The sequence below is a fragment of the Euleptes europaea genome, chromosome 10 (assembly GCF_029931775.1).
Source record: "Euleptes europaea isolate rEulEur1 chromosome 10, rEulEur1.hap1, whole genome shotgun sequence".
NCBI lineage: Eukaryota > Metazoa > Chordata > Lepidosauria > Squamata > Sphaerodactylidae > Euleptes > Euleptes europaea.
In genome coordinates this window covers 48910354-48982442 of record NC_079321.1, presented here as the reverse complement: position 1 = coordinate 48982442, position 72089 = coordinate 48910354, and positions in this window count along the sequence as shown.

Genomic DNA, 72089 nt, shown 5'->3' with positions numbered 1-72089 from the left:
ATATGGACAGAGCAAACTGAAAGGAAGTGGTCTAGAGTTACACTCTTATGCTCACCTGTTCAGAAGTAAGTTCGATGACACTCAGGGGTACTGCACACAGTTTTGCCTTATAACGTCCCTGGTTTACACCAAAAGGTCCTAAAAGCATTAAATAATCATCACTGCTTCTGTCGTAACTTCTGCTCATTTCAGTGAGATTAGCTCTCCCAAGAGCCCTATCAGAAGTTAAAGGAGGTTGCACAGCAGTGGTGCTTGGTACTTAGTGTTCAATAGGCCACTTCATTTCATATTAATTTTGCAATCGACTGACCAAAATAACTTGCAATCCATTTATGTATGTGGTAACAGAAACTGTGGAGACTGAAGCCAGCATATGCTGCCCTTTCTCAGCTAAGCCTAATGATATATAGAAAGAGGGGAAATAAAGGAAATTACTCTAACTGCATATTGGGAAGGAAAATTGCAATATTAATCATGCATACCTTTATGCAGAGTGTAAAATCAGTCATGGGAGGCTCAGCCTTTAGCATAAACATACCTTCTTAACGCAAGACCTTGTCTACAACACAATTGTTGCGGTCAGCAGGGGACACTAGTCAGCCCTCTGTACCTCAAAAAGATGTTCACAGCACAGAGAATTCTAAAATTTCTGGATTCCTATTAAAACACACAAAGCAGTGGGTAAACGAATACAAGTCATGAAGAACCACCTAACCTGTGTAAATGGACATTGGTTTATTATATGCCAAGAAACATGTAGAATGAAATAAAGTAGATAACTCTCACAAATGCTATTGGGGGGGGGTACAAAGGGGAAAAATAAAAATCTGCCAGCTACAGACAAATTCCTTTTCCACCTGCAAGTGGTAGACACTATGCCTTCCCAAATAAAAATGCCGAAGCTTACGTCACTTACCATCCTTTCTGTTTTGGTCACAGTATCAAACATATGGCCAAAGGAAATGCTTCTTGGACCACCAGAATAAAATATATGAATGGTTTCCCCTAAATTTATACTGCGCCATTATGGTTCATTGTTCCATTCTATGAAACTATGAGTGGAAGACTTGTGAGGGGCATCTCAGTTCCCCCCCATTCCCTGTTTCCCTTCAGTGAAAGCCCCCATACCCTCTACCCTTTTTCTATTTCCATTTCTTCTTCCCACCTGCCAACCTTTACAAGCACCTGTAACTTCAGCTTTCCCTCCTCCCCTCCCCTCTGGAAGCCTCTACCTGGAAAGACTATGGGCCAATTGTATGGTACTGGCCACTAGACCAAGCCCAGTTGCACAGTGGGGAACCTGCAAGGACTTCTGGGGGGGGGACCTCATTTCCCTCTGTGACCCTTTCCCCACACTATTTCCTCTTTTCCTCTCCTCCTGGCAACCCCCATATCCTCACTTTTCCTTGGTTCCTTCTCTCCTTCCAACCAACCTGCCTTTTATCTGCCACCCCATTCTCAGCTATATTTATTATTTTTTATGTCATTTATACACCACCTTTCTCCATAACAGGGACCCACAGCAGCTTATATTATTGTCAACTCCTCAATTTTATCCTCACAATACCCTGTGAGGTAAGTTAGGCTAAGAATGGGTAACTGGCTGAAGTTTACCCAGTGAGCTTGCACAGCAGAATGGTGATTTGAACCTGGATCTCCCAGATCCTGGCCTGAAGCTCTAATCACTACACCGCACTGGCTTTTTTTTGTGGGGGGGGGGGATGCTGTTGAACAGTAGCAAGCAGCCATTCCTGGGTGAGTCATACAACTTGTGAGGTTTCAAGTTGCCCAGTGTTTGCTGCCAGACCTGGACACATGAGTCCTCCTTCAAATGCCAAAACAGCTCTGGAAAGCCCCCCCTTCCCTATCTTTTACTGACGGAAACTTAAAGGCTGTCAATACTGTTGTGGTTACTTAGCAGCAGTCATTGAGGGTATTGATTTCTTTAAGCAATGGGAGCAGCCTTTATCATTTTGGAGTTTTTAACCCCCTGGTGTTTTGTTTTTTAATTTCAGATTTTTCCACAAACCTAGGGCTTTTCTCAGGTTTATAGAAAGATCTGTCTTGTCTGTCCATGGCCACAATCTCTGGATTTAATTGTCCACAGATTTGGCCATGTTGAGAATTAGAGATACATACATTGCAAAATTCTACAACTTGTAAGATCACTGCCTGCCATCCAATGAGCAGCCATATAGCTCAAAAAGACCCCAATATGCCTCTGTAATCCACTGGGAAAGCTCAGGCTCAGTACACAAGAAAGCTTAGGCCATAGTCTCTTAGGGGAAAAACTGAGACATGCAATGACAGAGACAATCAGGAGTGGTGCAAGGACCGATGGGCTCATCAGGTAACCCAGGAATGCCTTTCCCTGTGTCCAGCATCATTCATCTTTCACACAGCCAGGGGGAGGAAACTCATGTTCTTTCAGTTGATTGGCAGTGTCTACTGAGGTGGTTTTAAAAAATAGACCTTTTTACCAATCTCATCCATCTGTTACGAAATGGGGTTGCTAATCTCCAGGACTTGTCATGGCAACCCCAGCAGATGCTGGGGAAGTATTTTTTTCACACAACACATAGTTAAATTGTGGAACTCCCTGCCCCAGGATGTGGTGATGGCTGCCAGCTTGGAGGGCTTTAAGAGGGGAGTGGACATATTCATGGAGGAGAGGGGTATTCGTGGCTGTTAGTTAGAATGGATACTAGTCATGCTGCATACCTATTATCTCTAGTATCAGAGGAGCATGCCTATTATTTTGGGTGCGGTGGAACACAGGCAGGATGGTGCTGCTGCAGTCGTCTTGTTTGTGGCTTCCTAGAGGCACCTGGTTGGCCACTGTGTGAACAGACTGCTGGACTTGATGGGCTTTGGTCTGATCCAGCAGGGCCTTTCTTATGTTCTTATGCGTGCAGCAGCCTTTCCAGACCAAGCGGCAAGCCTGTGCCACCACGGAAAGGACTCCTCTTCATCCCGCGAAACTGGCAGTCAAAGAGCAGCAGCCAAAGCAGTCCCTCCAGCAAACAAGAGGGCATCCATGTTATTTTGTGTCCTGTTCCAGTGAAAGCCATATCGCAGGGAACTGCCAGGCACGTAGAATCCATCAACACCCCCCCTCTCTTGCAACATCGGACTGGTTAAGCAAAGCCATTCAGAGACATTGAGATAACGATCCCCAGTCGTTAGCAAGATCGCACCTATTGTTTTAGATCATTAAGCTCATCAGCGAGACTCCTTGTTTTCTCCTGAGGTTGTACAAGTCACTGGAATTAGAATAGATTTCTAAATTGTCACCACCCCACCGACCATTAAGGCCTTTTGTCACCTTTTGTCACCTGGGAACCACGGAGGGTAATCCAATCACCTCCCCCCCCCCCCCAGGAAAGAGTATAACTGAGGTCCCAAAAGTCCATACCATCACTTTAGGGCTTCCCATTTCATACAGCCTGCCACTCTGCCGGAGTGAGCAGCCATGCTAGAACACACGGGGCTACTCCTGCCCCCTTTTTATCCTTTTTTAGTCTATTAGAACTCAGGACAGACAACTCCTCTACAAGAAAGGTGCAGTATTGCCTTAATCTGCCTGCCATACGGCAAATGTCTCTGTACTCCTCTCTTTTGATTCTTAGATTCTCTGTATGTTTGTGTTTACACCATTGAATGCCTGAACGACAAACTCTCTTAATTTGGAATCCTTTTGCCTCTTTCATTATGCTAAGGTCACAGAGATGGGATGTGGTATACATAGGCTGCATCTCGCTTTATAAATATTACAGTTACCGATTGCTCAGCTAATTTCCCCATTTAAAGAGCATTTTGGGTAACACATCCCCATTATAGTGACCACACTGCTTGGTTTATTGCCACACTAGCAGAAAATGGTGAGAAAATGGGTGAGTTAATACACTGTGTTGATTAGACCTCTCCCTCCTATCTTGCTGGTGCTCCAAGTAGCAAGATTGTAGCTGAGAGATAGTACCTCAGGCCTGCTGGAGTATGGCAGTGAACCCATTGCCCCTGCTTCCTGAGTGCATGCCCTATTGAAAGATAGCTAAGACGAGCAACTAGGCAAGGATTCCCTGTTTGCTGTCATAAGAACAGATGCAGCTGAAATGGACAGAGAAGATCACCAATAGAACGAGATCTCTGGTGGAGTAAAATTCGGAAGCACTGACTACAAATGGGATTGCTAGTTTTTCTGTTGATGCTGATTTGCCATGGGTCTGACATGGGCATGAAGAAAGCAGGATAAGATGTGCAGAGCTTTTTCTTGGTGTATTCCGATGCTTGGAAATGTTGTGGTTCTCATTGTAATCCCACAGGAGGAAAAACTGGCTTCCTGCTGGTAATTGCTGCCTCTGCATGGATGGGATAGGGCTTTGGAAAGTTGTCCAGATGCTGACAGACAAGAAAGGCATGAACAGTATGATATAGAAAGTTTAGCAGCTGAGGATAAGTTGAGTGAGGATCGGTGCAGTGACCATTCTGCACTCCCCAGACAGCTCTCCTCTTTCCCAGTAGTAATTATCTTTGTGAAGTGTATATCTGAGAATTCTTCTGGGGGGGATTAAGTGTGGTCAATAGGCCAGTACTTGACTGTATTATACCATGTAGAGAGAGGCATAGGAACACTGTCTCAAGTGGTTATATGATCTGCTTCATGTTATTTGTCTCTGATATTACAGGGAAGAATGAGTCATGATGCTTGACTGGTAATACTAATAAGTAGAATGTTTTGTGCTCTCCAGCATAGGCAGCTATACTCTTCATTGCTGCCATCTATGAAAATACTTGTGTTTGGAGATTTGTGAGGCGTGGCTCAGTGGTAGAGCATCTGCTTGGCATGCAGAAGGTCCCAGGTTCAATCCCCGGCATCTCCAGTTAAAGGGACTAGGCAAGTAGGTGCTATGAAAGACCTCTGCCTAAGACCCTGGAGAGCCACTGTCAGTCTGAGTAGACAATACTGACTTTAATGGACCAAGGGTCTGATTCAGTATAAGGCAGCTTCATGTGTTCAACATGCCCTTTGTGTAAAATGCATATTTATCCTGTGTCCCACATGACGAATGGAGGTTGTTGAGTCAGTCCATCGTTTCCCTATATAAATAAGGGGGTAGGGGTTTGAAAGTAAGGCACTCTTTGGCCCTGTGTACACGAGTGCTCTTTTGAATGCTTTTGGAGGTAATAGGAGTTCCCTTATGATGTACTGAGATGCCTAGTGGTTATTTGTAGTGGGAATCATAAGGCAGGGTACCTGCTCACATGTATACTATTTTCGTCCCTGGATGAGATTTAAATATCGCTGGTGGTATACTGTAATTGCAGTTAGCTAGAATCCTAGCTGCCACTGTGGCTCTGGGGAGAGAGAGGGAAGAGCTGGAAGCAGTCTACAGGGGCTTTCCTTTGAGTTTATTAGAAATTAGTTCTGTCATGCAATTAAATAAATCTTACATCACAATCCTGAGGGCTGCTGAGGTGGAGGCGATTGACTTGTCCATTCCCTATAGGGAACCTGTGGAAACTGGGAATTAGGCAAAAGCCCTATCAGCAGGTATACAGGGGCTGTGACTGTACCAGCATCCCTCACAACAGCACCATTGTGTCCACAGGGGCCTGACAGCATGGCTGCGATGGATGGGAGAACCAATCAACCACAGAGAGGCAGTCATTGGGGGCCAGCCCCAGGGAAGTGTAAGCAGAGGGGGGGGGAGGAACACTGCTGGTAGGGTTACAAGTCCCCCAGTGAGGGGGTATTCTCACCCCCAGCTCCCATTTGTCATCATTACTCAAAGTGTTAGGGGGAGAAAAATGAAAAATGGCCATCAAGCCTACACAAGATGTAACTTCTGGGGAAAACCTGGAAGTAACATCTGTCCTCTCTATGAATTGCTGAACACTCTACAGTTTTACAGTAGAGTTTCTGACAATTCCTAGAGAGGGGTGACATCACTTCCAGAGTTTCCACAGAAGTAACATCAATCTGTTGCTGATGGCTACCCCCCATATACCTGTCCCCCTCGTCTCTCACTGGTGGCTAGGCTGGGCCCAGAAGCCCTACTGTTAGGCCATGCCTGCAGCACACACCACACTTCTTTAAAGGCTCAGGCCTCTATCAAACAGACTGGAAGCAGCAGCACCAGGGAATGGGGGCCTCAACATACCACAAAGAAGGAGCCACCCCAAGCAGCCCACCCAGGAGTGAGCCCCAAGCAATGGTGTTGACCCTCCAGAAAAGCAGCTCAGGGACAGCAAAAGGAACATAGGTGCTGGGCAGTTACCAGGGGAGGTGCCTCCCAACCCTACAGCTATAGTGCTGAGGCTGGCCTCAGGGTGCACCCAGGTGACCCCTAATGGAGCAAGAGGTGGGCCACAAGGGCAGGGGCAGGCATGAGGCCTTGGATTGCTGCTGACAGGTTTGCAAGCAGCCCCTCAATGCATGGCTGTTGCCTGTCCATGTCCATAGTAGCTGCCACCAACTGTATGAGGTGCCCAGAGGAGGTCAGGGCAAAAGATGCTAGGATGGCAACAGAAAAGCAATACATCAGTTGCCAGGCCCACTCGTGCCCCAACCCATTGGCCGTCTCCACCTTTATCTATCTCTTCAGGAGCCATGGTGAGGTTGCCACTCCACTGCTGGCTTCCATCTCCTCCTGGCTCCCTGATGCATTATGGGTGGCAGGGGCACAGTCTGCTGGAGGCCTGACAACCATATGAGTATGCTTAGCTAACTAGATTTAGAGATATAAGAGCAAAACAAGCGTGCCAAAAGAAGCATGCTTCATAGTGGCTCTTGACAGGAATGAAAAGATGTTTCTTCTCAGGGCTAACACAGAACATTTTGCAAATGTAGAATGGAAGGCTGACAAAAGGCTGATCTACTAGGAAATTGCTTCTCTCAATGACAAAGAGGCAAATAATTAACTCCTAACAAGGTCGCTGTAACAAATTATTATTTTTAGTATTGCTAGGTGATATTAAGAGCCATCTTAATATGTGGTTGCTGAAGTTCTGTGACCACCTACAGATATTTTTCTATGGAAAGAAGAGAAACATAAAAATGTAAGAGAATAATTCAGAAATAACAAGATGAAAGAAAGTGGAGCCAAATATTATATTGAAATGAAGGGAGAATAGACATTTTCCTAGCTGAATGAGTAGGAACACAGGGCAGAATGAACAATAAAAGTATTTTTTTATTAAAAAAATATTTTTATAACATAAAATATAAAACAAAACAAACATATACAATAATAAAAAATACAAAAGTATCAGTTATTTAAACTACTTAATACAATCAAAATTCAAAAATACCCTTTCAACCCTCCACCCACCATAAAAAGTGACCCATCACCAGACTTCCGGAGAAGTGTCTGAATAGTTTAAAGATTACAATGTTAACGTTAACAGAAAAATATAAACCTCGTTTCTATAACTCATTAACTAAAATAGTAAAATCCATTTTCGCCAGTTTATCCCAATATGTGATGGCCTTCACCCATATTTTTTAAAATTCTTCCATATCTTTTCCATGGCCATCTTCATATACACCCATAATTTCTCTCTCCAGTCATTAATTGAAGGTTTATTTACTTGCTTCCAAACTTTTGCTATTATGATTCTTGCAGCAGCAAAACTGTATTGACATATGACCTTTTCATTTTTGTCCATTTTATCTTGTGGAATCCCCAATAAACAAAATGCGGGATTCCTTTTTACTCTAATATTACTCAAATTATTAGTTTCTCTTATTACTTTTTCCCAATTTTTTAAATTTTTTTACATATCCACCATGCATGCATAAATGTTCCTCTTTCTTTACCCCATTTCCAACATAAATCCATATCTCCTTTTTTCATTTTACTTATCATCACAGGAGTTATATACCATCTATAAAACATTTTATATAGGTTCTCTCTAATTTCATTAGTGATTGCAAATTTAAATTGTTTCTTCCATAAATTTTCCCATGTCTCCAAATCAATATTATATCCTAGCTCTTTCATCCATTTCACCATTACTGGTTTAATAAAAGTACTGAATGGGAAAAATCTATCCTTCTCTAATGCAACAAATTCATCAGGCTGTTGTAAAGTTCAAGGCTTCATTTGAGATGGGAGAGTCCCAGGGCTTAATCTGTAGCACCTGTTTTGTTGCCAAAACTCAGTACTGCAAGAAAAGGGAAGTTTGTGTGAATGTCATTTCTTAAACTTGAGTTGGCACATCTGGGATTAGGAGGTAAATTTCCAGATGAGAGGTGCTGATTTCCAAGAAAAGTTTGTCCTGAGACATTTCTGCTTAGAAATTAATCTCTGGAAAAGGGAAAGTGGTTACTGTAAGATTCTATGCACTGGGAACCAGTTTTTAAGGACTCAATGTTCGTCTTCCAGAGTTAGTCATTTACAGTAAACCAAGAGATGTTTTCTCTCAAGTAGAAATTGCAGAAGGTAAGTTGGCAGGAAGTGCAGGAGGTCTTCACAAGAACTATCCAGTCTCTCACTCTTTTGTGGGTTCAAATTTTTTTTCTCCAAGCCTTTCAATATCAGTTCATTACTTTTAACACTTTAAAGTGGTAGAACTTTAGACTCTCTTAATGTCAAAAAAGTTTTTAAAATAAAAATCACAAATATGTATCTTTCAAAGTAGTGGCTCTATCTCCAAAGTCCACTTTGTAGCAGTAGTACATTGTTTTGCACTATTTATAAAATTCCATGGCAGAAATGGCAGTGAGTGTTGGAGCAAAGACATATCACCAATGAATGACTGTAGCTAATAGATGAATCATAATTTTACCCATTGGATGCTTTTGTCAAGCAAAAAGCTTATCAATTGCTTTTTGGAAATGCCTATAGAACTTTAATGGACCATGCATTTAATATAGTCTGTTTCTGCTGTCCTGAAGGATGATAGTGAAGATGTGTGTCACTGTTTCCTGGGAAATATATTGATTGAAACATAATCTGGAACCATGTTATATTTTATGGCTAGTTTGTAGAACCAGGTTTCATCTTGCAGATGATCGCTCATTCCTAGTTTTCCGCACAAGTGAAGTTTCATTGCCTGCACTCTTTTCCTCACCTTCCCCAGAGAGACTTGGCTGACATCCTGGTAAGGCAGTGCTGGGGAACAAGCCAGGATTAAACCAGGAGGCCCACATTCATAATCAAGCAAAACCTCAATCCAGGCTGTGGTTAGCAAACCACCTTAGAACTCATCTGCTGTGATGTACCCTGACTAACCATAACTTGTTGCTTTATTCAGTAATATTTAATTTTGTTCTTGGTCAGCCACAGTTCCAATCAACCCTTGGAAATGAATTTCATTGATTTCATAGGGCTTGGATCTAAGTGGTTACACTTGCAATGGCAGCCCAAGATAAAATCAAAGAGTAATAAGAATATTAGCTTCCCAACCAATAGCCAAAATCTGAATTTGAGGCCACATTTTCAGTAATTCATAACATGGGAAGATATCTTGTGAGAAGTGAGTGTGAGGAATAGCTTTTGTCATTTCTTTTGCTTCTTGATAGGACAAAGACATCTTTTCATGTGTCCTGGGGGGAACCTTCACACATTTATTCAAAGAATTCCATATTCCACTTATGCTGGAGATAAGTCACTTTGTCCTTATCTGGCACACAGTCCTGGATGAATGCTAGCCTTTGCCAGAAGAATGGGGGGGGGGATGACCCTTTTATTTAATTATTTTTATAGAGAGTATATGGCACGGATTCCGTGGACTGCCAAAAATCAAATCAGTGGGTTATAGATCAAATCAAGCCTGAACTGACCCTAGAAGCTAAAATGACTAAACTGAGGCTATTGTATTTTGGTCACATCATGAGATGACAAGAGTCACTGGAAAAGACAGTCATGCTAGGAAAAGTTGAGGGCAGCAGGAAAAGAGGAAGACCCAACAAGAGATGGAGTGACTCGATAAAGGAAGCCACAGCCTTCAATTTGCAAGATCTGAGCAAGGCTGTCAAGGATAGGACATTTTGGAGGACTTTCATTCATAGGGTCGCCATGAGTCGGAAGCGACTTGACGGCACTTAACACACACACACATATGGCACTGCACCCAAAGGCATCATCACAAACAGTAAGCTGAAGCCTAGCATTGCTCCAAAAATAAATCAGAGAGACAGACAGACAGACAGACAGACAGTTTTGTGTAGGACATAGTTTTGCAATTAGACTGGAGAAACCTGGATTCAAAGCCCCACTCTGCCATAAAGATCTGTAAATTAGAATAGCCTACCCGACAGAAAAGTTGTGAAGATAAAAGGGTAGCCCTTTATGTGCTCCCTGGAGTTCCTTGAAGTAAGGGCAGAATACACAATCAATAAATCAATTTAAAATGATATCATGTAGAAACGTACGTGTTGTTCCCTTCCTGCTTTCTACCAGTGATGCAAGAGACATTGTTAAAATGAGATTATAATACCATTTTTTAAAAAACACACACACACAACACATTGCATGCCCATTGTTGTACATGGGAAGAGAGTGAAAAGCCCCCAACTCACCTACCTCCACTAAAGGAATATATGAAATGCCCATAGACAAAGAAGTTTAAATGCACTGGAAGACTTCATGATCTTTACTGATTATTGGGAAAGGGAGGGAAGAATATATGATGAACTCTGGGGGAGTTGAGACTGAGGAGCACTGTGTTCATGGTGCAGTGTGTCCCCCCTCCCCCCGATTAACTTTCACTTTAAGGAGAGGTAATGCTGGATGGTGTGTGTGTGTGTGTGTGAAGGAAGAACAGGGCTGTATTACCTGCTAAGTGAGGCTGGGAACATGCTTTCTGGCTGTATGGCATCTCGGCTGAGCTTCTGTTCCTCTTCTGTAGCCAGTATTTAGCCCAGCTATGTGAGCCAAAGGGCAAGACAAAGAGCTCTTGGCCCTTGTTGCTTGTGCCCCTACCTGAGTTATGCCAGTGTCACTATCACTGGCCCAGGTCATTGTGGTATTGTAGTGTATATGTCTTTGTTGGTTTACTTTGTGTGTTTTTTGTGTTTTTTCACAAGCTGCTTTGAGTCCCCAGATGTGGAAGAAAAACAGGATATAAATATTTAAATAAATAAATGCTGATCCTTATGGCAGTGTACCCATGCCCATTGGGTACTGTATTGTGCTCATAGTGTGCTTCTCAGTTAGTAATCCTCATGGAGACTGGATGGAAAGACAGAGCTATGCTACATGGATTATTACTTTGAAGTTATACTGTATAAATGCACTGTTATGAAATTTCAGCCACAGGACATTGTATTAAATAAATAATATAACAATATTATGAAAGTAAGAAAAACATAACCTTTATATAGTTCTTATAATTATTATTTGTTGCATTTGTGTCTGCTATTCCTCCAGAAGCTGAGGGGCAATCTACATGGGTTTTAACTCTTTCCCTTTCTCTCTGCTCTCCGTAGTTCTCTCTATCCCATCTCTGTCATCAGCCTTTTTTGGGGGTCTAAGATAGGCCAAAGGACCTATCTGCAGTCCCCGTCTCTCTGTTGCTTCCATTCATTTTGGACTCTGTTTCTCTCTCTTTCTTTTATCTGGGCACAGTGGCAAAGCAACAGCAACTAAAAGGTTCACTCTCCCGCAATTTACACGGATGAATGAGACTATGCACAGGCAGGCTGGGCAGCAGAGCTGACTGAAAATTCTGCAACAGAGGGAAGAACCTACTCTACCATATGACTCTAAAGCTAGGAAGGAGGAATAAAGCAGAGGTAGTGACAGAGGCATTCTCCAAACCACAGTTCCTTTGCAATGTGTTTGGGCAGGCTTGAGAAAATGCCTCCTGATATGGCAAAGGATGTAAACAATGGGTATTTTGGAATTCACCCAGTGGGTGTAGAGAGAGAGAGAGGGCTGCAATCATCCTGCAGCCACAATGGATGGAATTGTATATCTAGTCTTCTTTGGCTCCATTTATAACATGGTATTGGAACTTAATCCAGCTTCCACTAAAGAGCCTGCTGACAGAAGTGGATGATAAACTGTGCCATTAAAATATTTTGAAAAGTATACCATTGCAGTTTTTATTATCCAGGCAGAACTGCATTTATATTATAATAGTGCCAATGCAGCAATGCTGCCTGTGTGGAGAAAAAAAGGTTCTTCACAGATTGATCCTTGCAGTAGGCATTTTCACAAAAGACGCTAAGAGTGTCAAGCTAGCCTGCATCACTTACAAATGTTGCTAATGCCAGATCGGAAGTGGAAGATAGCCACTGTCAGATCAAATACCCATTCAGATAAATACAGGTTTTACATCTGAATTACAGGTGTAGGAAATGCTATTTTTGTTGTTATTATTGTTATTGTTATTATACCATCAGATTCCTATTCTAACTGGCTTGCATAAAAGCTAAGTAGATGTCCGCACTTATGTCCTCATAGCAACTCTGGGAGGCAAGTTAGGCTGAGAAGGAGTGCCTGGCCCAAGATCCCCCAGGGAACATCATGGCTGAATAGGATTGTGATCCTCCAGGTCCTCATTCTAACCACTATACAACACCTATAAAAGACCAAAGAAGAAGAGACAGTAGAAGGACAGTGATCAGATACTCCATATGTTGTTGGGGGTTTCTTTATTTTAAATTTTTGTGAATCATATCAGAGCTCAGGAATAGGGTTGCCAATTGCCCTGTGGTGGCGGGTAATCTACCGCCCATCCTCCAGGCTGCCTGCCGGCCAGCTGAATACCAGCGGACACTCCGGGCATGCGCAGGGCCCACGCGCACAGACACAGTGCACACGTCATTTCCAGTTTAACCCGGAAGTGACGCAGACGCTCTAGCACCCTCGGCCAAAAACTCTATGGAGACCATAAAGTTTCGGCCGGGATTGCTAGAGCATCTCCATCACTTCCGGTTAAATTCCAGCACAAATTTGTTTTCGATGAGTTGAAGCTTGCATACTCTCTGCTGGATTGGGAACTCTGTATTTTCAAAGCACCAAACGTACTTTTCAAGAAGGAATTTGGGCTCCTTTCCCAGTTAGATCTTGCTTAAAAGCCATAATGTCTTATATGAATTATGACATTTTGTTGTTATATCATTAAACTATAGATTATGAATTCATTAAAAATAATGTTTGAAAAAAGGATGGAAAAAGATGGAAAAGGCTTATTACAAACACCAGAGTCTCTATTAGCTATTAAAATGCTTAGCAAAAAATGATTTGTAAAACACAGCATTTTATTTAATGGGGAAAGAAGCATTCAGTATTTTCATATAATTAAAATTCGATCCAAATGCTAATACAGGATAGTGATATCTACTTTTTCCAAATGGCACCCCAAAACATAATATTGCCTGACATTTAGACAATCTGAATACTTACTTCACTTGATGTATTGGTAGGATGGCTGTAACTAAGCAGGTGAACAGCATTTGTTCCTTTCCACATGGAAAAACAGTTGTGGGAAGTTGTTCCAATCAATTTCTGTATTTAGTCTAAAACAGACTGAGGTTGGGGTTCCATTTTGATCTCATGTTACATCATAAGAGGTAAGATCCTCTTCCCAAGACCTGGTCTCTTCCCAAGACCTGGGGAGGTGAGGTGGTGGTGACTAGAGCCTTTTTAGTAGCGGCACCCAGTCTTTGGGAATGTTCTCACCCTTGAGGCTCATCTTGTTGTCTACTTTATTGTCTTTCAGGTACTACGACCAGGCCAAAATGCAACACTTTACCGAGGCTTTTAATGGAATTTTTCCATTTTAAAAAATGATCTGATTCTAGCATGAGGGCCATGTCTTGTTTTAAATATTGATCATTTTAATGTCTGTTATTTTTTATAATTTTTTGTGAGGCACCTCAAGCAAGACTTGAGAGGCAGCATATATATTTTCTAAATAAATAAATAATCTTGTATGGGCTATATAATAAACAAAAGAGCCCCATGGTGCAGATAGCAAGCTGCAGTACTGTAGTCCAAGCTCTGCTCACAATGGAAGTTGGTTTTAGGTAGCCGGCTCAAGGTTGACTCAGACTTCCATCCTTCCGAGGTCGGTAAAATGAGTACCCAGCTTGCTGGGGGTAAAGGGAAGATGACTGGGGAAGGCACTGGCAAACCACCCCGTAAACAAAGTCTGCCTAGTAAATGTCGGGATGTGACGTCACCCCATGGGTCAGGAATGAACTGATGTTGCACAGGGGACCTTTACCTTTACCTTTTTATATAATAAACAATTATACTATGGGCACAATCCAGCAAGACTTAGTCCTGGCTTGCATAATTAATTTCTGCTAGATTGCACCTTTTATTTCAACCAAATGGGACTATGCACATTTAAAGGAGAAGTCTCTTTTCCTTAATGTTCCCTAATACCCACAAAAATAACATCCCAATGATACCGCTGAGACCCTCAACTGCAGGGATCCCCATTTTGTTACATCTTGTTTCCCCGTTTTGTAAACATGTACATCTGTGGGCCTAGAATTGATAGGAGCCTGAATAAAATGTATTTTTAATTTTTATTTTATTCAATTTGTACCCCACCCTTTCCCAACCCAGGTCAGGGTTGGGAAAGGGCTCAGGGCAGCTTCCAACATGATATATCATACCATAAAGTTAAAACACGAATTTAAAACACAATTTAAAAACAACATACAAGGTCATCTAATTCATACCTGCTATAATAAATATATCCTAAAAGTGAGGGGCCCCATGGCAGCCATAACAGAAGGCCAATGATCTGGCCTAATAATACTGATCCTCAGGGAGTAGAGATCAGGGAAGTCCAGGAAAAATAGGGAATTAACCAGGAAAGGGGCAAGAAGGAGAGGGAGGAAAGGGAAGGCATCAAAGGCATTGAGTCTTGCCAAGAAGGAAAGGAATGCAGGGCAACTTCTCTATCAATCATACAAAAATCCACCCTAAGAGGGATTTAGGGGATGTGGAATGGTACAGTATAGCCTGATCTCATTAGATATCACAAGCTATGCTGGGTCGGTACTTGGCTGGGAGACCAAGAAGGAAGACTTTGCAGAGGAGGCAATGGCAAACCACTTCTGCTTATCAACTTGCCTTGAAAACCCTATGGAGTTGCCAAGAAGATTCAACTAAGGACCATTTCCCCCAGTTGAGATCAAATTACCTCACAGCCTCCTCCAGGTAATTTGATCTCAATTGGGGTGTGAATTCCCCACCAGTAAATTTCAGATTCAGGTTTATTGGCCCCCTTTAATTCTGAGTAAACCAAAATAAGCCGAATAAATGGGTATTCAGCTTATTTCTGGATTTCCTGAAAAATTCTGGCCCATTATAGTCTATGGAATTTATTTTAGAGGACCGGGGGAGCATTTTTTGAGGTAGACTCACTAAATTTGCAGCATAGCTGCAAGGGACTCTCCTTAGAAATTTTGTGAAGTTTGGGACAGAGGGCTGTGCAATCCTGTGCAACAGTCACAGGATGTCATCAAAAATCTGATTTCAAGAGATGGTCATGGTGCGGGTAAATGAAGCTGTGGTGGACTAAGGGTGAATGTCTGCCAATGACTGTATGTGAGAGGGACTTAGAGGGAGTGGGCAGAGCTTAAGAGAGTAGACCCTGACCTGCTGGGGAAAGGGGTGGTTTTTTTACTCTGGGTTCCAGTATGATGGGTTGTGCCTAATGTGACTGGGTAAAAAACTTGAAGGGTGACAAAAGAGAGAGTTTGGGAGTAGGGTTGTGCAAAAAAAAAAACTCGGTGCATTTCGGGTTTGGGTTTATTGGGCCTGGTTTTTTTTTTTTTTTTGTAAACCCAGAATAAGCCTAATACCCATACCAGTAAATCTGTATTTTAGCTTTATTTCGGAGTTTATCCCCCCACCCAATATTGCAGCCATTATAGTCTATGGGAATTTTTTGAAACTCCTGTGGGGGCATTTATGGAGGTAGCGTTCCCAAATTTCCAGGGTAGCTTCAAGGCTCATTGCAAGCATTCATGGGAAACTGAGTTTTCCCATGACTCTTTGGAAAGGAAGCTGCCATTACAGACTGTGAAAAATAAGTCTCTTAAAAATTCTCCGGAGGGGGGGGATTTTTTGAGGTAGAGTCACCAAATTCACAGCATAGCTTCAAGTGAGTCTCCTTGCATGAAATCCAAATTTTGGTAAAGTTTGGGATAGAGGGTCTGATTTTACGGGGTCTGGAAGGGGTCACCCCCTCCTCCATAGAGAAGTATGGTAAAGTGTACAATGCTTCCCTATGGAGGAGGGGGAAATATCTTCTGGACCCCATAAAATTGGACCCCCTGACCCAATCTTCACCAAACATTGGGGTTCATGCAAGGAGAGTCCCTTGAAGCTACCCAGAAAATTTGGGAACGCTACCTCAAAAAATGCCCCACCCTGAGCTCATTAAAGAAATCCCCATAGGGAAAAGCCTGGGGAAAGCCAAAGTCTAAAAAAGATGAATACCTATTCAGCTGATTGGGCTATTGGCTATCCGGCTTCATCTTTATTCTCAGGTTTTGGTCTTTAGTAAATCCAAAAGCCAAATATTGCCGAAACGGCTAATTTCAGGTTTATTTTCGGTTTGGGTTTATTGATATCCACGACCCTATTTGGGAGGGAAAAAGGTCCCTGCTCTGGTCACAAGGGGGAGAAATAGTCTCTGAGGAAAGAGGTATTCCTGGCCCAAGTATTGTGAGAGAATTACTTTAAGCGCAGTGATGTAATTCCACAGAGCGAGAAAGGAAGGAAGAAGGGAGAATCTCCATACTTCCTAGTTTTAGGCACCAGAGTATACACATGAACGTCTGTGTGCTGGTTCTGGGACTTTGGAAATCTGGGTTAAGTAAAATAACATCTGTGTTGTAATTGTTGAGTGACTCATTAATTATATAGAAAGTTTGCACCTTTCCTAAATACTAGTTTTTCCTCCAATACCGTTCCCTGTGAAGTATAATAAAATTCTGTTATTTTATTGCTGAACTGAATAAAGCCTCTGGTGTCTCAATTCTCTGACGTAAAATGAAGTAGGAGACAAGGGAGATATTCCCCCCCCCCTCATCACAGAAGCCAAGCCATTACTCAGGGCAACCTTCAGTTTGACAGCAGATTTTCACAAAGGGAGGGGGGTGATATCAGAGCCAGCCGAAGTCTCAACCAAGGCAGGTCTTCTGAAGGAACTGCTCATCCGTGCAGGTGAGGGAGTCTTCTTCAAAAGTCCGATCAGCAACTGTCGAAGCTGGTGCTTTTAGTTGGAGGGTATATCCATCCGCACGGGATGGGATGAGCCCCATCTTTTAAATGACCCTTCTGCTATGCAGATTAGTCTTCTTTTGGGTGATGGACCTGGAAAGTTGGTCGGACCACGTTTATTTTTGGTTTGGGTTTACCAACATACACATCCCTAATCTCAGCTAACAACCCAGATTTGCAAAACAATAAGCAACGGGCCAATTCCAGCAATTTACTCAAGCATTGGACAGAAAGGTTCCAGCCCTTCCTCGATCATGACAAGTAACCAGCCATAAATCTAACTGCTCAATTTCACCAAGGGAACATTTTTTTATACTTACCATGTGCAAAAGGAAAACTCTCCATTACTACATAGACAAAGGACTTCTTTTCAGGCTGGCTCACCCTTGAAAGAGCATTTTTATTATTCCCACATTCCATTGTAGGGGTGTGCATTCGGTATAGCTGAGCTGAAAAAATACCCAAAAAATACTTTACCTTTTCGAATTTTGGTATATTGGAGCTGGAAATATTGGTATGGGATGGGGTTCAAGAAAGTTTGTTCAGAATTGAACCCTAATCCTATATTATGAATAAAATTGGATAGGTTTCATAGTTGACACTAATGAGGTACTTTACAGGTTTTATTTTAATTGTTAATGGTTGTCACAAAAGAAGCACTGCCACATCAGTTAGAAAGAGGAACATGGTAGGCTCACAGCGTCATTCAGTAGATTATCTTGAAAAAATAATTTTTGTTCCAAGTACTCAGATTATTCTGGCACAGCTATAGAAGGGTGATGCCACCCTTTACTCATTACCTTTGTCTGATATGTAGATTAAGAGCCGATTTGATGGCAGAAGGGGAATTGTCTGGCTTCTACTATTGAATGCTGTCTAAGCTGTCAATAGAATATTACTTTGTTATCTGAAGTAAGTCCCTTTTTCTAGATCTATGGAATGGAGCTAGTTGTGCTTTCAGCTAGATAATATAACCTTTTCACCAATAGGATGAAATCAGTTATCTAAGTATATTTTAGTGTTCGTAGTTAAAACTCAAGAGAACTGATTGCAGCATTTTGTCTTTTGAAGTCTCAGTGGGAAAATTTCTTAATAGAGTAGGAAATGATGGAGAAAATTGCCATGGGCTTGTTGCTGACATGGCTCCCAGGATCAAACCAATTAGTGTCAGCCAGAGTAACACATAATGACAACATCTTGGTGTTACTAACAAGCATTAAGATCAGGAGCAATACAGAGGAGCAATACAGACACACTTAAGAAAGCAGTTCAAGGGAATCACACTGGGGAAAATATGCAAACAGATGGAGTTCTTACAGTGCAATCTTGAGTGGGGGGTAGCTGGGGCGGTCTCGAGGATGGCCATAGTGTTTCATGGGGCAGCACCACCAATTTTGCAGGTGCAAGTTGGCGCCTGCGAAAGGGGGTGTTCCCGGGGCAAATGAGCCTCTGGGAACGCCTTCTTTGGCACCAGCATGAGCCCCTGTGCCAGGGCTTTGCTCCCGTGGCAGCTGTGGTGGTGCCCAGGCAAGGTGCTCCCGAACCACTCCCTGATGCCATTGCAAGTGGCCATGCGCCAGCGTAGATGCCACGTCAGATGGTGTAAGTGGCATCTACGAAAGTGGTGCAGGGGTCACACTGACTCCTCGACTGATTCACCCTCCCCCTTCAGGACTGGGCTGCCCTTCCAGCTAGAGTCCCACTGGAGTCTCTAAACCAGTCTTACATAACTTGTGATCCACCAAACTGAATTCAGCCCAGCAGGTACATATCGATACTTGACGCATAGTCACCAGTTCTCCTGATATAGGCCATAGCTCTCCAGACACAGGCCATTTCCACATGGTTTATTTGCCCTGGACTCAATGTTCTTGGGAAGTGGGTTTTTTCCTGCTTCCCTTCAGCACTGTGGTGCATTCACGTACCTCCAGCTTTCCTTTTATTTGCTTTGCTGTGAAGGTTTGGGAAAGTAAAGCCTGGAAGGCTGCAATGTGTGTGGGAAAATCTGCATTTCCCCATCCACATGGCAGCTATTTTCCTCAACAGTGTCCCTGCCTTGGCCATTTCTTCCCTCTCTACTAGTGTGGGTTTTTTAAAAAATGACAACGGAATATCATTATATAGATATTCTGTTATACCAAAATGTGTTCTCTGAATTCTCAGCTTTCATTTTAAAATAAGGACAATTTCTAGCCCCTTTTGTTGTGGGTATTTAAGGAGAAAGCCATATCTCTGCAACTATAGGGGCTAGGCACCTACTTTAAAACAATGATAGCAGGAAATTCAGTGAACCTGGCACACAGATTGTTCTAACTTATAATGGTATTCAACTTAGGGTTGCCAGGTCCCTCTTTGCCACCGGCGGGGGTTTTTTGGGGCAGAGACTGAGGAGGGCAGGGATTGGGGAGGGGAGGGACTTCAATGCCATAGAGTCCAATTACCAAAGCGGCCATTTTCTCCAGGTGAACTGATCTCTATCGGCTGGAGATCAGTTGTAATAGCAGGAGATCTCCAGCTAGTACCTGGAGGTTGGCAACCCTAATTCACCTGATGATTTAAAAAACTGGGGGGGGGCACTGTGGGGGACTAAAACATGGAAACTGTACACATGCATATCCCCATGTGGAAAACACCCAGAGGGGCAACAACAACAGGAGCTTTCAAAGCAGGGTGCCAGCTCTGGATTGGGAAATACTTGGAATTTTGGGAGTATAGCCTGGGGAGGGTGGGGTTTGGGAAGGGGAGGGACCTCAGCAGGGTACAATATCATAAGTGTCCACCCTCCAAAGCAGATATTTTTCCAGGGGAACTGATCTCGTCATCTGGACATCAATAGTAAAAGCAAGCTATCTCCAGGCCTGGAGGTTGACAACCCTAATTCAAAGAGACTATCCAGGCAATACTAAGCAGTTCTACTCCGTATCCTACTGAAGTCTATTAAATGAGGCATACTCCAAGGAATTCATTCTGAGGATTGCATTGTATGTGGTTCTCATGGCCTCTAGTTCAGCGTTGCAAGGACCAAACCTCTCACAATGGGGAAAATGTGCATCATGGGCACTGAACATTCCAACATGAGACAAAAAAATGACACATTGTAGAATAATTTCATGCAATCTGTGGGAGACACAAAGGGTTTGTAGACAAGGAAGTATGAAAGGGGATATGGTATGGTTAGCTTTTCTGAAGCTGATGGGCTACCATGGCAAACATATAATTGATTTTCCATCCTACAGGTATAAGATGTACAGTTCATATTCAGAATATATTAAAAGGATAGCATAGATGAGTGCAGATCTTATTTTGAAAACATTACATAATTTTCTGATTTTGAGACTCAAAATATTAGAAAGCTATACTAAGTAACATAATTTAATGGGGATTACATAATTTGTAATAAATATTTAACGCTGATGTCAGATTGCTTTGAAAAAGCCAACTATATTGCAATAATACTCTTCAAATTCATTTGGTGTAAAACTGTGTTCTTTTTTAAAAGTTGCCACAGTTGTTTGATTTTTTTAAAAAAAGATTGTTATCACAAATACAAAAAAAGGTTGACAGTTTTGAGACAACAAAAGTGAGTGTTTATTTTCTCGACTGTGTCCTATGGAGCTGACTTCTTGATCTAGAATGATGTACAGTTGTTAGTAGTGATTGTTACTGATACTAATAGTATAAAAGAAATCACAAAATTAGACTTGACACAAAAGATATTGGCAGGCTGTTGTTGGACAAGGATATGCTCTGCATGGTAAAGTGCTGATGAACAAATACATTTTTGTACATTGAACAATGGGAAACAGAGGAGAGTGAGCGGTTGTACATCAGAGGAGAACTGTACAGCTAGTTCAGTCTGACATTTTGTTTAATATGATAGTCAGTTTGGAAACACAGTCTGTGTTTTAAATATGCCAATAGTAATTAAATCCTAATCACTATAAGTTGCTAGCACATTTATCCTGCTAAAAGTCTAGTTTTGTTCATGAGTAAGATGTAGATGTTAACTGGAGTGGCATTGGAATAGACATGAACTCTAAATCTTTATAAAATATGTCACTGGAAAAGGCAACACTTTCACCAAGTTGCTGTCTTCTCCTTTAAAGCTTCCTCCAAGACTTCATTTCGAGGGGGGGAGGGAAACCCTTTCTGTGAACAACATAAATTGTATTTCTCTGTGCTGATCTTCATAGCTGCAATGTATTTTGCAATGTTGTTTGTAAATAAATATTTAAAAAATGGTGGTGATGTCTTATAAGGATAGAGAGCATAAGGTGTAGGGGAAGCAGAAAGAAGATGGTTAAATTATGCATGTTATGGAGAGAGCGGCCAGGGAGAAGATTTTCTCCCTCTCTCATAAAACCAGAATGTGGGGTCATTTGCTGAAGCTGGAGGGTGAGAGATTCAAAATAGATAAATGGAAGTATTTCTTCACACAACACATAATTTAATTGTGGAACTTCCTGTCTCAGGATATAGTGATGGCTGCCAACTTGGAAAGCTTTAAGAGGGGAGTGGACATGTTCATGGAGGATAGGGCTATCCATGGCTACTAGTCAAAATGAATACTGTTACCATCTCAGTTGCCATCTTCTGCCAATGGGTGAATGCTTTTTTGTTTTGTTTGGCATTTCCTCAGTGAGTCCTCCTTCCCACCCAATATTTTAATTTATTTTTATTTTATTCAATTAATACTCCGCTCTCTCCCAGCAAAGCAAAAATTGTTGTTTTTAATTTTTTTGTATGTGTTTTAGCTCTGGTTTTAATTGTTTTAATGATTTTTGTTATTTTAATGGTTTTTAAGATGTGACTTTATGATGTATGTTTTTAATTTGTTAACCACATTGATGGCCCTTATGAGGTCAGGAAATTATAAATTTTGTAAAATAAATGAATAAATAAATACATAAATCAAATGTTAGATGCAAGTCCATCAATATTACCACCAATGTAATATTATGGCCTAATTTGATTCTATAACTTTTTGAATATGGCCTGCTGTTCTGGAGATGAAGGGCAGAGAAACTTCATGTAAGACGGGTTGGGAAATAATGACTTGGTTCCAAGAGTGAAGACACTTAGGGGAGAGTAATTTTTTTTTTTAAAAAAAGGCTGAGCAACAGAAGTTGAAAGGCGTTTTTCTAACAACTTGTAGCTACTTCAAAATTATACAAAATAGTAGTAACAAAAGTACAAAGAAATTGCACGTATTGCAGTCTACATATAATGAGCAAAAACAAGACTGTAGATACTATAACACAAAACCACAACAGTGACAGGTCTGCCGGCTAGTATCCTGTTTTGATATCTCTTCTTCGGACTGTATCTACACTTTTGATTTGTTTTTGCTCATCATATGCTACTACTATTTTGTATAAATTTGTAGTAGCTACAAGTAGTTAAACACCTTTCAACCTCTGTTGCTAAGCATTTTTTCCCAGTCTTCTATCAGAGGTTTCTCCCCCTTTCCCCCCTCTAAATCTTATTTCAGCCATTGTAAGTTCAAACCATACCAACATGTAGTTATCAGCAACAAGTACTTTTAATAGGTAGATAACTGCAGATTTTCATATGAAGGGATTACTGTGCCTGTACCAACTGCTGCTCTAGCTAAAATCCTAAATATTGCTTGTGGTACCACTGTTCCCCTATATTTGGTTCTCTTTGGTGAGATCCAGCACATTTTTAGTTGCTGTGCCTGTCTTGTTAAACATCTTTCCAAAGGAAATATAGAAAGCCCCTTTATTATCCACATTTAAAAACTAGGCAAGGCAATGTTATTTCAAAGGATTTCTAAGGGAACTGTGGCTTATAATGGTCTATTGATCTGTTGGTTTGGGAATTAATGTTTGTAGCATTCTGATGTGTGTTAAAATTGTGATTTTTTTTGTTATAATTACGCTGACCTTCTTAATACATCAATATTTGTCTGCCCAATACAAAGGTATTACTTTGTTAAATTTGTAATAGATTAAAAAAATAATCATTTCCAATATATAATTCTGTCTGGTTTTACTTTCACTAAAATGTAAAATATGTTGATTTTAGGCTGACTATTGCCCAGATCATATTTTCCAATTCTATTCTTGTAATCTCTTTTTTCCATATTGACCAGTTCCCATTTTTGTAGCTGCCAGTTAATTACATATTCTTCTTGTCTTTAACTCTTCTCAACTCCTTAACACTGTCTATTGGTAAAAAAAACTACCTATAATTGCTGCTATCTTTTGAAAAGATGAGACTAATGTAAGCTGTTTTGGTCCCTGCTGTGGAGAAAGACTATAGTTTTCCAAGGCAGGGGCAGCAGGGGGTGGAGGAGACCGAAAACTTAAGCCAGAGGGTCCGATGAAAGTAGCTTGGCTGTTGGATGAGAAGGAGAGAGGGTTGGGGAAATCCTGGAGATTTGAGGGGTGGAGCCTGGGTAGGGTGGGGTTTGAGGAGGGGCGGGGCCACATAAAGCTATAATGCCATAGCAGCCCTCAAAAGCAGCCATTTCCTCCAGGAGAACAAGGTTTGCCAACCTCCAGGTGAGGATTGGAGATCACCCAGAATCACAACTGATCTCCAGATGACAGAGATTAGTTCCCCTGGATAAAATGGCTGCTTTGGAGGGTGGAGTCTATGGCATTTTACCCTGCTCAGGTCACTTCTCTCCCCAAACCTTGCCTTCTCAAGGCTCCACTCCCAAATCTCCAGGAATTTCCCAACCTAGAGCTGGTAACTCTAAGGGAAACATTTCTATAGTTGTCATCCATTGTCATTCTGGGAGAGCTGCTACTGCTGCTGTGGGGGGGGGGGACCAGATGTATGGCTGGGAGCACCGCCACCACCACTGTAGGTGAGAGAAACTGGTAGGTTGATGAGTTGGGGGGGAGCAGAAAGAGAAAGGTAGCAACAGGCAAGGGGGAGAGTGAGAAAAGTGGTGGTAAGAGGGAGAAAGTGTGAGAGACTGAGAGAAGTAGGGAGTGAGGGGAATAGGTAAAGGTGGAGGAATGGAATAGCTGCTTCCGCAGGTTTTTTGCGGATCCCCACTTGTCTTGTCTGAAAGCCTTTGATAGACCTATCCTCTAAGCATTATATCATCAGCATATAACATGTTTTTTTTTTAATCTCTAACTCAATGCACTCTCCACAATGAAAAAGTAATTGGTATTGTTATTCATATCACAGGATTAATCACTCTTTCTGGAGGCAGCACAGCAGATCTCTTGTCCCCAAGAATAATCTAAAGATAATCAAAGATAGTTATAAAGCCACCTGCAAGTGTTTTGCACATGAGTAACATTGATAATTGGTGCAATAGCATCCATGTATTCTTATTATTTTTTAGAAATTTTATTCCAATGCAATTCTCCTTTTAGTCTAATATTAATCATAATGAACATTTTCATTATCTTTTTCCAATATGTAGTATCGGATCTATAATAATATTGGCCTTTACTAATGCTTTCCAATTTATTAGCATCATATTTATGAAACTCCTTGATTTTCCACCTGTGTTCATATAGTCAACCCACATATTGAAATTATTTACATTTGTCTTCGATTATATAAAATTCTCTTTACCCAAATACGTTCAAACACCAACTGTTTAATAAATAGAGATGGTCTTCTGTTGACCTAAGTGTGATCTGGGTCTGATTCGAAATGATACTGTGAAGCTGCAATCAGGAAAAAAAGGGAACACAAGGACTTTGGGCAATGTTGCAGGGAATTCTATATAACAAGGAACTGCCATTAACTCAATGGCACACTCGCCTTTCTCTCTCCTCTAACGTGTAGCAATGCAAATGACGACATCACATCAAATATTTTTCCCACTCCCTTTCCACATCTTTGTGGAATCCTTTCTCAATCCTTTCTCATTGCTGCTAAGCAAACAGAGAAATGAAGGACGCAACCTGATATTAATCATCATATTCCCATCAATTTAGTTATGCATCAGAAATAGGCTAGAATAATTTACAACTGGAGTATATGTCTTGTGTATTGAAAAATCTAAGCCCTACAGTTTTATGTATAAAAAATTAAAGAATAAGCTGCTTCAATTTTCATGTTATTTCATGGGTTTGCTAATCAAAACATCATAGGTATTCCCAGACAAAGTGCTTGGAAACTATGCACTGTGATTGAGGCACATCTAGCCTCGTTTCACATCAGGGAATCCTTCATTAAAACATGATTTGCTGAGGGAAACATTTCTTGGTTCAGTCTCTGGCCCCCTCTTTTGTGAAGCCTTTAAATTCACAGGGTCTCATAACAAAGACAAGGCTTCAATAAGAAATTTCCCCAAAGTTACTGTTTCTAAGCCAACGCAATTTCAAGAGTCATGTTTTCTATTGTTAATGGTGTGCCACCAGTTACTCCCATGTTTCTAGTGATTCCTTTGTAATGAGAACACAGCAAGAAAATGTTTGTTCTTAAGGATGCTTCCTTGGAGGACAAAATTTTCCCATGTCTCTCACATTGTTAATGGCCACCATGAATTATCAATCAGACTCTACCATATCAAGTACATCCAATGGGCTAAAGAAATCTGGTCTTTTCCTTATTAGTAAATGACAAGTAGGGGACCCAAAAGGACTTGCAAAGGGTATCTTAAATTGTGCAAAAAGAAAAGAAAAGAAAGTGTGTGTGTGTGTGTGTGTGTGTGTGTGTAAATTTCGGGTTTATTTGCCCCAATTTTTTGGTAAACCCGAAATCTGCTAAATACCCACACTGGTAAATATAAGTATTTGTCTTACTTCAGGGTTTACCAAAAATAAAAATAAAAAAAAGTCAGGTCCATTATATTCTATGTGGATTTTTTTCAAAGCTCCTGTGGAGGCATTTTTGGAGGTTGAGTCACCAAATTTGCAGCGTGGCTGCAAGGGACTCTCCTTAGTTTGGTGAACTTTGGGACAGGAGGTCCAATTTTATGGGCCAGCAAAGGGGTCACTCCATCCTCCAGCATTTGCGAGCTGAGCTGTCCATGGATTTCCATGGTGGGGTGCATAGCATGATGTCCTGCAAATTAGCTTCCAAACTGAGGAAAATGGCTTAAATGCAAGAAAAATAAGGCACAGAAAACTTTTCTTTTGGTGGCAAATGACATCCTGTGAACAGTCCTTTATTATAGTAATCAAAAATCTGATTTCAAGAGATGGTCACAGTGTGGGGAAACGAAGCCTCGACTCTGGGTGACCTTTTTGAAAGCAGGTTTTCAGGGTGGGGGGAGGGTGGTGATACTGGAGCCAGCCAAAGTCTTGACCACTGGGGCTGTTAGAAGAAGATTGCTCATCTGCACAGGTGAGGAAGTCTACTTCGGAAGCACGGTGGTGTGAGCAGCACATGTGCAGTGGGGAACTCTCAAGGACTTGCAGGGTGCACTTCCTACACTATTTTCTCTTTTCTTTCTTCTGGCAACCCCGCATGCCCTCATCCTTCCATTCTTCCTTCCTTCCTTTTTACCTGCCTATCCTCAGCTATATTCATTATTATTTTTCCTTCATTTATACCCCATCTTTCTCCACAATGTAAGGGCAGAAAGGAGGGATATAAATTTTGCAAACAAACAAACTAATAAACAAGCAGCTTACAACATTCTTCTTTCCTCCATTTTATCCTCTCAACAACTCTGTGAGGTAAATTAGGCTGAGAATGTGTAAGTGGCCCAAGTAGGGCTGCCAAGCCCCTGCTGGGGGTGGGAGATTCCCACCCCCAGCTGCTGCCCATCAGCTGACTGGTGGAGGGACTTACTTGCAGCAGGAAGGCCTAGCCCAGTGTGACAGTGACATTGCAGGTGATGCCATTTCCAGCCACACAAGAAGTGATTCATGGAAGATAAGTCTATCAGTGGCTACTAGATATGGTGACTAAAGGGAACCTCCATATTCTGAGGCAGTTAACCTCTGAATCCCTGTGCCGGGAAGCAACATCAGGTCAAAGCCTTGGCCTCTGTGCCCTGTTTGGGCACAGGCTTTCCAGTGGACCTGGTTTGCCACGGTGTGAGTCAGGATGCTGGACTAGATGTACCACTGGTCTGATCCAGCGGGGCTCTTCTTATGTTCTTACAACAGGGTTTATTCTAAACTCCCTCCTCCACCTCCTTCTGCACAACCAGCTTGCACATTGCCTGCCCCCTGGACTAAGAATAGGGGAAGGGAAAATGAGAATTAATAGAGAAAGAGAGGCTAAAAAGAAGAGTTGTTACAACACACTCTTAATTCCTCTTTACTCAAGTTTCCTCTGAAACTTGACAATCCATTTTTGTTCCTTTTTTTAGGAATTTGGAGTCATCTTTTAATTAATCCCATTCTGATCAAAGAGAAATTTGAAGAGACAAGGGGCAGGAAGGGAAGTTCTGCAGAATTTCATTCTATAGTTGCTCAGAGGCAGGCAAAGTGTTTCAAAACTTTCATATCCTCCTGTAGAGCTGAGCACCACCCTGTGGTATATGATATAAAACAGCTGCAAAAGCTGAAGTTTCAAAAGGGTATATTTATTTCTCTTTGTTCTCTCTCTACAAAGAGAAATCAAAGAGAAATGAAAGAGAAGCCCCTCTTTTAAAAGCGAGAAAAGAGAAATCTTAGGCGTTTTATTTCTAGTATTCTGTAACATCTATGTGTTCTGATCCGCCCCCATACCTCTGTGTTTTTAATTCATATTGAATGTATTCTAGTTAATAAAGATCTTGTTTTAAAGAGTTCAGACTACTTCTGACCCTTACTCGTGTGCCTACAGTTTCATCCATGCAGATATAACTAAGACCTGACTGTCCTAGAGGAATAGCTAGGGCTGGAGAACAAGACTCATCCCCTCACATATGCACAGGTGCATGCACGCATACACACACAGATACCCCACTTTCAAGAAGTCGGGTCTCCTAAGGAGTTTAAGGGGTGTATGATTGTTTGAATTGTGACAGGCTTCTTGAAATACAGAAAGGGGTTTCCTCCAAGTAGTTTCAAGCACCCCTACATGCACCCACAGCCTCTTGGTCACTCACAATGCTGAAAAAAGGGGGGAAAGGGGGGAAATGTGAATTTGAGGGATCGTGATAATACTAACCCTTTGGTACTAAATATTTGTGCTGGTATAAATGGATGCTATCTAGTTAAAAAGGTAAAGGTAAAGGTCCCCTGTGCAAGCACCAGGTCATTCCTGACCCATGGGGTGACATCATATCCTGACGTTTCCTAGGCAGACTTTGTTTACGGGGTGGTTTGCCAGTGCCTTCCCCAGTCATCTTCCCTTTACCCCCAGCAAGCTGGGTACTTATTTTACCAACCTCAGAAGGATGGAAGGCTGAGTCAACCTTGAGCCGGCTACCTGAACCCGTCGGGATCGAACTCAGGTCGTGAGCAGAGCTTGGACTGCTATCTAGTTATGTTCCACTAAACCCAAAAGACTGCTCAAAATCCTCTTTTGGTTTTCCCCAGTGTTAAGGGTAAAAATTCATTCTGTAGATCCATAGTTCAACACCAGCCACCAGAAGTTCCTTCCCTCCCTCTATCTCAAAGGGGCCTCTGGCCTTTAGTTTCTTTACAGGCAACATTCAATCAGTTTCTCCTAGTCTCTATGGAACCAATAGAGCTTGATAGGAGAAGTGGAAGTCCTAGAGCGAGCCTCCTAAGTAGCCATTCTAGAACTTTTGTTTCTCCTAGACTTCTAGATATACAATGGAGTCTACCCTCAAAATCTACCATTTCTTCCAGCTTGCTTTACCAAACAAAAGAACATCAATGGACTACTTGAGCAGATGCTGATAGATCATTGTCCTGGCTAGAGAAGAAGTCATTCCTTCCAGCACTGGCTCTCTTGCTGACCTCCACAGATCCTTCATGTGCAACCACCCCTTTATTCAAAGATCACTTCATAATGACCACTTCAAATCAGAGTTCACAACAGATCTCAGCTCAGTTTGCAGTGGTCTGTAAACAGATTTGTTCTGAATTTGGCTGAAACGGGAGCCACTGAACCAGTAATCACCCTTGTGGCTCATTTGAATCTGCCTTTCACTACTTTAAGTTGACATTATAAATGGAAGTGGCTTGAGTAAGCACCAAAATTACTGCACAAAAATATGTCACAATGTCTTATTTGTTGACTGATGAATGTCCTCAACTGCTGTGGAAAAGAATTTCATAATGATATATGGGTACTACATATGTGGAATTGTATCTTACAAACTGCAGTAAGAATCAGATCTTTTCCCATCATCACTGTTCCTTCAGCACCCATTCTCCATTATCAATGAGTACTTAGACATTTATGAAAAACTGCAAAACTCCCCGCAATCTTTGTACAACTGTGTGTGATTTAATCAAGATTCCTTATGTACTCCTAGACTCACCATGGAGTCTATCCTCCAAATCTGCCATTGTAATGTTGTACTGATGAGCAAATGTATTCCTACCCTCTGGTAAAAATGACTCTTGATACGATGGTATGTATTATCTCATCAAGATTGCTTTTTCCCCCTGTTGTTTTATCCATGCAGACACAGTCTGAAGAATTTTAAAGCTCTACCCAAAAAGAATCTTGATGCAACCATACCTATGATTGCTTCACGGTCCCCCCCCCCCCCATGTGTTTCATCAATAAGCATGCGGGTGGGTGTCTGTAATGTATTTATTTCTTTACTTACTCAAATTATACCTCCCTACGTCTCTGACGGGGACCCAAAGCTGTGTACCATGTCCTCCTCTCTTCCATTTTATTCTGACAACAACCCTGTCAGGTATGTTATGCTGAGAGTGTGGGACTGGCCCCAAGTCATCCAGCAAGCTTCCAAGGCAGAGTGGGGGTTAGAACTTTTGGTTTCCCAGATCCTGGTCTGACAGTCTGACCACAACACCACACTGGGGCTCAAACCTAATGTAAATGAAGCAAAGTCCCAATAATCAATTGACAGAATGAAAGCTGCAAGAAACTAAAAGCAGGGCAATCTTCACCGTGCCCCATCATGACCACTTACATGTAGGCTCAACAATCCATTGGATGTGGTTGTTCAGGACATTTTAAGGTACTTACAGATTCTGCAGGCTAATTATGCTCTGGTTTGGTTGCAATGCAAGTGCAGCAGCAATGAACTATCCAGGGCTCATTCATTTCTAATTCTTCCTTCAGTGAATCTTGCCCAGGTTTTCACTACATCATCTTTCTTTCAGAGCATCCTGCTTACACATTCTTCTCCAAAGCTGGGCTTAAGTAAACAAAGAGCTTCTTCAGGCTGTACAAAATGTCTGAATGACAAAGTAATAAAGGTTCTTTGTGACTCTGCAGCCACTGCACAACTATCTATTGCTAAGCAACACAAGCTCATGGCACTGAGTTTTGCCAATTGCAGATGGTGAGTAGGTTTGTAAAAACTTTGAAATCCTTTTGGTATAAATCTTTCAAATGGCTTTTAAAATAATAGTTATGAAGTACAGGCAACTGATCACCACGGAGGGCCTCGTGAAGAGGAAATAGAGGGGGAAAGATTAATTTAATAACCTTCTGTTTCTGCATGATGGTTCCGCTACTCATGCCATCTCTAGAAAAACCCCTGACACAGGAAGCTGGTGAGAGGTGGAGAAGATGCAGGGAGGGCTCAAGATCAATTTGTGTTGCCCTTCCCACAGCCCAGATTTTTTCTTTGCACCCACAGGGAAAAGCAGCCCTTTTAGGGAAAGAGATGAAAAAAGAGAGGACAATGTATTTTGGGCAATATAAATTTGTTTCTTAATACAAGGTCACATTAACCATACATGCTGAGACAACTGTCCAGGCTCTTCCACTTATATAGCCAGAGGAGGTTTCCACATCTTCACTGAATCATTTATATGGCCTGTTCATGCACACATGAGTATCACTCAGTGACTCAAGGCTGAATGTGTGAAGTGACCTCATTGAAATGCAATGTCTGAAGAGGGATGGGAACACGTGAAAGTTCTATTTATTGATTAGCTCTTGCAAACCTTCCTTACCTGCCTTTCTTGCTTATAATCCTTCCCATTTTCTCTCAGTCCTCCAACTTTCCCACCTATTTCTTTTTTCCAAGCATCTGAATCTCAGTCTATTGATAACTCAGACTGTTGCCTTCCACAGCCTTGTTTCTGTAACTTACTCTGGCTTCTCTACCTTCCCAGCTGCCCAAGGGAGAGTGCAGACAAGCGAGGGGAATTGTCTCAGCAAGGGAGAAAACAATTGCATGTGTGGCAGAGTAGTTTAACTTTACCTCTGGGAAAGGATAAAGTTGTGAGCAGACCAGGTAACTACAAACTCTAGCAAAAATTCAATATATAACCTGTACATAAAACATCTTCTTTGTTGTTTTATTGAACCTCCTGCTTCAGTGATCTCTGGGCTCTTCAGGCTCAATACAAAACTTACCTCACAGCAGTGACCCAAAGCCTTTACATTTGTTACTCTAAGGACATCTTGTAACTGAGGGAAAATCTTATATCACAAAACCAACCAAGTCCCCCAAATTCATTAGAGAGGCAGTGTGGGTCCCCTTGGTTTCAAGGAAGAGACTGTCACAGGAACCAACTACGGTAGATTTGGCCTTATATCTTTAATATAATATCATGATGTATGACACTACTACTGCCAAAGAATGTATGTTATAAATAAAAATAAACACGACGGGAGGACTATTGATCAGATTATTTTATCAGAGTAATTTAAAGGGATTAAAAGCACTTTTGAAAAAGTGATATGATTTTAAACCTAATTTCTGCTTTGTTACATACAGTGACTTTAAAATGGAACAGAATTAAAAATTAAAACTAAAACTAAACTTAAAATTTCTGGAAATAGCACAATTATGTTATGGTATCTTTTATGAACCCTTTTGGATGCTAGGAAAAGTTGAAGGCAGCAGGAAAGGAGGAAGACTCACTGTGAGATGGATTGACTCTATTAAGGAAGCCACGGCCTTCAGTTTACAAGACCTGAGCAAGGCTGTTAACTATAGAAGTAGGGCTGTGTAAAAAAAAAAAAAAAAAAAAAAAGTCAGTAAATTTTGGGTTTATTGGGCTCAATTTTTTTCTGAAAACCCAAAATAAGCCAAACACAAATATTCAGCTTTATTTCTGGGTTTACTGAAAAAAAAATTGGGTTCATTATAGTCTATGAAATTTATTTTCGGGACTCCAGAGGGGATGTTTTTTGATGTAGAGTCACCAAATTTGCAGCATAGCTACAAGGGACTCTCCTTAGATGGACACTGAAGTTTGTGGAATTTTGGGACAGGGGGTCCAATTTTATGGACCCACAAATGGATCACCCCCATCCTCCATGCATTTGTGATGAGAGCCAAGCTGTCAGTCAGTTTTCAGGTTCAGAAGGTCAGCATTGCTGAGGATTGGCAGAAAGAGCCAATTGGCAGGCTGGTGCCTCTGAGTATGGGGGCTTCATTCGTATTTGGGTCGCTTTGCATGATGTCCATGCAAATTAGCTTCCAAACTGAGGAAAACAGCTTAAATGCAAGAAAAATTAGGCATAGAAAACTTTTCTTTTGGTGGCAAATGACTTACTGTGAACAGTCCTTTAATATAGTCATCAAAAATCTGATTTCAAAAGATGGTCAGGTTGTGGGAAAACAAAGCCACTAGTCAGGGTGACCTTCAATTTGAAACCAGGTTTTCATGGAGGGGGGGTGATATTGGAGCCAGCTGAAGTCTCGACCAAGGGGGCTCTTCTGAAGGAGATTCATGATGGGAAACATTTCCATTTTAATCAATGTCAGAACAATACTTCCAGTTTAGCAAAAATGGCAATTGGGTCTTTTCTAAAGAAAATTAAATCAATTTTTGAAGTGCCATCCCTGAGGCAGCAGGAGCAGGGACGGAAAGCAAGGAAGCACGGTCAGCCTCCCAGCTGGTCCAAGGCGCATTGTAAAGGGCAATTCTTTCCTTTTTTTTTCTTTTTTAAAGAATATAAACAAAACACAAAAGAAAATAAAAATTAAAAGCCATATCATGATTTCAGTTACAATTAAGTCAATTACACCAAAGGAAAAAGAAATATATATATATAACAGTGATGCAATGAACAGTATGTGATAAAAACAATAGCAATTGTGAGCAATATACAATAAAGTAGTAATGACTATCAAACAATAATTATCCTAATATTTTAGCATAAATCATAAGATACTTTGGTAATTAATAAACACAATATTAATATTAAAATTGTTTTAAATGGATTATAAAATAGATAAAAATGCATACAGTGCCAGTTATTGTATTATATTTCTAATAATACTTCCCAAATATTAAACATTAAGAGCGCAATCCTGAAGGGGGGGCAATCGGCATAGGAGCCAGCGTAACCCCGCACCGATTTAAGTGCCCGTTTATCCTGTGATAACGGGCGCTTATGCTGGCATGGGGGCATTCATGTCAGTGCTGGTAAGCCACGCTGCTGTGTGGAGCTTTGTCGCCCATGCAGCCTCACTGGGAACAAAATCCTGGAAGTGGAAGCCCACGCTGGCATGCGGGGGTGGGGGGGCTTCCAAGGGGCAGAGCTGCCTTTAGACAGCATCCTAAGCCCTTTTCCCCCAGGAATGCCCCCTTGAGTTGCAGTCAGTCAGGTCTTGCTGCGTGGATGTCCTTTTTAAATCTTGAGACTAGTCGAAAATATAATAGCCATTGTACTTTTTTTACTTTCATCCATCTTTTGCCAAGACTTGATTTCTCCTTGAAAATGTATCATATCTCCGTATATTATATAGTCATTATTTTTCCTCATGTCCTTATCATAGTATGCCTCTATGGGAGACAGTAATGGGGATACTGGAGGACTAACTCTTCTTTGGGTAGATCCCCAAATTCTGAATAGTCCATCTGTAATTAGGTAGCTTCTATTTTGCATTGTATTTTTTAACTTCCCTGCCCGGCTGCCTTCCTGACACAATTTCTGATTCTGATATTATTAGGAGTGGAAATTTTGGAATTGGGAATTGTTGGGGGAGGGGTGTCCAAATCTGATGGGCTGATCCAATACCAGAAATATCAGACATTTTATCAGATTGGCAATACCCAACTGCATACTCCTAATGAACATGCACAAATTATTACTAAATGGAATAATTTTCTATGAAGAAACACCAAGTAACACGGTCATGACAGGTAAAGAATACAGTGAAATAACAAGCCATGGTGTCCTGAGAGCCAGAGTGGTGTAGTGGTTAAGAGCGGTAGTTTGGAGCAGTGGACTCTGATCTGGAGAACTGGGTTTGATTTCCCATTCCTCCACATGAGCAGCGGACACTAATCTGGTAAACTGGATTTGTTTCCCCACCCCTACACATGAAGCCAGCTGGGTGACCTTGGGCTAGTCACACTCTCTCAGCCCCACCTACTTCACAGGGTGTCTGTTGAGGGGAGAGGAAGGGAAGGTGATTGTAAGCCGGTTTGATTCTTCCTTAAGTGGTAGAGAAAGTCTTTCTCTTCCTATGAGGGGAACATATTCAGCAAATACTTGCAGCAGTTTATTTGTTGATTCAGTTTAAAGTATATGGCTTTTATGTTGCCTTTAGTAGTAATTCCAGTCAAATATGTTAGAAATATAAGAAATAAAAACTAAACTGGTTGTAATAGGGTTGTAAAGACAGATTAAGCAGACCCCCTTTTTATTTGAACAAAGGATAATTTAGCTCATATTACAATGGTTCAGATAGATACTAGATACCAAAATACATAAAAGAGTTTAAGAGATGGGGAGAATAATATAGTTTATAATAACTTGGTTATATTTTATTCCAAGGAACTTCTTGCTTTTTGTTTGCTAATGCCAATGTACACTCCCTTTGGCTGGGTACAATTCTAATGAGAGAAGGAGAAACTCCCTGAATATTTTTGAACTTTATTCTGTGGCTCTCCATTTCTCTTCTTGAGAGACATTGCGAATCACAATTATTTCTACAAGGAGGGTATCAAGTAGGGTTGCCAGGTGAGTGTCCGTGGCTCAGTCCCAGATTCATCTCCAGTTAAAGGGACTAGGGAAGTAGGTGATATGAAAGACCTCTGCCTGAGACCCTGGAGAGCTGCTGCCAGTCTGAGTAAGTAATACTGACTTTGATGGACCAAGGGTCTGATTCAGTATAAGGCAGCTTCATGTGCTTATGTGTCTTTAGGGGAGGGGCTGTGGCTCAGTGGTAGAGCATCTGCTTGGCATGCAAAAGGTCCCAGGTTCAATCCCCGGCATCTCCAGTTAAAGGGACTAGTCAAGTCGGTGATGTGAAATACCTCTGCCTGAGACCCTGGAGAGCCACTGCCAGTCTGAGTAAATACTGACTTTGATGGACCAAGGGTCTGATTCAGTATAAGGCAGCTTCATGTGTTCATGTGTCCCTCTTTGCCACCAGCGGGAGGTTTTTGGGGTAGAGCGTGAGGAGGATGGGGTTTGAGGAGGGAAGGGACTTCAATGCCACAGAGTCCAATTGCAACACCGGCCATTTTCTCCAGGTGAACTGATCTTTATTGGCTGGAGATCACTTGTAATAGCAGGAGATCGTCAGCTAGTACCAGGAGGTTGGCAACCCTAGTATCAAGAGAAAATATTTTTCTTGGCTTCTGAGCAAGTTTTTTTCTTGGGATCCTCCTGTACTTTGCTGCCAATGGAACAATCTATAAATATTCTGTAAGGATTAAACTATAAAAAACAGTATATATAAACCATCTATTTTATAAAGATGATTGGAAATATGGAACATCTGCCAAAAATCCTGAACAGTTCAGACACAGATATGATGTTTGGCATGTCTTAACTTTCTGTTTGTTTTTTAAAACCAGTTCTAGGACATTTCTGTCTTGTCAATGAATACAGAAAAATTATGCCTGGATCATAATAAAAGATAAGAAGTATTTGTATAATGTTAATATGGTTTTATCTCAAAGGGGAGAACTGCACAAGACACTGGGAGTGCAATGAATGGAGCTCCCAACATTTTCATTTCCTGTAAAAATCAGGTGTGCAGGGACTCATTTTCAATTGGAATGTGACGTAAGGAAAGGGAGGGGCTTAACCCTCCCCCTTTAATGTTTTCCCAGCCATAAATATGCCCCTGGAGCCACTATTTGCCCTTTAGCAAGTCTTTTTTTCCAGCTTATTGGTGTTATATGTTCCAAAGGAGCAAGCAGTGGCTTCATATCAGGAAATCAGCATATGGAGAAGGGTTAAATCTGCCTTTCCCTTGAACCATTCTCCCAGTTGGTATTGGGTCCACGTACTTCTAATTTTTTTTAAAGGAAATTACCCCAAATAGGGTTGCCAACCTCCAGGTACTAGCTGGGGATCTCCTGCTATTAGAAGAAGAAGAAGGGGGGGAGAGAAGAAGAAGAAGAGTTGGTTTTTATATGCTGACTTTCTCTGCCACTTAAGGGAGACTCACTCAAACTGGCTTACAATCACCTTCCCTTCCCTCCCCCACAACAGACACCCTGTGAGGTAGGTGGGGCTGAGAGAGCTTTAACAGAGCTGTAACTTGCCCAAGGTCACCCAGCTGGCTTCATGTGTAGGAGTGGGGAAACAAATCCAGTTCACCAGATTAGCCTCCGCCGCTTATGTGGAGGAGTGGGGAATCAAACCCGGTTCTCCAGATCAGAGTCCACCACTCCAAACCACGGACTGATCTCCAGCTGATACAGATCAGTATCATACAGAAAATGGCCACTTTGGCAACTGGACTCTATAGCATTGAATTCCCTCCCCTAACCCCGCCCTCCTCAGGCTCCGCCCCAAAAACCTCCTGCCAGTGGCTAAGAGGGATCTGGCAACCCTAACCCCCAAACATGCAACAGCAGAATGAAAGGACCCTTGCTAGTCAGAAGCCCAGCTAGGGTAGTTTGTTTATGCAGCTGATACTCATTTGGTCTCCATTCAATATAATAAGGGTGTCAATTAGGAAGTTCACTTTCATTTGCAAGAATTTTAGCCTCACCACTCTTTCACGGAGTTTGGGGTGACACGCATGGTCCAGCCCATCCCTTTTTTTCATCATAAAACCCCTGTAGGATAGGCTGGCTTCCAGGTCACTCAGGGAACTTCAAGGCGGAGATTTGAACACAAATCTCCACCATCCTAGTATGATACTTTTAAACCACTGTACCACATTGCACTTTAATCTAAGATCACAAATAGCGAAGCAGAGTTAGCTACGGGAGCCTTAGATATTAATCTACTAATGGATATAAAGGAAAGACTAATTTGTTTATAAGTCTTGAACCTGAACACAATTTACGAAACATTTTTGCTGTGCTCATCATATTTGAATACCTTGTGATTTAAAAGGAACAATGCTTGGTGAATTGTATCCTTTATAAATAACCTTTCTAACAAAATACATGCTTAGGAAAGGAGCCCAAAATACTGTAAGGCAGAAATGTATATCTACCCTAGGCTGCAGTTTTACTTTGAAATGCTGAATTGGTTACTTGACCTCTTGCGACTAGCTGAATGTAGCTGGGGGTGGGGGGTGGGAATTAGATAAATGTCCAGTGTTATGGAACAGTACAGAATAAATCGGCAACGGAATAATTTTGCCAGAAATAGACATTTTCTAAAAGGCTGAGCTTGCTGAAAAGCTATGTTTGCATGTTTGTTTCAAGCCCCATTAGTCATCAGTACTTAGCCCATGAATACGATTATTGTCAAAGTTACTAATGGAAAACCCCTGGAAATAACCATCTAGTAATTATGGTTTTAACAGACGGGATGCTGAACATGTTAAATCCCAACTCAATAAAGCACCACTAACAAACACAACAGCTATTGAGAGCCAAATAAACATAAAAGTAAAGATTCAAGGCAAGAAAATCCAGAGCTGAATATGGGATCCAAGTGGTTGATAATGGGAGACCGTAATTTATGACGTGACCCTGTATCTGAGGAGATAAATGATAAAAAGTACAAAAAGGTATACTGAAGGCAGAAATAAATGGTTAAATTAACAAACTGATTAAAATAGATTCGTCAGTTTGGAAGGGGAGGAACCACATGCCAGAGCTATGATGAGTATCATTTGATTAATATGCAAAAAAAGCTTCATTTCAGTCTAAGTGAGCCATATGGCTGTTGAGAGTATCGCTCCTAGAAGAACATGCTGTGGGTATCAATTTTGACAAGTCATAATGGAAATATTTTCATCTTCATGCCTGATTTACAAAGTCAGTCAGACAAGAGTTTTGCTTACAGTTTATGGAATTAGCCAGGGATCCTAAGGGATCCTTCTAATCCAAGATGTCCTACTATCCATCTGTTATGTAATCTATGTAAGCCCCAAGCTTTTGCTTCCTCTCCATGGACTGTTCTTTTCACCTTTTGCTGGCATACATTCTTTTTGCTTATTTAATGTTGAACTTTTCTAATTTTGAGGTAGTGTGTTTCCTTTATTTTAAAAAGGTTTTGCAAGTGTGAAGTTCACTTCAGCCATGGTAGCTTTAAGCAAGCCACTTTTCTGTCATCTCAGCACCCACACCCCATTCAAATACAATAGGAAGGTAATAATATTGGACTGCATTGCAGGAATGTTGTAAACATTAATAGGAAGTTGCACATGTAGCTAAACTCTCAGACTGATGCCAGTTTTGATTATGTTATCACACAATTCATGAAGTTAGACAAAAAGTTTAACATTCAAATAATATCCTGAGTTGGAGGTCTGAATATGTACATATATTAATTGAATATAATTATATTAATTTATATAAAATTTATGTGAATACTATACACACCACTACTAGTGGAAAGGTTGTGACTGCACACTTATTAAATATTTCTCAAGCCAGGTGAGATAAAAAATTATCCCTAATATTATTAAGATTATTTAGAAATCATATAAAAAATTAGCTGTGATCTTGGAATTGCATGAAAACAGAGGAAAAATTGTCCATGTTCAGTGACCATTGTATTCTCAGATATTTGCAAGACAAAAAGTGAACTTTTCATCCTACACTAGGCCAAGGGAGGTAAGAGACTTGGAGCTGCTGGTTCCATATATTTTTTAACTATGGCTGACCAGAATTGGCAGCTAAATGGAAAAGTTATTAACTAATCTTTAATTACTTATCAAATTCAATACCCCTTTTGGGGAAAATGTTAACTATAAACAAATATGAGCTCTAGAAATGTATGCTACAAACACAAAGACGGATTCAGGAAACTGTAAACTTTTCCATAACTGGAAATAAACATTAGGCACAATCCAGTTAAAGTTCAGCAATTTAAAGTCTCACTGATTTCTAGAAACTGCAAACCTGAAATGAAAAACATTTGTTGTGACTGAGAAGTACAAAATGAAATGTTGGAGAAGACTACTATACCCCTCTCCCCGCTAATAACATGTTTTGATCAACTTTCCAGTCATAAGGGATATTGACATCAATATAATACTATATTGGTAACAATATAAGGTAATAATGAGGAAATAGATGGGAGGAAGGAAACCATATAATATACTATACTAAACAGCCACTAAGCCAATTGGACAAACTTGTTAACATACATAGGAGTTGTACCAGTAGCTCCCAAACATGCTATAACAAAGTTGGAAAATTATGCTGAATGATATTGCACCTAATTCTATGAAATAATCACAGTGCTGAAAAGGGAACGGATTAAATAAAGCAATGAAATACGGTTGCCAACCTCCAGATGGCACCTGGAGATCTCCTGCTATTACAATTGATCTCCAGGTGACAGAGATCAGTTCCCCTGGAGAAACCTCAAACCCTACAAGTCCCAAACACACACACACACACAATCCACTTTTAAAAAATTATACAGATTTATACCTTATCTGTGCATCAGATTCCACTGTTGCTGTGGAAGGGAAGACTTCCTAATTCAAGTTAGATGTAACACTGAAAGCTTGCTATTGAAGTCCACAATTGCTTCTGGGTAAAGGTAAAGTAAAATGCCTATTGAAGCGAGAGGGTCCCAGATATTGGCATTTTGCCTTACCTACATTTCCTTTTCTATTGGAATGCAGTAGTCGTATTTAAAGTGAATATTTCCATAAGGTAATCCATGAGTTCTTTGGTTTTCCTGCCAGCTCCCAAGCTTTCTTTTCCTTAAGTGCTAAAGCAGTGCAGAAGCATGTTGAAAGAATTTGTGCTACAAAACACTCGCTGAAAATAATTGACTGAATGAATAATTTATTGAATTTACTGAAAATACTGACCTAGATTTATGCTTCCATATTAAGAACGTGGGACATGTATAATAATATGTGGTCGCAAATGGTGTGTCGAGTTAGGTTAAGGGAAGATTGTCTGACGATGATTAATTTAAAAGGAGGCTGCGCAAGAAAGGGGGCTTGACAGCAGATTGCTTGTACTGTGCCTGCCATTGTTTGTCACAAAATAAGCACTTTGTCATGCCACTAAGAGCAGGTTAACTTTGAAAGAAAAGCCAGAAATATTTTATGAGAATGGGACAGCTGTAGATAAATACTTCCATCTGTGATGCACCACATGGCAGTGGGGAGGGGAGAAGAATAGGATAGTCTCCGCCAATTCCTATTCCTTACTCAAGCGGAACATTCATGTTCAAACTAAGAAACAGTATGGCTACTGACCACATCCTTGACAGGGCAGGGACCCTGCTGTGCTTGAATGTGGACACTGCCTTGGTATAGTGGTTAAGAGTGGTGGTTTGGAGCAGTGGAGACTAATCTGGAGAACCGGGTTTGATTCCCCACTCCCCCATATGAGCGGTGGACACTAATCTGGTGAATTGGGTTGGTGTCCCCACTCCTCCACATGAAGCCAGCTGGGTGACCTTGGGCTAGTCACAGCTCTCTCAGCTCCACCTACCTCACAGGGTGTCTGTTGTGGGGAGGAGAAGGGAAGGTGATTTTAAGCTGATTTGATTCTCCCTTAAGTGGTAGAGATAGTCAGCATATAAAAACCAACTCTTCTTCGTCTTCTTCTTTATTGCATTTCAACAATGGTATCTGGAGAAAACCTGACCGTGTGTTAAAAACTGGTGTGAAAAGGCTGCTATGAGATCCTGAGAACTGTTCAGTTATTTTTTGAAACTAGGCCTGGGAGTATTAATAATGTCAGAATTCATTAAAAAAGTAAAACATTGTGGGAAATGCTGCCTGTGACTTCCATTCATCAAGGCTCCTCATATTTATCTCTCATTAGTGATAATGAATGACTATAGCACTTATGATCGTACCTGCTGGGATCCTGTCAACTGTGCACATCAGGAGTGCATGCTACCTGTGATCATCCCAATAGGCATGCTTTCTATATTGTCTGAAAGTAGTAATGTGCAGGTTTTACATGGATGTACAGCCTCTGAATGTGCTACATGAAATCCTGATTTTGGAGGGTTCTGGTTTGTGTGTGTGGTAGGCTGGCAATGACCTGCCTGGTGGGGCAGGACACGCCCCTGGTCCCAGCAGCAAGACTCACCTGGGTGAAGCAGGGTGCAACCAGGGTCAAGAGTAGAGTTGCCAGCTCTAGGTTGGGAAATACATGGAGATTTTTTTTGGGGGGGGGTGGAGCCTGAGGAGGGTGGGGTTTGGAGAGGGACTTCAATGCCATGGAGTCCAATTGCCAAAGCGGCCATTTTCTCCAGGTGAACTGATCTCTAACGGCTGGAGATCAGTTGTAATAGTGGGAGATCTCCAGCCACCACCTGGTGGTTGGCAACCCTATTCAAGAGAGTTCAGCCAGGGTAGTCTCAGGAACAGGGCAGCTTGGGCAGTCTTGCTACAGGGAGATTTGACAAGGAGGTAGCAGGCGAGCCTGGAAGAAGAAGCAAAAGCTGTCTGAGCCCTGGTGGTTTAAGTCTGGGTGTGGCTATGGAGAGCAGGAGCTGGCTAAGGAACAGGGAACAGAAAAGAGTAAGGTGGACCTTAACACAGGAACCAGGGCTGGAGCTAGGGCTGTAAATAGTGAAGAAGAGGGGGAAAACTGGAAGCTGGCTGGCGAGGGTGTAGGAGCAGAAAGGGAAGCCAAACTAACCAGCAGGAAAAGGGAGAAAAGGAAGACACCAGAGAAGAAGAGGCGGTATCTGAGGAAGGATCCTAGGCAAAGAGTCAGGTTATACCCTTGTGTCTCTTTCCCCTTGGAATATAACTCTGAGGTGGGGGAAGCTAATGAGGTGCTGGGAAAGCTCAAGTGGAAATAAAACCACCTGTGCAAGGAAGTAAGGACTGGGCTGGTGCTTTCAAGACCCCATGGACTCCAGGTAAACTGTTTCCCTGCCCTAATTACAGCATGCACCAAAGCTGAGAATCCAGGTGTTGTTCCTTTCAGATAACATGGCAGCTACAGGTATTGGAAGGAGCTATATGTGATTGCTGATCTCCTGGTACATGTGAACTGTAATGTCTGAAAAAGGCTAAAGACACACCAGCTTCACCGGCTTCCAGTTTCCTTCTATGATACCTGAAGGACTACCTCTCCAACATGAGCCTGACTGTATTTCCACATGCTTATTCCACATGCCAGCAGGTAGCTACTTATGGCAGGCCCTTTTCTCTGGTGGCAGTCAGATAATGGAACTTTATAAGCCTCATCTGGCAAAATCCTGTGAGAAGATGGTTTTAGCAGTTCTTTCTTTTTGCTAGGTTTTTAGTCTAGTGTGGTTTAGAGATTACTGTTGTTGCTGCTGTGGGATTTGCACCCATTTTAAATCAATTGAAGTCAATGGGTGTAGAAGAATGTATCTCCTTGGGATCACACTATTCCCAATTTTAATGTTGGACTAGGATTTGGAAGACTTGGGTTCAAATGACTGCTCAGCCAAGAAGCGTATTGGGTGACTCTGAGCTAGTCACTTTCTCTCACCCTGACTACTCACAGTGTAGTTTTGAGAATAACATTGAGGTGTAGAGAACCTCCTTGGAGGACAGGTGGGATTAAAATGTGACCGATAGATAGCATTTGATCTGCCAGGCATTTTCTGTTCTCAAAGGCTAAAGTGACATTCCAGGAGCAGAGAACTATTTGGACACAAATTGCATGCATTCCATCTAATTAGCAGCCTGAGATCACCATAGTGGGAGAGAACCTTTGTTGAGGGGCAAGGCGCAACTGCTGAGCATCCCGTCAGACTGGCAAATTCCTCTGTCCCCTAGGTTACATGATCGGCAACAGGTTTCATTGGTCAAGTGACATCGACCATACCTTTGATTGGCTAACCAGGATCAGAGAAACACAGGTCTGGGGGCGTATAGCTCATATCCATTCTAGTTTTGACCTTGCTCATTGCATGGCCCTGAGCTTAGGCCCAGGTATATACCCTGTGCTTGTCTTGTTGGTGAGTTTTGCTAACTGGAAGCCTTGTCCTGGATTTTGACTGCTGCAAGAACTCAGCCTTTGTGGTAGCATCTTGTTATGTGAACCAATGCTTATAACTATGTACTAGGTCTTTTAAAATTAGCGTTGTTATTTAATCCTCACTGTTCACTGCTCTTTGTTTTTATTCTTGCACAATTTGAATAAACCATTTTAGTTATATTAATGTGGTGTCTTTGAATTTAGGAGGTGTCAATCTGAATCCAGTACTTTGACCTTGATTGGCTACAGTTACCAAGATAATTGTTTTCTGAAACTCACCTTGTAAGCATCCTATCTTGCAAGAGTGACTTTCTTGATTTGAGTCCCAGGAGGGCCAGAGGCTTGTCCCTTGGTTGCTGGCTGATTGGGTAGATAAAGGGACTGATGGCGCGAGACACTTCAGCATTTTGTCAACTGCCCCATCCCAGGTGTGCTCTTGGATTAGCCACTCTTGACACAGAGTTCTCAGGAAACCTAAGCAAATTAATTGTCAGAACCATCTCTTGGCCCACTGGAGCCAAGTACTAATCATATCTGTGGTACGGGTAATTCGGTCATCTCCCTCTCCTTTAACATCAAGACTAAACTACTGTGACGCACTATATTTTGGCCTCCCCTCAAAATCAGCTTGGAAACTCCAACTGGTTCAGAATGCCACAGCTCAGCTATTAGCAGGAGCTACATGGAGCATGCATATTACTCCCATTCTGCAGATGCTCCATTGTCTGCCCCTTTGTTACAGGCTCAGTTTGAGGTACTGGCTGTCATGGTCTGGCCTCTCTTATTTGTAGGACAGCCTCTCTTCCTATGCTCTGATATGATAACCTTGCTCAAGTCCACAGGGGTTTCTGCAGGCGCCAACCTGCTAATGGGCAAAACCAACAATTGCCCATACATGTGCTTTGTCCGTTGTGGCTCCTACCTTGTAATATGTTCCCCAGAGGACTTAATGATCTTCAAACACAAATTTGCTGGTGGTCTCCAGCCCAAAGAGGGTCCGGCTGGTTTTGACCAGGGGCAGGGCTTTTTCTGCCCTGGCCCCTGTTTGGTAGAATAGCCTTTACAGTGAGACCAGGGCTCTGCGGGACCTTAGAATTTCCACAGGGCTTGCAAGACAGAGCTATTCCACCAGGCCTATGGATGAGGCCATCTATGGTTTCTTTCCATCAGTGCTGGCCTCCCTACCCTGCACCCCCCCTCGAACTGTTCTATCTTGGGGATATGGGAATACAGTGGGTTTTGCTGTGGCCTATATATCATGCTAGTCGCGCCTTGATATGTGCTATTGTTGATATGGATGTTATGGGCCTGTCTTTTTAACTATTGTTTCAAAGAGTTTTATTGTGTTTTAGGAATAATTTGTATCTATGTGAGTCGCCCTGAGCCCGGTCCTGGCTGGGGAGGATGGATTATAAATTCAATAAAATAAATAAAGTACATTGAGTAATGACCTGCCCAAGGAAGTTGCTGGGTAGCAGGGGAGGGTCCTTAGTGAGGGTTGGGGCAAATATTAAGATAGTAGTGGCAGCCAATCAAAAGGAGCACTCTAAGTCCCACTTAACGGGAGCATAAGTATAAAACAAAAGGTGTTTTTCTGCCCCAGCTTTGATCAGATCTCACTGGGTGGGGCGGCTAGGGAGAAAACTTACAAACATCTGATCACATACCCAGTTAGCATCTTCCAAAAGGACAAATGACAGCTTGGATCAGAATTCTTCCATTGTGATTCCTAATATTTCTCCAATCTGTGCACAACTCCAAATTCCCCAGTGTCAGGTCAGAGCCTAGCACTCAGCCCCAACAGTAAATGCTCTGTGAAAATAGTATAAGGATGGCACCCTGAGATGGGCCAGTTAGTTTTCACAGCAGACTGTTCCTCTGCCTCTTAAGGGCAAGGATCAGTTCCATCCCCAGGAGTGCTCCATCATCATAGACATTCCAGGACAGAGCGTTTCTTGCCCTGACTGGATCTTTTCCTCACTACGTCAGAGATCTAAACCTACGTTTGTACTGCAGGATTAGATAATGTATGGGACTTTCCGCCTTATCTCTTTAATTGCTCCTGCTTCTCTTTAATCTCCTCTCCCAAACCCAGCCAGCTTCCCTATTCCCTGCACCTACCCTTTAGGAGTCTCGTTTGAAGAGAACCTTTTGCCAACCTTCCCCTGCATTCTTGGGGCACTGTATGCTCATAACAAACCCAAAAGAGGGTTCCAATTCTGGGACCAGGCATGGGAGCACACATATCTAGCATAACTGGAATGACTTCCACTACTTGTTGAATGCTTATTCCCCAAATGCTTTACACGGTGCCGAAATTTAGTATATTGTATATTGCATTTTCAAACTGCCTATTTCCCCTTCAATTTTTATCCTGCCTTTTCTCCAAAGGATTCTCCAAGACCAGACTTTGGGTAATACACACCTAGAGTCCCACAGAAGAACAGATAATGGGTGGATAACAAGTTTGAACGAAAAGGAGACGACAGGGAAAGGGGTTGTAAGAACCTGCTGTGTTCAGGCTCCACCACTTGTCCTGTCACATATGAAGGGACGTAAAGCTGCCTTGTACTGGAACATATCATTAGACTATCAAGGTCAGTATTATATACAGATTGGCAGTTATCAGGGTCTCGGGTAGAGTTCTTTCCCAGTGTCTTACCAATCCTTTTAGCTGGAAGTTCAGGGACTTTTTGTGTGCAAAACAGATGCTCTTCAATCCCTTTCTCTAACATGCCCTTTCTCCAAAGCTTTTCTGCCCTAAGATTTCAAAGGTTAGACAGAGGGTGACAAAGCACTTTAGTTGAATTATCTGTTTCAACATAACACTTTCAGAATCCAAACATGTTACTAAACAATAACTTTTGCAAGCAAGCTAAGCCACCGATAAAACAATACACACCATCCAACTGCCCCACTATGCCCTTTTGACTTTAAATTTTTATTTAACGCTTGGTTCTTGTTTATATTTTTATATACTAGGTGTTTCTGTTCATGCTGTTAATATATTAAATGTTTTATTTCTTTTGTGGTTTTTTTAATGTTGCTGAGATAAAGTCTTGCAGTGTTACTAACATGTATCGTACATTTTTTTGTTTTATTATTTTAATTGATTTAAGCATGTTTCTTTCATGCACGTCATCCCAAGCATCATTCTGGTTGGCATGGGTGTATAAGTGTCTTAAAAATAATGCCTGGTGAAGAGAAATTTGTCCTGTGAGGTGCCAGAAGCTCACAAAACATAGTTCGCTTACTTGAGCAAAAATGAAGAACAAGTTCCGGCGCTGCTTCACTACAGAAAACATGCTTTGGAGAGAGCATTTTCACTCTGACTATGCCTTTTCTCCAAATGGAAAGGCCCATAAGATTGAGACAGGAGGAATTTTTAACCTGGGAACCATTTTTTAAACTCACAAAACAAACTACATCACTCTCCAGCATTCTTACAACCTTTTTTTGGTTAAGCCAGGGGCTCTGTTAATTTTGTAGTGTAATCAATACCACATAACAATACCACATTATGTACCAAGTAAGAACAAGAATGTAATGCCTGCGTGCACACTGCTATTAGGCTGTGTCAGACCGTTCCTTTGAAATGGCCTTACAATATGAATGCCTATGAAGCTACCTTACAGCTGACTATTAGTCCATTTCTCTCAGCAGCGCTCTGGACAGCATTGTAGCAGTGGCCCTTTCCAGCTCTGCTTTCTAGTACTGAATGGGGGACTGTCTGCATATACAGCATGTACGCTACCTTGTTCAAGGGCTAGCATGAGAACAAAGTCCTGTACAAACCAGAGCACACAGTTTGGGTTGTGAGCTTGTTATCTAGGCTGTTTTCTGTTTCATGAGTCACTTCAGAAATGTAGTATCACACTCAAAAATGTCTTTATGAGTCAATGTGTGCCCAGGTTTGTGTGCTGAGGTATTTGGCATGGCAAGCCCCAGCTATATCTATGTATTAATTGCAAATATTTCCACACCTTTGCCATTTCCCTTGTCAGTTCACTGCAGGTTGCATATACCAACCATGTTGTGACTCAGTCTTCTTAATGAATCTTCTAAGAGAGCTATATGCTAAATAAAGGTCAAGCTATATTTCTTTTCCTACTAATAGTAATAGGCATTTTCTAAAAGTGAATGACTTCATGTGACTTCATTTAAAAAATCAAATATGAGTGACATCTTTTTTTTAAAAAAATCAAATATGAAAACACAGGCTGTTCAGTAAAAACAACAACACCCCACAATTATTTTAAAAAAGAAAGGGCACACAACTCTATAAAACACTGTTAAGTTGTACCTTCCAAATCTACAACATGAAAATGCATGGCATTTTTAATGCAGCTCATTATTGAAGTGGTCCCCAACCTCTGTAATTCTGACACAGGGTGGTGGAACTACAGAATGGCTGCCGGGGGAGGCAGAACCAACCACAAAACGTTAGGGAATGAGGCTATGCATAACTCTGATAGTAGGTCTTCACTATTTCAGGCAGAAGCTTTGTTTAACGGGAGGCCCTTTAAAATGACCATATTGTTTAAAAACATTTTCTTGCATGCACATGAAATAAGTATACATACTGAAGTAGCTTTCAAACCCTCATCTGGCAGTATCGGTCTTCATTTTGCAGGAATCTAACACATTTACGCAAAAGGGAAAAAGGAAAAAAAAGCTTCTTTTCCTGGTTATTCCCTTCACTCACGAGCCCTGCCATTTTTAATTTGCACTATTTTGTGTGTGTAAAGTGCCTTCAAGTCGCAGCTGACTCATGGCGACCCCTTTTTGGGGTTTTCATGGCAAGAGACTAACAGAGATGGTTTGCCAGTGCCTTCCTCTGCACAGCAACCCAGGCCTTCCTTGGTGGTCTCCCATCCAAATACTAACCAAGGCCAACCCTGCTTAGCTTCTGAGATCTGACAAGATCAGGCTAGCCTGGGCCATCCAGGTTAGGGCAATTTACACTGTTACCTGTAACAATAAAAGTTGGTGCTGAAGGGCTGGTGAGAGTTCCACATGTGTGCATATGAGAGAGAGAGAGAGAGAGAGAGAGAGATTTCGATAGAAATGTACATGATTTTTGAAAAGTGACTGAAATTTGATGTCGTGATATTACTATCAACTTCCACCAGAATGATACAAATACATTAAAACTGGGAAGGCCTGATGACTTCAATACAAGTTTTTGTTAGGTGCATTAAGAATTTTAGCTGTGTAGCCCATCCATTCATGTTTAGTCTGCATCAAGTCCTACTATGTTTTTAGAATGCCTCTTCACTATTTGCACATGTAAGTACTTTAAAAAGGTAAAGGTCCCCTGTGCAAGCACCAGGTCATTACTGACCCATGGGGTGACATCACATCCCGACGTTTCCTAGGCAGACTTTGTTTACGAGGTGGTTTGCCAATGCCTTCCCTAGTCATCTTCCCTTTACCCCCAGCAAGCTGGGTACTCATTTTACCGACCTCGGAAGGATGGACGGCTGAGTCATCCTTGAGCCGGCTACCTGAAACCAACTTCCGTCAGGATCAAACTCAGGTCGTGAGCAAAGCTTGGACTGCAGTACTGCAGCTTTACCACTCTGTGCCACGGGGCTCCTGTAAGTACTTTACAGAAACCTAAAATGTCCCACCTGGCCCTACCTAATGCTGACAGGCGCTATGGTGCCTCTATTGAGTGATGGAGAGAGGAGTGCTATGCACCTATAATTTTATTAGTCAGATGACATTGACCTAGGTAAGTGCTCCTATTACAAAGGAATTAGTTAACCAGTTCTCAAACCACTAACCGGAATTGTTGGTGAGCGGCATGATTCTTTCCAAGCAACTGTAAACCCCTTGGATTTCCCCCCCATAAGCTGACCCTTGTTCTGATATCACAGACACCTATAAAATGGTTACTGAGCTGGTGTGTTATAGTGGCTCTAACTGTAAGCCTTAAACTTAGAAATCCCCTGTGTATGGTTCTAGTCTCGCCTCAATGCAAGAAGCGAGAGAGAGAGAGACCTAGACCTCCTTTATTTTGGGCCTGTAATTTCCCAGTACTCAGACTTTTCTCCTCCAGCCTGCAGGTTCGTTCTGGGCAGGGAAGCGCCACACAGGGACGAGACTCACATCTTTGTTTAAGTAATATAAACAAATTTATTGGTTGCGAGAGAGCAAAAAAGAAAATAAGCTCTCACACCGTTACAGGCAATTTAAAAAGTAAAACAACAAACTCAAAGCAACTAGAAATCTACTCTACTTACAACGCAGAGCTGGTCTTATTCCTTCTGACTATCAGTCACTGAATAACAAACAAAATCCCGAACTAAGACCCCTCCCTCCGGAGCAACCTCTCTTTTTCACTTAACCACCGACCTTGGCTTTTTGCCTCCTCATTACTTTCACCTGATCTCAAAACTATCCCAGCTGTGATTCCCTGGGTGGTGAACTCTCAAGGCCAGATTACTCAATTGCTTATACCATGTTTCAAATTTGCCTCACTGTTGACCTGATTAAACAAATCTCTTTTTTTTGTCAGGCATTGTCACACACTCAGTAAGAATCTCATTATTTGGAATATAAATATTTTTCAATAATGATTTTTATTAGTATGGGTAAGATACTCATGCCCTGATCTGGATGGCCCAGGCTAGCCTGATCTTGTCAGATTTCAAAAGTTAACCAGGGTCAACCCTGGTTAGTAATTAAATGGGAGACCACCAAGGAATGCCAGGGTTGTTGTTCAGAGGAAGGCAATGGCAAACCACCTCTTGAAAACCCTATGGTGTTGCCATAAACTGGCTGTGATTTGACGGCACTTTACACACATAAGATACTCATAGGATGAGCATGGCTGTTTCCCTCACTCTCACCTCTCTGACAACTTCAGGTCTTTGGTTTGATTATGCATGCCCTTTCTGACTGTCAGAGGTCGCCGCGCTCTCCCCCTGTGTTTCCCCGAATCTCATAACTGGGCCATATTTTTTTCTAGGTAGAGTCTTCTGGAGTGGGGAGAGGAGAGAAGCTGAAGATGGGGGGGCGCAGATAAAGGTAGGCTGGCTGTTGATGGGAAGGAGCAAAGGAAGCAAGGTAAAGGGGAGATGCTATAGGGGTTTCAAGGAAGGGAAAAACAATGCAGGAGGTGAAAATGAGATATCCCTGCAAATCCTTGTGGGTTCCATGCTTGTGTTTTCAAATACCGTTTGGTCCATTCACACTTTACACCTTTTAACTGTATATCTAGAGACACATCTTTAAAAGCAATGGGCAAAGTGGCCCAGTTTGATGCCAGTAGAGCCATGCTAAAATTACATACTCTCTGACATTTGCATTACTCTTTCAGCTAGTATAGGCAGAAATTACCCAGGGTTTCATGTACTGCGTGAATGATATTCGATACCCTTAGGCATCAGTTTGTCTATCAGAGAGCAAAGAGCTCTGATAAAAGCAGCAGTTCCACCTTTTGAAAAGCTAAAATGTTTATCCAGCTATACATGAGAAGAAAAGGGTGGAGTATGTATATTGTCATTCACTGGCAACACAGGTAGGTGTAGCAATTTGATTCTCATGAATCAAATAGTATGAATACATTCTCCTTTTCTTTCTTTCTTTAGAGTTTTGCAACTCTAGTTTCCTAACATGTTCCTATTGTTGCCATTTTTATAGTAGATAAGTTACTAGCTTTTTGCTGATAAGGCTTTCTTATATAAGAGAAAATTATATGCTGCTTCTACTTAGTGATTATGGCTCTCAAACTACACTAAAATGTATTTTAGTACTTTTAGTACACATTTAGTATTAAATGTGGTTTGTAGGGGGGAGCTAAACACAGTGTATTCCTGAAGCTGGGGGCCGAATTTCCTTAGGAGGAGATGTGACCCCTATACCGGCATCTGTGCCGTTTGCGCTGTGCAAACTGGACGGCTGTGGCAGTGCAGCTCTCGGACAATGGCTCGGCCTCCCACAGGCGTCCTACCAGTTCAAGTCCTCGCGCCAGCGTCCCGGGAGGTGTTCTCGGGGTGTTCCGGGGGGCAGAGCTGCTGGTAGGCAGCTTCCTAACTCCTTTCAGCCCAAGAATGCCCCCTTAAACAACAGTGGTGCTGTGCCAGTTTTTTTGCTGGTGCAGCATCGTCATTTACAATGGGGCTTCGTCCCTTTTCCAAGTTTTACTTTTTAAAAAGCCTTCCCCCCCCCTTGTTTCAGCTGCCAAACCTCTTTGCAGCTCTCAGGAATGGGCTGAGAGTCTATTACTAACTATCTGAATGCTGTGGTCTCGGTCCCTGGGCCTTGTCTAGATGCTATGGAGAAGTGGCTAAGGACAAACAATCTAAAATTGAGATCTGGCAAGGCAGAAGTAATGTTGGTTAGGGAGACTAGCGTCCTAGAGGGAACAGCATTGACCACCTGTCCAAATAACAATGTAAGTTGGTGCAATTGGTAGTTTACCAAGATTAAGCCGCATTCCTGACCAATTTCCGATAGAATTATAAATGAAGTTTAAAACAGAAAAGAGGAAAAATGTATCCACACTTTATCTTAATTACGGATATTTTGTTTGTTTCCTTGGAATAAAACTCATGTTTTTTTATGACAAGGTACTATTTCTGTCATCTGTTTGCCCTCTTGCATAACAAAGTCCACAGACTTAGGATGCTTTCACACATGCCAAATAAATGCACTTTCAATCCACTTTAATGATCGTTTGCAAGTGGATTTTGCCAATTCACACAGTAAAATCCATCTGCAAAGTGCATTGCAAGTGGATTGAAAGTGCATTATTTGGCATGTGTGAATGTGCCCTTATACTCAACAATTCCTACATCAGTGCCTTAGAGCAGAGTGGAAGCTTTTAGAAAGAAAACCAGCTGTAGTTCAGAAACTTCCAACATTGGAAAATCATCATTTCCACCCCCATACTCATGCTAAATTTTGTCCCAGTAGTTGCTTACCCTTACAATTTAAAATGTCCAGGGCAACTGTTTACCGTCAGCTTTAAGTCAAATCATTCATGCCTTTGCTTCTCACATCAGATTTTGACAGCATGAAGACAGAGTCAGGTGTCAGTCTCAGTTTTGGGACAGTCATTTCAAAACTATCACTAAAAATATACCACAGAGAATATATAAGATTTATTCTACTTGCGAAACCTAAAAAAAAAAGTTTATATTCCTGTAGAATGGGGAGAAAGTTAGATTCAGGCACTTGTAACCATATTTCTGTCACACAGAGCTTATGGCAGCACTAAAAGTCTGCTAATTAGTGTCTAATAAGTCTTATAGCATTCATGCCATGGTTCCTAAATCATACATTCTCATCTCCTCTGTGGTTTTTTCCTCTCCTCTCAGAAAGCCATAGCACTTTATTATGTTATGGATGCACCCAGTTGAGGATGGTAACTTTCTCTTCAGTTATGTGTACTCTTAATAACACAGAACTTTATGCAAGAGGTTAGCTGAACGGAATCCCAAGATCACACAAGGAGAAAATAGCACTCAAGCACAAATTCAGATTCACTTAGACTAACCTTCAGTTTGGTTGTTTTTTCTGCAGCGTTTGACTTTTTTTCCCCAGTGGCTAGATGGAAAATTAAATTATTAGATAAAATACTGTCTGCTGCTGGGATGTGTCCTATAAGACATTGGGAGGACATTGCTTTGTCAGTGAAACTTGTGCTGCCCAGCAAATCCAGCATGATAAGAGTTATAAGTAAAAAAAAAGAAGCTCAGAAATAAGAAGTCTGTTCATGAAACAAGGATGATACTGGTTTTTTCAGGGGTAGAACATTAATGTAAACCAGGGAGAGACATATAAATGCAATTTCTGTAGGAACCAATGAGTAGTTTTTAACACAAAACAATATTTTACTTTTTGTTTTCAGACTTACTATTTCTTTATGTTAAAATGTAATTGTATTATATGTATAACTGGGAAGCTATACTGTTTGATGGCTGTTTCAAAACACACATTACTTTTTGAAATTCAGCATTAACTAATATTTGAATTTTTTTCTCATTATGCCATTCTTGCAAAGTTACTACACTTTCCACTCCTTACATTTTAGTAGTAAAATTAGTGTTGTCAAGAGAAATTCTCTTAATTCCTCCTCACCCAATTTCTCCCTGAAATCCAATAATCCATTCTTTTTTTTTTAAAGGATTTGGGAGTCTGTTTTGAATCAATTTCTTTTTGACTAAAAGAGAGATTTGAAGAGAGGAGGAACAGGAAGGGAGGTTCTGCAGAATTTCAGAATTTCATTCAGAGGAGGAGCAGACATCTTCCCAAATCTTCTGATTCTCCTGCTGGAGCACCACCTTGTAGTGTCTAACATAAAAAAGTCAAGGGCTGGATTTACTAAAGGGTGCATATGTGGTGTAACAGAAAATTATAAATAGAAATCAAAGAGAAATTAAAAAGAAATTCCTCTTTTTAAATAGAATAAGAGGAATCAATAGTGAATCAATGGTGATATCTGAAAAAGTCAATCTTGAAAAAAGAAATTCTACTCCCCACACCACTACTAATTAAAATGCAGTGTTCCTTTACAAATACAAACTTTCATTTAATAGATTTCAAAAACAGTATATTCTAAGAAATTTCTGCAAATATTCTAATACATGTAATTTGTCCTTTCCTTATGGTTTCAAAATGTGCTCATTATTCAGGAACTTTTCAAGGTGGCTGTATGGCTGGTGCATCATATATTAGAAGAACTGTTCCAGGTTCTTTCATGGTGTTGTCCTGAGCTCCCAGGAACAGCCATGTTGGCAAGATAAATGTCTGACTGTACTATAGAATCTTATATTCTAAAAGCAAAGTTGGCCAAATCTTTGGATACTTAAATCCAGTGACTGGAGCTGTGAGCAGACAAGATGGATCTTATACAAACTTGAACAATGCCCCAGGTTTGCAGAAAAATCTAAAATCTAAAAAAAAGTACATTAGGGGGGTTAAAAATGTGAAAATGATAAAAACAGCACCTGTCGCTTTAAGCAACAGATTCTCTCAGTGGCTGTTGCTAAGCCACCACAGCATTCCAAGACTTGGTTCTGTAAGTAAAATGTAGGGGGAGGGGGGAGGGCCCTTTCCAGGCCTATTTTGACCTCAGAAAGGTATAATGCCAAGACTCTGCCCTCCAAAGCAGCCATTTCCTCCAGGGGAACTAGGGTTGCCAACCTCGGGGTGAGAGCTGGAGATCACCCAAAATTACAACTGATCTCCAGATGACAGAGATCAATTCCCCTAGAGAAAATGGCTGCTTTGGAGTGTGGAGTTTATGGCTTAATACCCTGCTGAGGTCACTTCCCTCCCTAAACCTCCCCCTCTCAAGGCTCCACCTAAGCCAAATACTAGTCATGATGCATACCTATTCTCTCTAGTATCGGTGGAGCATGCCTACTATATTAGGTGCTGTGGAACATAGGCAGGATGGTGCTGCTGCAGTCGTCTTGTTTGTGGGCTTCCTAGAGGCACTTGGTTGGCCACTGTGTGAACAGACTGCTGGACTTGATGGGCCTTGGTCTGATCCAGCATGGCTTTTTTATGTTCTTATGACTGGCTTTTAAAGTTTTTCATTAAATGAGTCACAATAGTTTTTGAACTTGACAGGTGCCTCCCCCTCCCAAGGATACGTGGAAGTGGTAATCTTTGTTCATCCTTATGCAGTGTAGTTAAGTTTAATGCAATGACACCATCATGCATCAAAGGATAGCACAAAAGATTATATAAAGTTCCTTTATTGAATATGCAAATAATAGTACCTTTATTTTATTTCCAATACAAATCAGACATCTTCACCTTGCTGCTTTAGGTTCAGTTTGGACTGGAATTAATTTTTGTGAAACTTGGGCTGCTCTATGCTCCTTCGATCTTGTTGTGTTCCCAACTGTATCACTGTAACACAACAAGGCCTAGAGATATCCTTTCTCCACACTCTAAACTCTATCACGAGTCTCTGTTCACTCTCTGTAGAACACAACAAAGCCGTTTTGACCTGGGCCTTTTATGCAAGGATGTTTCCCTGTGGTCACCCCCCTCGACTGCTCCGGGGCTTCCTTTTGATTATGCATGTTTTATCCACCCATCAGAGGTCACCTTGCTCTCCCTGTGCATTTTGCCTGCATGTTCTAGATGGTGTTTTAGCCAGAATCTGGAAAATGTGAGCAAAATTTGCAGGGAGAGCAAGGTGACCCTTGATGGGCGGAAAAGGCATGCATAATCAAAAGGAAGCCCCAAAGCCGTCAGCGGGGCTGACCGTGGGGAAACATCCCTGCATAAAAGGCCTTAGTAAACAATGACATCTCAGTCCTCAACATTGGTTGGATGCAAGCTAGTGAGAAACTGTTCCCTGAAAAATGGGACAGCAGCAGACAGGGCAGAGCTGTCATTTGGTATTCTGATTCTCCCACAGCTGCAAACTGTCCTTCATACTTTTGTAGATATGCTGTGTGATCTCTCTGATAGTCTTGGGTCAAAACACAGTAGGTAATAGAACCACATTTCCTTCCCAGGTCTAGGGCATCTTTCACTGCTGATGAAATATGTTGGCGATGTAGCAGGGGTCCACAAATATCCCATACCTTGGTCATATTTCTGCTACTGCCATGACTAAAGGCACTTCCACATATAGCTATCCCTCTGCTATATGGTAGGTGTTCTGCAGAACGCTTCATCAAACTTTGGTATGGAGCAAGGCCCACCAAAGGAAAGTGCAGTAGGAATAACAGGATCAGAAGAAGAGATACAAATTTCAGCACAAGAAAGCAATAGATTGATGAGAAGGAAGGAATGTGATATCTTTATCAGGGCTGGCTCAAGGCATTTCACCACTCCAAAGCGGGTACTGATCTGACAGGTCTCAGAAACACCCTGTAGACCTGCCCTGTGGCCAACTCAGAGAAGATTATCCCAACAGTGTCACCAGCACCTGGAGCTCACTTTGTACCTGGGTGTCAATACTGGCAAAGGGAAAAGATAGTCACCTCTTCTCATGCTACCACACTCATCAAAATATTGCACCCCCAGGAACTACTTGGGTCACTTGTGTAGTGAACAACACTGGCCATGATAATCATAACAAGCGTTGAATATTGCCTATCTATTTTCTGTAGAGTGGTAAGTTAAAAGATGCTGTGAAAAAAGAAAATTCTAAGCTTGGCTCCCCTCCATTGTCCCAAAGTGCACAATCTTTTATTTCCGAACAGTCTATACTAAGCTCGTTTGATGCACACACACAATGATATGTTTTTGTTTTTACATTGTTGATGGTTATTAATTCAACTTTTCAAAATTATGAGATTAAAATGATGTATCATGGATCTCCTTGGGTACATATTGGTGTACTGATGGTGTTCAAATGTTTTAAATAAATTGTGCTGAATTTGCTGATTATCTCAGAAGAGAAGCAGGCCAAAGTCTGCTTGCAAGTGCTATTCAACAACTCCCATTTTAATAACGATAACAATGCACCCCTTTATTCATTTCAACAAAGCTTTTGCAGAAAAAGAGCACATAGTGTTCAAGTAGTACTTACATAAGATCCATCCTGTTATACAGATTGTCAAAGATGTTATATTTATTTTGTAATACTAATATTTGGATAGCAGCTAGCTATTTAAAATCCCCTTAATTGCACATGAGTATATTAAAAGGCCATTCTGGGTCTTACAAACAAAAGATAAACTCTAAGGTGTCTAATTATCATGTAAAATGTATAAATTATTGTCATTGGTAACCAACTGGGGCAGGATATCCCAAAGCAAATGGAAAACCAAATAAAACACCCACACCTATAATGCTGATCTGATTCAGTATTTGATGGGGTGCTTCCTTTGAACTTTTAATGAAATGGTCCAGATGTTTTGCTGGGAACTGTGAATCATGGGCTGAAAGTCATTCTCCCTACCCCCTTTGCATTTTTCCAAATATTTGGAATCTGCATCTGTATGGCCTGTTTCAACATTTTATATTTGTACCTATATAATGGAAAATATAGTTTACCATACTGTTCAACACAGAATGCCTGTGCCAGGCTTAGGAGGCAATGCAGCTGCGCTGCCTCCAAAGGAGGTTTCGGCTTCACCAAAACGTCCTCCTGGCACCCAAAATCCATGCAACCCTTATAGGATTGCACAGGAGATATGCCACCTAAAAGGCCAAAAATAAAAAGGGGCGTTCCCAGGTCAAAAAGGCTTTGGAAGCTGCCTAAAGGCGACCCCAACCCGGTGGTGGAATGCCTCAGGAATGCCTCCTGGGACACCGTAATGCCCCGGGAACACCTCCTGGGACACCGGCGCAGCCTTTGACGGCGTTCGGATGCTGGTAGAAGGCTCTGTCGGCATTCCGGATCGGGCCTTCCCAACAACGTTTGGGCCACTAACACTGGCATTAGCTGCCTGGGCACCATTGCGGCGCCTTCCTGACATCCTAAGGGCTTTTGCCCTTAGATCTCCGGAATGTGCTGTACAACAGCAGTAGCAAGCACATAGATCAACACAAGGAGGCAGGCAATCCATTAAAAACTTGCTGAAATTTTAAAAAGGCTTGGTAGTGTGAGGAGTAGAGAGAAAGAAAGTGCATTTCAGAACCATGGGGCCACCATCAAAAAGACTCACCTGAAGCAGGAACTGAGATGATGAGGTAATTTGCCATTGCCTGCCTCTGAGTTGCAATCCTGGACTTCCTTGGTGGTCTCCCATTCAAGTACTAACCAGGGCTGACCATGCTTAGCTTCCAAGATTGATGAGATAAGGCTAGCCTCTAGTCTTTATTGGATTTTTCATTTTTTATTTTTCATTTTCTGCATCTTCAATTTACATATTCTTGTTGCATTAATCAGAACTGTAACTAATTCTACACCATCATTACCAATACAGTTTTCAAATATCCCAGTAAATTCTAGAAACCTTAGGTTCTAAAGGTAACTCATAATCAATAAATTATTTAATTAGAGGCTGTATTTGTTTCCAAAATGAAATATCAATCAGCATTTTCAAAACATATGTGATATACCCACTCTTGAACTTTGACAGTGCCAATGATTTTCTCATATTCATATTATATTTTCTTTAAACTTAATACCAGTTTCCATCTTATAATTTATAAAAGCTTTCTTGCTTATAGAAAAATCAGACATTAATAATATGCCCAGCGATATTTTACCAAACTTATTTCCACTCCTGTTATGAGATATGGCTTACTTTCCCCATTTATCTTTATATGTTTTCCCTTAATTGGTCTATTGAACAATATTTTACATATTTGACCAACCTTTACGTATTTTACACTCTTATCACTTCAGATTTATTCTGATTCTATAAACCTTTGCCAAATATTATTTCTGTTGGAGATCTCAACTGAAAGTGTTGGAATAAGGGTGGATTATATCCTCCCATCCAAATACTTCCGAAGAAGAAGAAGAGTGGTTTTTAATACCACGATTTTCTCTAAAAAATTTTAAAGGAATCTCAAACTGGCTTATAATTGCCTTCCCTTCCTCTCCCCACAGCAGACACCTTGTGAGGTAGGTGAGGCTGAGAGAGTTCAGAAGAACTGTGACTAGCCCAAGGTCACCCAGCAGGCTTCACATGTAGGAGTGGGGAAACCAACCCAGTTCACCAGATTCGAGTCAGCTGCTCATGTGGAAGAGTGGGGAATCAAACCCAGTTAAGAGTCCACCACTTTTAACCACTCACTGCACCACGCTGGCTCCATGTTTTACCCAACTGATCGTTAATTGTTAATAGACCAAACATACCAACAACTTATTTCTCTAAGCAGTTCAGGGGAAGAGACCTTTGAATTATAAATCAGTTACCAGGTTAATTTCTGTTTCTTTCTATGTATGCAATATTGTACTAACATAAATGGATTGGGGCTGGAGTGCTTAAAGTACTATCTTCCTCAGTCCTCCATCAGTTATGATCTTCCTCAAAAACTTTGCTCTCCATGCCCCTACATTCAGGGGCGAGGTGAGTGGCAACTAGAGATGGAATTTGCAGTGATTTTACCTTGCCTTTGGAATGCTCTCCTTCCTGAAGCGCACCTGTTGCCTACCTCACTGTCTTTGATGTGTCAAACCAAAACATTTCTTTTGACCCAGGCTTTTAACTAAATATTTTAAAAGTCTTTTTAGCAGTTTTATGGTCAACTTGTGGCTTGAGGAGTGTTCTATGGATATTTTTTAGGGAGCTCAATGGTTATTTTAACCTGTTTTTATGCCCACAGCTTGTTTTCAATGGCTTGTTTTTGCATTATTAATGACCTTTTATGGATCTATGATATTGTTTTTACTTGCAATCTGTTTCAAGCAGGACTCTGGAGAGGCTGCATATACATTCCCTAAATAAATAAATGTATTGCGGAAAGAAATATTTGAAAGGAGATTTTTTTCCAATGTTCAGTAGAATGTACTAAGGGGGAGATAACAGTGTGGAATACTTCCATTACTATATTAATCTAGAAGCCCACGTTCACCCCTAATAGAGGTTTCGGTTGAAAACTCTGAATATATTTTTTTAATATCCCAGGGGGTTTAAATTCCCGTAATTTTTTTTTTAAGTGTTTTCTACACACATGCAGAGAATGCACCTACAATTCCCGGCTGCCTCTGACCTTGCCAGATCAGCTGCAGTGGCAGAGTCCAGGAGTTGCTCTGAGCCCCTCTGTGGCAGCAACACCTGGGAGCTTCGGCAGGCCTGTCCAGCTGCAGCCAAGCTGGAAGGTGAGCAGGGGGGGAAGGGAGATAGGATCTCCCCATGAGTTTTTGGGGGACTCTGGCTCCAGGCAAGCAGCTCTGAGTGAGCTGGCAAAAGAGCGGGGCTTCCTCCTCCATACTTTTCTGGCCATGGCAGCTGAGGCTTTGGGAAGCTGCTCCAGGCCCACAGTGGCTCTCCTGTTGCCAAGCCAGGCATGGCTCTGTTTCTGGCAAAGCTGGGCCCAGAGAGGCTCCTGGATGCTGATGTTGCCACGGTCCAGCCCAGAGAGGCTCCCGGACTCGGCCGCTGACATGGTTGGGCCCGGAATGACTCCCAGCATCTGCCACCTCCAGCTAGGAAGAAAAGGGTAAGTGCATTGTCTGTGCATGCTCAGAAAATGCTTTTTTATTTGAGGAGGAATTTAACCCCCTGGATGGATGTATATTTAAGGATGTCCCCCATGTTTGCAGAAACATCTGTTTAGAATCAGCATGGCCCCAACCCAGATTTAGATAACTACAGATGGGGGGGGGGCACACTTGAGAAATAGTATATAGATGATGATGTGAACCCCACACAACAAACAGGATGTCATAGCTTCAACAGCAAATCCACATTAAGCACGTTAATAAAGTTGATCCTCAAAGTTACCTTTCACAGATCAGTGTGGCCAGATTTTCAATCTGGGAGTATGGGAAAAGGATGCGAACTAAATGTAGTTGGTTATTGTATTACTTATAACAGGTATACTTTACAGAAGTCATATGTTATTCATTGGGGAAAGGCTTCACATAGTTGTGTTTTCAAATGATGCCAACAGAGTATCTGAAAGACAGGTATAACAAAATCCCTGTAAACAAATGCCTGCATATCAAAGGGTAGTTAAGAATTTAACCAATTACATCTTACACTTCCCTTTATATCAGAATCCCACTGACAGATTTCTTTCTATCCTCCATAGTAGATTCACAATGGTAATGGGTTTAGAAGAGATGTGTTCTTTACTGCCTGATATGGATAACTATATGATGCTTAAAGCAACATTTTTGTTGCTCTAACAGCTGAGAAAATAAGAAACATGTTTAATCTACTGCTATTTCTTGAATACTGATTTGCTGGTTAAATATTGTAATGGCTGTGTATATACTCCCCTCCCCTGTGAATTCTCTTTGAAAATGTTTTTGTGATTACTTATGGTTTTAAGCAAATGCATTGAATATGAACTTAGTATTACAGAATGATCAAGGTCACAATCACCAATGCAAAGTGTACTGGAAAGCTAAGAACACAGTGGAGACTTTTTAAAAATCTAAATTTCGACTGTACTATGGTATTGTATGAGTTCAAATGCAGAAGAAGTTGCAATATGGGGTAAAGTACATTAAAAAGGTTTCCTGTTTTGTTCAATGGAAGTCAGCAGGTATTTGTGGTTTTGTTTTGGTGGGAAAAACCTTTTCCTCAAAGGATTTTTGAAAGGCAAGCCTTTCCATGATGCAGAAAGCTGAGCTCTTAGTGTTTCTTTTCATTGTTAAAATTCCTTCATTGATCTCAGGGGACTGGGTTTAATTTCTTTTTCATTAAAGGCTGTCGAATGGCTCTGGGCAAATCCAATTAGGCTTTGTTCCTCAGTTCACAATCTGTAAAATGGAGATAATAGTATCCCCTCATTTCACTGAGGTGTGTGAGGATAAATATCCCAAATCCTGTGAGACGTTCAGATATTATAAAGACAGACAAAAAATAAATGTCAGACAATCAATCATCCAAACAGTTAGGTGGAGGCCTCTAAAACAGAAAGGGAGAGAATTGCCAGACTGAGCGTCTCTGAAGAAACCTGGTTACTTCATGAGTTGCATTTAAGACATAGGGATCTGAAGCTTTAATATAGGAGAATACTTCTTACCAAAGAATAGGCCTTTTGATTATTTCCCCGATTCCCAGAGCAGCAAAATCACGACGGGCATTATAAGATGTAAGAGGCAGCATCCAAGGAAATTAAAAACATATTAGAGTTGTTATTATCATGCTTATAATAGAGGTAGTGTGAAGTAAATAAGGGACCTGGAAGGGCTTTCCCTACCCTGCCCCTTCACTATCTTGGATTATATCTTTTGAACAAAACCAATGTGTAGACAACAGAAGCTTGCTCTAATAACAAAAATGCTGCCCGAAATGAAATTCTTGACATTCCAATCACTCTCTCTATGTAGCAAAGCCATTTTTCATATAAAATGCATTTTGGAGGTGGATCTAATGAATGTTTTAAACTGACTCATCTACTATATTTCCACAGTGACGGGATCATTTAGATAACCATAAAAATTGTGCCATTCTTGAGAAGTGGAGAGGGGAGTACAGAAGAATCCAAACAGACTGTTTTTAAAGGGCAGGAGAATAGTTGTTATCTTGAGGAATATTTTAATCCAAGTTATCTGTCTAGAATGAAGGACCTTGTTATTGCAATCTAGTGAGCAATCATCTACACCACAGATTTTTCACTTATGTGAATTGAACCCATGTTCTTCATTTTTCTGTCATTCTGTTCTCACTCCAAAATATTCACATATATGGCATGCTTTTTTTCAACGTTATTGGAAACTGAATAAACATTATACAATATAGTACAAATGATGTACATTTCACCAAGGGTCCCCAACCTTGTTGAGTCTGTGGACTCCTTTGGAATTCTGATACAGGGTGGTGGGTGCAGTCAACAAAATGGCCTTCGCAGGAGGCGGAGCCAACCACAGAATGTCAGGGAGTATGGTTATGCATAACTCTAATAGTAACTCTTCAGCATTTAAGGCTGAAGTTCTGTTAAACAGGATCCCTTTTGAAATGAAGATACTGTTCTAAAATATTTTCTTGCATATACACCACCTGTCTTCAGTCAGTGAAGATCCTTGTACTGTGGTGGCAGCTGACCCCAAGGCAACATTTAAAAAAAAACCTCTGTTTAGCCAATCAGATTTCCAATGGCCAATCAGATGCCCTCTTGGGCAAAAGCCCAATCTGGCTCTGCTCACTTGGCAGGCACCAGGAAAGGTGTTGGTGGCACCATGGCATCTTAGGGCACCGCATTGGGGATCTCTGTATTACTCAATACATAGAAATTGTGTAAACCATACAACATGTATACACAATATAAAATGTCTGCGAAATCAACAGTAAAAAGCAGAGAGCTGGAACAGTGTATAAAACTATAAATCAGGAGTGGGGAACGTCAGGCCCGGGGGCCGTTTAAGGCCCTCGAAATCATTTGATCTGGCCCTTCGTGGGTCCTGGCAGATCTCTAGCTCAGAAGGATCTAAGACTGGTCATCTGCCCCCTCCGGCGAACAGGAATAGCCTCTATTCAAGGCAGATGTGAGTTTGTTTTGCTGAGAAAACCTTTTTTCCCCCTTGCAGAAGAGTTGTTAGCTATGGAGCTGCGAGGACTGCCCAAGAAACTGCGTTAACCCTTTCCCTCCTGGGCCTTGGAGAAACGTATTCCCTCTGTACTACAAGAGGGCTGGGGGCGGAAGTGGCGACAATGGAGGGGTTAAAGGGGGAAGGGCCAGAATGCGCAGGAGGGGGTTCTTAGCCAGTGTGTCCTCATTTCATCCCTGCAGGCGGAGGTAGCAGGAGCCGGCTGTAGAATCTGACCCCAACCATGTGGAGCAGGAGCAACTCCGGCATGCAGCTGGACTGCTACGCCCGGCTGGTGCAACAGACCATCCTGGGCCACCAGGTGGGCAAGTGCGCCAACAGTTGGATGCCTGCCTGCTTGCACACGCAGGGGTGGGGTGGGGATCATCTGGGGCAGCTCCCTGCTTGGGGCTTGGTCGGCTAATTTTTAAGTTGATAATTTTGTATGGCCCACGAATGATGTTCTAAATATCCAAATGGCCCTTGGCGGAAAAAAGGTTCCCCACCCCTGCTATAAATGGATATAAAAAGGAATGAAATCAGAGATCTTATACATAGGCTAAACAGGTGTAAAGATGCTAAGTTTATAGTGTATATATTCCTTCATATCTCCCTGTCTATTGTCCCATCATCATTTCAAAGATAAATTCTGAAGCACAGGCTGACTTGTCCGCTTGTTTGTAGGAATGCTGAGAATGTTGGCCAGCCAAATTTACCTCAGTTGAATTCCTCAATAACATGTGAGTAGAGCTCCCTTCAGAGCAACATCCATTTTACTTATTTCCTGTGATTCCACAGGACATCCTCTAGATTTCAAGAATTATCTGTCTGAAATCCTGTTTTGTTTTAAAGATGTCATTTTGGTGAACACAAAGTGTTTTATAATCTTGCTCCGAACTGCTGAGCCTCACTTTAGAAACAAAAAAGAGAAGCCCCATTAGGCAGAAATTCCATTAGACTCCTTGAGAGTTTGAACGACAGGTACAAATCATATTTCCTGAGCTAAGAGGCTTGGTATCTAAATTGACTGGGTCAGCCCCTTGAGAAAGGATAGTGTCGTTCCCTGGAGCTGGAGATACAAATCAAAAGATACACCATTACAACTTTTTACACAACATATAGTTTATGTAAAGCCTATTCAATTCAAAACATGCAAATTAAACTGTGCAGTGTGACCCCATAACTCTGCTAAATCATGTTTGATGTATCATGGTTGAGCGAACGGCTAGATTAATATTCTGCTGTCCAGTGGGGTCTGGAGATTTAGGGGCAAACTAAACTGTCCTCCTTGATGAACTCCATAGAAGTCAATAGAATTACATCAGAGCTTAGTGGCTTTTCAGTAAACACTCCTAGGCACTGGAATCAACAGAGATATACATTCCTCTCCTTTGGCTGCCACAGAAGGTATTTTTGTTATTCAGTCAAGATGAATATTTTAAAGGTTTTAAAAAGGTGGCAGTTTCCTTCCAGGTGTTGTCTAGGGCATCAAATTGATTTTGAATGCTGGGCTGCTGGTTTGTGCCTTCGTCTTTTCTATAGCATTTTCCATACATTAAGTGCTTAAGAAAGGCCATTGCAGTCATTTTTGCTTCACAATCACTTCATGAGATGAGTCTGCATACCAGCATTGACTTGTCAGCCACATATTTGAAGCAGAGAGGCGCTCCGCTGCATCTCTAACAGAAAAGGGTTGACTTTTTTTTTGCTTCCCCTGACAAACTGATGGTTTGACTATTTCTTCTTTCTGAGGTTTAATTTTGTAACACTTATCCATCTTCTCCCACTATAGCTTCATGTTCAGAGAAGTAACAGTGTTGTAATTGGTTAGTGGGAGTGGGTGTGTCCCGAGGAGTCACCTGTAAAGAACAGCTGTTAAAGGGCTGTAGCAGCTCCAGGATCAAGGATATTCTGCAGCTGAAGACGACTCAAGCAACCAAAGGCAAGCCCAAACCTAACACCTCTGTTATCTTCTCATTCAGTGTGGCTGGTACAGGGTTTTGGACTGCACTTCAACTAGACAGAAACGATTTGACAAAACTAGATTGCTGTCCAGCAATTCAGATTTTCTCAAGAATGGGTAAATGGAAAAGACTACCTGTACAGTAACATTAGCTGATAAATACAATATTTAGCCTTTGTTCAAGTACTACAACTGTGGTGTAGTGGTTAAGAGCAGTGGTGTGGAGCAGTGGACTCTAATCTGGAAAACCAGGTTGGTTTCCCCACTCCTACACATGAAGCCAGCTGGGTGACCTTGGGCTAGTCACAGCTCTCTTAGAGCTCTCTCAGCCCCACCTACCTCACAGGGTGTCTGTTGTGGGGAGGGGAAGGGAAGGTGATTGTAAGCTGGTTTGATTCTTCCTTAAGTGGTAGAGAAAGTCGGCATATAAAAAGCAACTCTTCTTCTCCTCCTCCTCCTCCTCCTCCTCCTCCTCCTCGACACAATTGACGAATGAGATTGATAATTTATGTTATTTACAGATTTATACAGCAGCTATTTCTTGCAAGTACCAATGTTATGACCGCATGTTCCATTTTGAAAGCTAGTTCACCAATATGCAAGGCTGGAATATGCAAGGCTGTCATATTAGCTGTGGCAGGCAGAGTTAGATGTAGGGGATCTAACTGTCCACCTGGGCTGATGTCATGGCCTGGAAAGCCCCTAGGAGGCCTGATTACACTGGCCAGAACCAGTTGAGGCCAGAGGCTGAGGTGATGTGTTGCACCTGTAGGGTGACTCAGCCTGAACTACTAATTGATGCCTGGTGGTGGCATTAGATATATAAGTGTTAGGCTCCATGAGTCTGTGTCGGGAGATATGGTGGATAGAGTGTGTATTTAGCACTGTAAATAAACAACTGCATTTCTATAAACTTTAGTGGTTCTGGTGGTCATTCCTGGACGTTGGCACAATCTGCCAGCTCTTGCGTCAGTTATTCTGTCAATCATACTGAACATACAAAGCAACACTCTACAGAATCAGAACACAGTTGGACGTAGCCAAATCTCATCTCTTCAAACTGACAGCAGTTCTGTAAGGCTCCGTTAATAGAAGCACTGGGTTCCCAGTCCTGTGCTGGCAAATGCCAGGAGCTTTTTGGGGCAGTGCCTAGGAAAGGTGGAGTTTCAGAAGAAATGGTGTCACTTCCTGGTGATACTCTAGGAATGTTCCCTAATCTGTATGGTAAAGGCTGTAGATACTAGGGGAAATTCCTAGTCCATCACTGCTGATGCCATTTCCCTTCCATTCCCCCCCACTCCTCAAGTTATCAAGGGTTGGGGCAGGGGATTGGCTACTCCCAGCAAGCACATGTCAAGCCTAAATGCATGTTGCAGCCCATTCCTAACCTCTGGGGATGAAAGTCCTCAGGAAGCCAGGAAGGGGCTGCGCCAGAGTTGGGGCCCCCCGCACCAGTGCCCAGACTACTTATGCCACAGTGAGTGGCCCCAATGCCGGTGGGGAGGCCCAGACACCGGTCTCCCGGCACTGCCACAGCAGCACCACCCAGGGATGCCGACTGGGCCTTCCGCCAGTGTCCCACCGGCACAAAGCCCCACTCCAGTGTTCAGGGGCATCCCAGCATCCCAGGGGGCATTCCTGGGGAGTGCCGGGTGTTGGCACCTTCTTGTCCCCTTTTGGCCAGGCACACCGGCATCGAGAACGGCATTGCTGCCAGTGCTTTTTAGTAGGCACAGCATCGCTGTTCTCTATGGGGAAAAAGGCCCATTTTTTAAAAAGCCTTTAAAAGTCTTTTTAAAAACCTTTTGGAGGCTGTGAAATGGCTTTGGAGGCACTGCAGTGGTGCCTTGGCCACGCCGTCCCTGGCTGCCGAAAGGATAGGAACGGGCTGTAAGTCAAAGAAGTAACAGTTCCATTCTATTCTGCACTGGTTGAACCTTATTTGGAGCGCTGTGTCCAGTTCTGTGCACCCATACTATATCTGGACGTATTAGAATAGGTTCAGACATTAGCAATCAATATGGCTGGATCTGAAAAACAAGTCCTATGAAGAGAAGCTGAATGGATTGGATGTGTTTAACTTGAAAGGCGGGGGGGGGGAAGCGTGATTGCACCATTGAAATACCTGAAGGGTTGTCACATAGAAGAGAACAATGACTTGTTTACTGCTGCTCCAGAGGGCAGCACTAGATCTACAGGGCTTCAGTACAAGAGGGCGGATTTCAGTTGAATATCAGGAGAAGCTTCTTAGCAATAAGAGAAGATTACCAGTGGAACCAGCTCTCTGGAGAAGTGGTAGGGTTCTCCCACATTGTAGATTTTCAAGCAGAAACGGGTTAACCATCAGGCAGGAATTTTATTCGTTTGTTTGCTTTGAAGATTTCTATGCCACCTCTCTGGAAAGCCTGCCCAGGCCAGCTTACAAAGTAAAATATATACTTTTTAAAAAATGAAACACCATGGAAATCATTAACAATTAATGATCATTAACAATTAACAATTTTTTTTCAAAACAGTATTTAAAACCCAGCCAGAGCATAAAACAGAATGAAACATTTATCTCAAAGCTGAGTATGAAAATATTTTTGAAAAGACAACCCCTTAACTAAAAGACTGGGTACAAAAGAAATGTAGTGGACTGTGACGTAAAGTGTAGGTTAGGAATGCACTGGTTGGAGACTTTCTGCATTGTACAGGGGGTTGGACAGAACAGCCTATGGGTCCTTCCACAGTTTGTGTTTTTAAGGACAAATTGATGGCCAAGTGTGGACATGTGAGTATTGGAGATTTACATGCCTTGCAGTTTGATTAACAGTGTTTCTTATGTAACCTCTAATGTGGAATTTCCCCCCAAAGGTGAAATTATACACACGATTTCTTTAATGTACAATTTCTTTAATGTACAGTTCTGCTCTGTTCTTTATCTATGCACCCTAAGAGCTTCTGCCTTTATGCCCTATGCACCCTATATAGCTTCTGCCTTTATGCCCTCTGGTTTTCTGAGCTCAAGGTATCTAAACTGGGGTTTATATAGTACTTTGAAGGGATGTGGTTGGCTGCATACTGGTAGTGCCATCCTAACCAGAGCCTATTGACTTCAGTGGGCCTTGAAGTGTGATTAGGATGGCACTGCTCAAGACGGCACTTAGGACGGCACTGCAGGAGGAGGCGTGAGTTTTTCCCTTGTATGAGCCTCTGCAGCATATTTAAGAAGTATGTCAGGGTTTTGGTAGTGTAATGTTGTGCCCGAATTGGGAGCATGGTTACTTAATTCAGTGCCAGCACTGGATTTACACCTTGGCATTGTTGGGATTTGCTGCCAGCATATCTACAGATACTTTGGCACAGGACTTAATCACCACCCTGAGGCTTTTGGAGAGGGACTTTAGGATTGCCCTGTAATTACAGTAAGTAAGAAAATGAATACACATTGCTATGTTTGCATAGTAAAGTAGTAAATTTGTGAGTTGCCCAGGAATCTTCAAAAGCCATGGGCTTTTGTAATATTGATTTAAGAGTCTATGTATGATGAATATGTTGCATATGCAAAAACTTAAAATGGAAATCAAAACACACGTAGAGCTCTGGATCCAAGTGAGGAAGTGTAGCTAACTCCCCTTGTTCCTCCATCATTTTCTAAAAGTTAAGAAATATGTTAATATTTGCTCATTCAGATAGTAAATAGAGCTATTTTTTACTCTACTTGTGCTAGATTTGTTCACCATTCCACTTGCTTTCAGTAGAAAGAGGGTTTAACATGAACATTAAAATTCTGCTTCTTTAATCTACTGTTTCCCTTAGGAAGAGCAGTTCATTTCCATATACCTTAAACAATCTCTTACGTTGGTTCTCTTACGTGTCCCTCCTAGGATAGAAAATTCACTGAATTTGAATGTAATTGAAAAAAGAAAAAAACGTAGAAAGCTATGTTTCTCTAAGCTTATGTGCAAAACCTTTTGCCAGCCTCAAGCATTAGGATGCATTATTGGAGTTCTAGCTTGCAATGAAAAATGTGATAGCTGCAGATTTTTTTTCAAGGTCAGGAAGATAATGACTGATGATTTTTGTCAACAAGTTAAAAATATGACACCAACTTTTATGCTAAACATGCTTCTTTTGAGGGATAAAATTTAAGTATCCTCAGATTTGGCCATATTGAGAATTAGATATATTCATTGCAGAAGCATTGTTAGGACATGCACATCAGTAGCATACATGAAGACCATTGCTGTGTATGCATATCTCCTGATTGGGACCAAAAAATCATTCATCTAAAATAAATTGTCAAACCAAAAAGCAATGAAATACTGAATAAATTAGTATGAATTAATGATGGAGAGATCTTAATCTCTCAGGCCTTTTGCCATATTCAGAAACATAGTCATATTTATAAATTCAAACTTGATTTTTACCCTTACTGTATAATGTAGAATTCTATCTATAATGTAGAAATCTATCTATGGCATACTCTGCCTAGAAGTTAAGAAGCTGTAATTCAATAAATTACAGCTTCCTAACTTCTTGGCGGAGTATGCCATAGATAGATTTAGAAATACCAAAAGGTCATAAAATGTCAAATAATGGAATTTTAAATTGTAAATAATCATGAATTTACAGTATTTTAAATATAACTTTTGCCACCCAAATACTTACTGAAATTTAGTCTTTGCACTTTTTGAAACATTCACTTATAAAGTAAACTTCAGGGGGAACATTGGGGGCATGCCAGGAAGGCGGGGGAGGGAAGTCCCACTGGCCCCTTGCAGCGCCTATTGGGGAAGGGCGTAGGGTGGCCCTGGCAAGGCCATGGGTGATCACAGGTCCCAGGACACTATGGAAACCCAGTGCCCCCTCTTCCTGCCCCCTACGAGCACAGCAGTTTGCCTCATCCTTCTCCTCCCAGACCTATACATCGGGGTGGCTATGTGGTAAAGAAGGCACCACATTCACAGGTTCAGGGAGCAGATCAGCACCCTCCGCCTTTCACACAGCGACTGCCTCAACCGATTCTGACTGGACGGAACTGCCATACAGGGGATTTGCGAGGAAGTGGGGCCTGGCCCTTAAAGAACAGGCGCCCTGGCTCCATCCCATCCCTGTCCTCCAGAAGGTCCTCCTGTCCCTCTGGTATCTCGCCTTTGGCATCTTCCAGGGGGTCCTTGCAGATGTGCTGGAGTTCTCCCAGTCATCCACTTGTCACTGCCTACATGTGGTGGACTGCAGTCATATTGCCTTGTTAGCCCCTCACAAGGTGGCCCACGTCTACCACAACCGACACCACTCCAGACTCCAGGCATCTGCTTGGGTGATGGTCAGAGGGCAAGGGATGGCTTCAGTGTGGGTCAGGGGTGGGTGGAGCATTCACAGCCCCCGGGGCCTGCTCTAATCACTGTTGATGTTCCCCCCCCATAGGTGACCACAGACCCACTCAAGCCATATTTTCTCACCCTTACACCAGCGACAAGCCAGAGGACCACACTGTTGACAACCAGGCCCATTGCAGGGCCTGCTTCATCATCAAGAGGGCTTTCAGACAGCTGAAGATGAGGTTCCACTGCCTAACCACATTGGGGGCCACCGAGCAATGCAGCCCGAACACGTCGTCAAGTTCTTCACTATGTGTGCGATGTTGCACAACATCACGGTCCGCCAATGCCTCGCACCACTTATGCCATACCCCATGAGGGACCATGGTGTGGGGGGACACTGGCCAGAGGATGAGGATGATGGTCAGGACCTGCCAGGGCACCTTGCCTGGGAGCGTATGTGAGAGGTGTTGTGGCGGCAATACCAGGATGGGAGAGTGCAACCAGATGCCATTTGGGGAGACCCCACAACCCCCCACTGAGAGGTTTATCCACTGTCACGCACTTGTCTCCTGTACCTGCAGCCCCATCCTATTGTTTGACAGGTCAGGGCCACCCCCTCAAGGAGAGAAGGAGGGTTTGGCTGCAGCTGAACTTGGACATGATATCTTGGACCAATGGGAAGGGAATGAACTCCACGGAGAGCCCCCAGCACCTTATCTTGCCAGTAGCCTTTTAAGGTCCCATCAGGAACCACTCCTCCCACCCGCCCGTCCATCCACCCTAACAGAAATGCACACACATGGTTGTCAAAGCCGAAACAACTTTATTGGGGGGAGGGAACTGGCATGGGAGCGTTGAGCCTCTGCATCCACCTCTGGGTTTGCTGGGAGCTCCCATTCCACTCATTCCTGCAGCGGGTTGCCACTTAGGCTGATCTCTAACAGGGAAAGCTGGATGACTGGGCTAGCTCTATTATGAATGGCGCCTGGGTGGAGTAAAAGGTTGCCAGTCGCATGCCAAACTTCACCTGTTAGATGGCTTCCTGCTGCAGTCTGTTGAGAAAAAACAGCATGCATCGCCTCAGAAGGACTCTAAAGGCTTCCTGGTGGGTGCATGAGGGAGCAAGGAGTCATCAAAGTAAAAGACCATACCAACAGCACGGCACAGGCGCTTGGATCCAGTAAAACGGCTGCTGCAGTTATTCTCCTTGGAACTTCTCCCTGGACATCTGATGGTAGCTATGCCTTCCAGTTGCCC